The sequence below is a fragment of the Tetrao urogallus genome (genome assembly GCF_951394365.1).
Source record: "Tetrao urogallus genome assembly, chromosome: 4".
In the NCBI taxonomy this organism is placed as follows: domain Eukaryota; kingdom Metazoa; phylum Chordata; class Aves; order Galliformes; family Phasianidae; genus Tetrao; species Tetrao urogallus.
Window position 1 is genome coordinate 21,033,438 of NC_136817.1, and position 72,089 is coordinate 21,105,526.

Consider the following 72,089-nt stretch of genomic DNA (forward strand, 5'->3'; position numbering starts at 1 on the left):
GTCAGTACTAATTTAAGGTGAGAAGGAAGGTCACTTCCTCAAATAAAGGTTACACCACATGCTGCCCTTCACACCTTCTGTCCACCTAATTTGAGGTGATGTGCTGCCATCCTCCAGTCTGCTCCTCAGATCGGGATGACAACAGAGCTCAGATCAAAATAATACTGTCCTGTCACACTTAAAGTAAGCTCATGGAATTTGAATAGTGGACATCCTCTAAAAAACAAAACAAAACACAAAACAGCTTTCTCAGGTTGTCCAGTAACATGGAATAGGTTCATTCAATAATTTTTATATATATATATATATAAATTTATATATATATATATAATATATAAATTATATATATTATATATATATATATATTATATATAAATATATAATATATAATTAATATATATATTTTTAATCACAAGGGAAGAATATTTTCAGTCTTTTTTTCCCCCCAAGGTGTGATATCAACAATAAGACAGATAATAATCCAGAACTTTTAGCTTCACTTCATCTTTTTTAAATAACCCTGTGCAATATTCTAGGCAAGGATATTGATATGAATCTTTGGATATGAATCATAATAGCAGATTTTCACATCAGGTATTTGATTCCATCTCTGAACTCTGAAGCTTCTGCGGTGTGAGTGGCAGCAGGAAATGGCTTTCAAACTCTTCCTAACAGATGGAATAAAATCTGCCAGGTTATTAAATTACTACGCAACTATTTTTAGTTTCCATTTCTAAATCCTTTTTCTTCTTTTGTCATATAATATGTCATTGCTAATCAAATCTCAAAAGCACTTCTATTTTGAAAAACTGAGAAGCCTCAACTGGCAATTTATTATCCTTGGCCCTCAGTAGTTTTTGTCACTGCTTTTGTTTTTTGTTTGGTTTTCTTCAGACATTATGGAGTACTTCCACAAATTTGCTTATTACAAAAAACGGAACAAGTAACTAAAAGCATCAAACAGTTTGTTGGAGCTACAGGCATTATAATGTTTTAATGGTGAGTAATCTAGTGTGAACACCTATCCAGACTGCAGTTTCACATTAAAGACCAGTGTTTCCTGAAAGCCAACAAGTTGAAATGCCCTCCTAATCACTATGAAATCAAACGCAAATTCCTAAGCTGGCTGTGTCAAACTATAGCAGAAATGCAATTTATTTTAAATGAATTGTGCTTAGAATGAAGAGGAAGCTACTTAACTGTTACGGAAATAAAACCAATTGTTTCCCCCTGTGAACTCCATCACATGACAGACTTCTTAAGTTACAAAGAATCCTTTGAAGGAAAATTTGCTTCAAATGTTATGGAAAAAAGTCCCTTTGTTCATGTACTGACCTAAGCAGTAACTCTTTTCTTACATGAGATCTATTATTACTACTACTCCAGCTGCTATGCTATTGTACAGAAGAGATGATATAAGGAAGTATTAAACACTGTTTGTTAATATAACCACAGTCAATACTGATACACTGAAAGAAGTGTAATAACTGTAGTGTGATTAAGTGAACATAAAAATTATGGTTTTACTTGGGGAAAACAATCAACTAAGCAGAAAAAACAATATGCAAATTGTTTCCATACCTGATTTTCAGTAGTAAATTAGACAGACTTCTTCATATTGAACATGGAAATGAAAGACTGAAGAGTATAATTAGAAACAGTACTGTATACTGAAGACCTGTGGCTTCTAGAAGCCGCACTGGTTTACTTCACTACCACAAAAGCAATGGAAAATCATGAAAACTCCATGTTTTAATCTAGCCCTCTAGAACCTGATAACACAGAATACTTTTATTCAGAACACTTTGTCTCAGCTATAAAAAAAAAAAAGAATAAATATACCAATGGATGATGTTTCTAATTCCTATCAAAAGGGAAAATGTACACATCTCAGTTAAGTTAAGGTATGGAGTATGTTGAGCATTGTTCCAGACACGTAAATTGAGATAACTGTGCAAAGAGAACAATATTGCATGATTTCTTAGTAGAGATAAACATTATACTTTAAAAAAGTTAACTACATTGGTTTTGCTACCCTAATTTTTATTATATATAGCAACCTTTGTAATATAAACTGTATGTATATATAACATATGAATATATCTTATTAACAGAAATGTAGATTGCTCTGAAAGTAATGCCTCATTTATTTCCACTAGAAATAAAAACTAGAACAGACACAGAGCATAACAGCACTATTTGACAGAGCAAAATGTCAACTACAAAACAGTATTTTTCAGAGTCGCCATCATTAGCAGGGCATTTTCACCAGCAATGAATAAGAGCCTCCATGCCATGCTTGTACAAATCTACATCAGCGAAGGTGACCCACTATCATCACTGCTGAAAGCACTCGCTGTTCTCCCATCCACTGTTTGGTCTCCAGAAACATACACCAAGCCTCAGTCAGTGGGTGCCATTCCCCCCCCCGCCCTCCCACATAGAGAAATTCAGCAACACACCTTTCCTTCATCCACACTTCTATTTAAGACACCATTTTGTCAGACTGCCCCTCTGCTGCCATCTACCATGTGGCAATAAAATGTAATAAAATATTGGTGTGAACATTCAATCTTTACTGCAGTATCACCACCATCCACCTCTGACATTGTGTATACAAGTGCTGCTCTGATATTAATGCCTCTTATTTTACATTGGCCCACAGATAATACACACACATACATCAAGGAAACAATGAAAATGCAGGAAAAATATTAGAACTCATGACATACTGTTTTTAACATTTTCACTAGTTACAATATTTTCGATTTCATACTTTGTAGCAAAGAAATGTAACAGGAGCTCACACATTCTTGTGTTTTTGTCCTTCCCCCCCCCCCCCCCCCCCCATTGACTTCTCCTTCAATGTTTAAGGAAAAAAAATGATAGAAAATGCAATACATATTTTCAACAATTGGTCTAAGAGATGAATTTGAAGGGCTTTATAAATGAGGTATCTTCAGGAAAGGTGCCAATAAGGAAGAATGGAAAGAAAAATTATGCTTTCAAAATGTAAAGAGATAATAACAAAGCCTCCAGTAAATGCAAGGCTCCCAGGAATGAGGAGTTTCACAAAGCTTTGACTTTAATTACTGCACATTAATTCTGTCCAGTGAAAAGAAAGATTTTAGAGAAAATTTGTTCCAAATTCCTCAAGGCTGCATGTCTTCTGTTTATTTTAGAAAAGATAATAGCAAAATAGCATCCTTCAGATCTCCCCAAAACAATAATCTTTGTAATATGTCATCTAGGTATGATAATAAAAAAAAAAAAAAAAAAAATAAAATCATTCTTCTTAATAGCATCTGCAACAAAATATTTTAATATGGGAGTAGTTATGTCTAGAGAAATTATAATTTGTAACTTTTTATTATTTTAAAATGCAATGTTTTTACAGTTATTGTAATATGATATAGCATTGTTTAAATTACAGCTTAACAATTCATTCCTGCAGCATTCAGTGGCACTGGGCCTTTGGCCTCTTGCCTAACAATACACTAGACAAGAATTATTACATTGTAATTCACACCCTGTCATGCCTTATTGCTTAATTAAAGCACAACCCTTCATGACATGACAAGCAATTTGACTGTTACCATAATAGATTATTATCCCACCTAACATATTTTAGTGTTACTGTCTATTCTATTCTGTACATGCCCTGAAAATTATCAGAACAAATGCACACATAATTCTTCCTTTATCTGTAAAGTGTGAAGAATACGTATAGGACAAGTAGTTCAGAATTACAGTTGTATTTTTTGTTAGAGCTGTCCCTTTAACAAACTGCTGCTTTTGTTTTTTTTTTTTCTTTTGTGTGCCACTTTGCTTCACCAATTACTGCTTGCAAGAATACTAGGATTCAGACCTCTGATTAATTGGTTGCTTATGTATTTGTTATACTTCTTAGTTAAGATACTCTGCGCTCAACATTAACCAACTCACAAAACATATTTTTCAGAACTCATTTGTTTACTAGGATCTCTCACTCTGATGTTTCTCATGTTGAAACTCAATAATACAGAAAACCAAGTATTATTAAAACACATCAGATTACGAGGTGAAATTCCAGCCTAGTAATAGTTAATGTAAAAATTCACTAACTTACGTTAAGTGGAAGTCTACAAAGTGAAATAAAAACATGTTACCGGCTATAAAAACATGCTTTGACATTCCAGCTTACAATATAATTATTTTAATTATTATTCATTATTTTATTAATGCCTCCACACTGCCTGAGAGTGCGAGATATAACACAGCCATTTTGGCTATTAATAATCCTTTTCGCAAGTAGAGTTCAAAAATAAAATATGTAACCACAGAACTCCAAAACTGCATTAACAAAAACCTGGATTTATAGAGAAGAAAGAGGCAACACATTTTTAAAAGGATTAATGCAGAAATCATGTGCCTCATACCTGATAGATGTACTACAAGTTTCATATAACATCAAGGTACAATTTAATAAGGTTGCACGGAACTCTGTACATCTGCAAGGTGACTGGGCTGTCCCTGGAACTCTCTGCTCTGTCTATGAAATGACTGTGATATAACTGAAACAGCTGCAGTCTTTGATCATATGCTGGCAGCATATGTACAGATGCAGAATATATAGTAAAGGTGCACTTTATTAACTTGACTGATGTTCTGTTATTACACTGGTTCCAAAAGCCAAAGGAGAGCAGGCACTACCATGTAGTCTTGAGAATCATTTATTGTCGCAACATTTCAAAATGAAATATCTATCATCAGTGTCTAATTCATTCTCAAAAGCAAGAGGTATATATTGTTGTTCATCCCTGGAGGCATTGGATGGGACTTTGATAACCTGGTCTTGTGAGACAGGTCCTCGCCCACAGCAAAGGGGTCAGAACTGGATGGTCTCTAAGGTCCCTTCCCAACCAAATCACTCTATGACTGTGACTATAATTGTTCTCTGTTGATTTGACATTTGCTATGATCTTTAAAGCTGGTGCTATAGCTAGAAGTATTCTTTCTAATCACAATAAAATACATTTAACTACAGTTTAAAACAGTTGTCAATATTCTGAATGTATGGGTATATTTTCTGGTAATAAATACCTGGCAAAAACAGTTTAGTGAAACTTACAGCAAGCTAATGTATTTGGTAAGTATAAAACACACAAGTTCTGCAAACATGATAATAAAGTTAGATCCTGTCAAGTTAGTGGCTGTATGATGTTGCACAGAAGCACAAAGTAGTCCACCTCCAGTTTTGTGACTGCACCTACACATCAACTCTGCTCTCATTAAGAAGTCCCTACATTTCATGAAGTTATACATTTTTATTCTTATTGAACTCCTAGTGTTTTAAACAAATCAGCTTCCTCCAAATAGCAAATTAGAGTGCATATCCTTCCAAGAACTTTGTCCCAAAAACTGTCACAAAGGTGAATTTAGAGCAAACTTTATTTCCCAGAGGTGTTAGCCTAACCATGTTCTGTGGAGTAAAGATTACTCGTCAATTAGCGACACTGTTGGAATCCTCATAAAATATCTACTTTCTCCATACCTCTAACTCTGTATTTAAATATTGATTCCTTTTGAATTCATATTTTTATGTCTGGACTCTAAGACACTCTACTACCATATTTCCAGATTGTTTTCTTATGAAGACTTTCATAAGAAATAGACATGTTCACAACCCTGGAGAAAGAGAGGACATTGTGCTCCTCCATTAGAACCTCTTTCTGTCCAATACCTGCCCTTCCAAATTCTGGTTTTAGCTTTCCCTTCAATTCCTTTCTCTATAGCCTTTGTGCTGAAGGTGGGAAATAAATAGCTTTAACTGCAACAAAGGCAGCTGAAATCTTTAAGGGAGAAATAGCTGATACCTAACATAAAATGTCCTTTTGTTACTAAAGGCCAAACAGCCTTTCCTTCTTTGCTCAACTTCAACACATGCAGACTGGAGAATCCCAGCAACACCTGGTTTTCTCTCAAGTTCCCCTCTTGGAGATTGACCCAGAAGCAGAGACTCAAGAAACATCACTGGGTTCCAGAGTATCCTGATGTATTCTTTTTGGCTGACAGGTGGGTGTAAAAAGGTATTTCAGATTTGTTTGCAAAGTAGCGTATATTACTACAGATATCTTCATTTAAGAAGGACTAGAGAAATAAAAGTTTTATATGTTCTTTACCACTGCATTTTAAATCACATGGGATCCTCTAGAAGGTGAGCTCTTTCTCTCAGATCAATTATGTAGGCGCATGAGAAAAAACATCTGATTCTGAGAGAGTAAAACAGAAAATGGAAAGTAAAAACACAAAGAGAGCAGAAAGGTGCCATGAAATGGGTACTCTGAGAAAATGCTGGTAGCAAATAGAGCCATGCCTCTGAGAAACAGAATGGAATAAACTTTTCAGGAAGGGCTCAGAAGGGAGTGCATTGCTTGTCCTATTCTGAAAAAGCCAGGGAAGCAACTGGACAAGGAAGAGCAACAGACTTGTGAAGGCACATAGACTGATTCATAAACTCTCTCCATGTAGTCTTTTTCTGAATTTCCTCACTTAAAAATAATTCAATTTGTTCTCAGCAAAACATTTTAGCCTGGACAATTCAGGGTCTAATCAGCTCTTAACCAAGGGATGAAAAGATTCAAAGAAGAAACAAATCAGCCATGAGTTTCCACGAGGACTGAGCATGAAGTCACCAGCAGAGTTTTTGAACAAATACCAGCCTAGGAAATACATTATATCTCAAGCTTCTCTGGCACTCTTCTTCAGAAGCAGCAGTAGGTGACTGCACCTGGTTACCACTGCTGGTTTTTTGTTTTGTTTGTTTGTTTGTTAAATTCAATGTAGGTTCTTACTCTCCACATCAAAACTACCCAGATTCAAAGACTTTGAGAGTTTGGTAGGCAGGCATTGATATTTCTTCTTTGGTAAGCATAGATTTAAATTATCCCTCACAATGTTCTGAGCAGGCCAAGTTTCAAGCATAAGTTAAATAGTCTCTAAATAACATGTACATATCTGTTTACACTATTGTCCATCCCCATAAATCCATCTAGATGAAAACAGCTATATCTGTTTCCACTTCAGAGTTAAAGATATGTCAATAAGTATATGATCTTATCCAATACGGTTATTTGCCAAGGAAGCATAATTCCTCACACACCAACAAACAGTAGGCTTGTTGACAGAACCTTAAAATAATCTCTCTGAAATGTTTAAATGTTCTTACTCCCATTTAACACTTTCATTCATTTCTAGAAAACAGTATAGATACAAAGTAAATGTAAAATATAAATACTGAATCTGGACTTCAAAATCTGATGCCTGTTTCAAGAGCTCAGTTTTCACTATTTCTTGTAATCAGAAATGTGTATTATAAATAAGGAATAGTTTTATTTTAGATTGTTTGAAAGTTATCTAGACACTCAGACAACAAATCAGCCAAAAGCTGATTCCCAAGACAGAATAAATTGTCATTATGCCCTGGATTACTGTTTAAACCCTAGAGAAATCCTTCTACAGACATATGCTTAGCCTCATTTCCAGTTTTTTCCCCGTGACTGCTTCTAATACTTATATGTGACATTTGCAATTGAATTCCTCTGCCAAATATGCTCAGATATATTCTAGCACGTTTTCTTGGTTCCTCTCAATCCACTGTGTTCTTATCAGTATCTTCTGGTTTCAGTGGAGTTCAGCTCAGAAGTCAGTATTCAGTGACTTCATCTTAACTAATTCCATAATAATACGGTTAAAGGGAATTTCTATTAATAAAGTACTATATTGAAACCTAGGAAAAAATGATTGCTTAATACTATACAAACTGTGCTTCAAACTGCAGGCAAAAATCAAGAAAACATTTACGGATAAAATACTACTGAGAAACAGCTAAATATCTTCTTTTGATATCAAATTACTCTGATTTACAAAACATATGTTCCCATGCAACACCATTTGGGATCCCTAGTACTGCCCAATGATTTGAAATGCATACTTTCTTTTCAATAGTGCATACTATGTGATTATTCAGGTGTATGTAACCAAATTAAAAAAAAAAACAAAACAAAAAAAAAAAACAAAAAAAAAACACCACTAATTTTCATAGTAAAGGAAACCTAAATGCTGAAGAAAGGAGTTAACGTCCATGGTAATAAAATATACACTAGCACTGAAGATTTTCCCCCTCAGAAAAATATAGATGACAGCAAAATAACTTCTCTTATGCTGGTCTGTTCACCTACCTTTTCTGATGAGTTGGCTGCAGAAGTAGAAAGCTCAATTAGTGTAAATTATGTATCCTTGGATGTCAATCATTACTGGTGAGAGGTGGGACTTCCACGATCTCTGTGCATTAATTAAGAGCTCATCTCAGCTGAGTAGTCATTCCACCTAAGGACCAAAAATAAGTTTTAATTAGAGTCTAGAAGACAGTATGTCATACATATAAAACTAATTCTTTAGCAATAGAAGGATAGGCAAAAGCACATAAAGCAGCTTTAAACCAGTTTCAGATCACCCAAGAAAGACAGTAGTCACAGTCCAGTAATTAAGAAGGAATCAATTATCTCTATCCAAGAATGAGGGCTCACGCTACACTCCAAAGGAGGCAAACTCTAAAGTAGAGATCATTCCCCTGTGGCTGCCAGCCCTTAAATGAGGTTAGGGAGAGATGGAGCAAGGGTCCACCTCTTCCAGTCACACAGGTGAATTGCTTCCACCTGTGCTCCCAGAGCTGGCTACACCCCTTCACCAGCTGCACAGTCACTGGTTCAGGCCATGACCTAACATTTCCCATACACTCCACTTCTTCACAACATGAACCAATGACTGATCATGTCAGGGTCAAGCTATCCTTTACAGTCTCGTTATAATTACAGTTGTGATGGAGACACAATTTGTCACAACACTGGTATTATTCCATGTTGTGACATAAAGAGTCCACATTTTTTGTTTATATGTACTTCTGGCTTCTTTTGCACAAGATGTTCAAGAAGTCCATCATTACATGCCACTAAAGAACAAAATGATGTTCTAATTCATTGACACCAGAACCCCTGCTGCTTCTGCCTCTGTCAGTCAGGAGGGCTGCAGCCCTCAGGGGGAACAGAATAGATGTTTAATTGGTACTGAGAGAGGCAGATCTGCCCTCTATGGTTAAATACATGCCACATTCCTGTCCTGCATCAAAACTTCACTTGAACAGGGGTGCATACAGGCCTTTTATACCTCCCTTTGGCATGATATTGACAGTTGAATGATTTTATCAAGTACCGAAGGGGGAGGGGAGCTTCTGATCTGCCAGATAAATATAATTAATGGAGTATGTATTATAATTTCTGATGGGCACGTGCCAATTACTTATGGCACTACCATACTTCCTCCCTTCTAATATTCTCTCTCTTGATACAAGTAGTCTGCACCATCCTGGCCCTACTCACACTTCTCAAGGCCATCTTACCCTGTGGGTTCCAGATTCTAAGTTCTCAAGGGCAGGGAGCAGAAGATGATTTTTCATCCCAACTTTCAATCATATATCACTTCCCTTAATTTGGATCCTAAGGGGGGAGGCTCAAGCTGTTTGCAACACACATTGGGTCTGCCATCTCTGGGCCTCCCATTCAGCATTTTGTGTAGTCTCTTAGGTCCACCCCTGCAAGGTCTGGGAGTCCAGCTTCAGAACAGCCTTTAGAATGCCACCATACAACTCTATTAATCCCACTCCCATTGAATTAAAAAGCAGATGGAACTACCATTCAAAGTCAATTTCCTCAGTCCACTTTTGTACCATTCTTCCTGTGAAGTGCATATCCTGGTCACTTTCAATGACTTGAGGTGTCCCATATGCTGCCATTAATGTAGTTAACGCCTTGATGATATAGGTTTAATTAGTGTTTGGCTTACATTAATCGACTTGCTGTGTTGACACAGGTCAAGACATGCCCAGCCCCTTCAGATTCAGCAAGGGGACCTAAGTAGTCAAGCTGTCACCTCTGCAGAGGATGGCACCCTGTGGCAAGATGCCCTGTTGTTTCTGGCAAAAGTCTCAGTCCTGAAGCATGCTTCACATTCTCAGCATGCCTGGACTATATCTGTCATTTAAATGGGCAGTTCCCATGTTTTTACTGCTGCCCACAGTCTTCTGTCCAGCATATCACAACTTCTCATGTAGCCATGGGGTGCTGTTATCTGCTGGTGAATTTTCTAGCCGCCTTATGCAAGCTAGTGTGTTGGCTTCATCATTACTTGGTGATTGCATGAGCTAATATCTGGATACATGGTATGCGTATGCTGTTCTATACCTAAACATGTTCCAGGTAGCCAACCACATGTATCTATCCCAGATTGATTGGGCAAAAATAGTCCAATCCTGAGTCGATCACTGCATAATCCAAAGCATAAGCCCTCAGTAGACTACCAGCTATTCATGCAGAAGTATAATACACCATCACCTGGTTCCTGGGTTATAATCATCCACACTGCCCCTGGTTCAGTCCACTAGCTACCCTGTCCATCCCCACCTCTGAAACAGATGGTCTGAGTTGAGAGAGAGTATGCAATTGCTCACCCTTTATTAACTTTCCCTTTGCTGGACCTATCAGTGTACTTTCTGGGATAGGGTATTTTCCCTCTCATACAGGACTTCTCTCGGGTGGAGTGACAGAGGTCCCCTCTTTTAACAGCAAAGATACGTGACTCCACTGTTCCAGATGGGTGACCCAGCATGCCACTGCTTGGGCTTTGGCCAAACCTGTTTTAGGAATGTGTGATAGATTTTTCACCCACCCTTGAATAGGTATCATTCTTTTTCACTTCCATCTCCACTGTTTCTGTTGGATCTACTACCTACAAAGCAGAGTAGGTGGCCAATAACTGCTTCACAATCAAGCTATATGTTTCTTCTGCTCCATGCCAAACCTGACACCAGAACCCAGCTGGGGGTGTGGATGGAACCCAGACACTGCCACAAACCAAACCCAACCCTTCCCAGGTTACACACACATCTAATTTGGCAGGTAGGGTGGGATTCAATATATTGAGTGCCAGCTAATTTGGCATGCTGGAAAGTGTGTTGTTTCATCCATGACTGGCCCTTCTTAATTCATACAGAGATCTCAGGACATGTGCAAATTGGAGTATAAGGTCCTCCAGTATCCCAGGATGTTCAAAAATTCTTGTAGCCATTCTGCTGTAGTTGGTATTGGAAACACCTGAATTTTATCAATAATGGCACTAGATAAGACTTCAGTCATCTCTGATCAGATGACTCCCAAAAACCTCACTGACAATTGAAGTCCTTGAACCTTTTGCGAGTTGGGAGCTCACCCTTCTTCTAGTAGGTATTTTGACAGTGAACCTACTGTTTTTTCAACCATTTCCAAAGAGGCAGAAATCAGCATTAAGTCATCAATGATACAATTTGACGTTATCTGGCTTATCCCACTCCACCAAGTCACAGGCTACCAAATTACAACAGTAAACTGGTGAATGTACATACCATTGTTGTAAGACCTGAAAGGTCCACTGCCTATCTTCCCATGTGAATGCAGACAAATCTTGTGATACTTTAGCCATGGAAACATTGAAGAATACGTTAGCCAAGTCTAGGACACAATGTTAGGTTTCTAATTCCCTACTGAACATGACCAGGAGAATGGCGACACTGGGTACTGCCACGTGAATTTGTGGGTTGACCATGCTGAATTCTGTACAGTCAACTGTCATCTGCTAGGTTCCATCTGGTTTCCAGACCAGCCACATAGGAGAATTATAGGGGCTATATGCTGGTCTTCTGATTCCCACCTATTCCAATTCTTGTATTGATCAAGTGATTTTTTCCTGACCTCCTGGGAATCTACACTGTCTCATATTAATGATCTGGCATGCCAGTATATTATCAGCCACGAGTTGAAAAATCTTTTGTTCTTGTTCAGCCACCTGGCTGTGGCTGTGCAGGTACCCTACGGCAGCTGCCATTTCTTACATGGTATTAGACATCATCTAACCTCCATGCCTGTGGCAGAATCCTGTCCAAAGTCCTGATACCCTTCCCCCTAAAGAGGGAAGGTGGAAAGCATTGCTTTTCATTTCATTGCCTTCACATGTATAAGAGCACATGGTTGGGTTGTTTATTAATCTTATTGAATTACACCCCCACCTATACAAGGTCATTCTACATTTGCCTGTGAGAAACTCTAAGAGTCGCTGACTTTGGAATCCTCAGGGGAGGTCTTTGGGCTTGGAGTACTGACCTCAGGAATTCCCTTTTCTGTATTGCTCAAATATTACGCTTTGATCTAAGGCACTCTGTTTCTTCAAGGTTGGCCACTAATTGAGCAGACTGTTGAATTACTGCCTCATATTTAGCTCCTAGACATAATTCTGGTGTTCCTTCATAGAATTCCATAAATACTATGGATGGGTGCATCTATTTTATTAAGCCATGTCAGTCAACAGGGTGCCATAATCCACTGAATTAAGGAATGATTTTCCTCATTGTCTACAACAGTGGGGCAAAACCTTCGCCTCAGTGCTGGCTGTATTATGATGGAGGGCAGTTTGGAAATTTCTGGCCCATTTACCATGACACTCTCTGTTCCCATAGTCTCAACAACCAGGCCAGGATACATTCCCTCGGCCTTTGCCAGAGCTGAACTAACTCCGTCATTTCAGAGGCCTCCTATGCCCATGCAGTAACATGCATTGTACTTTGGACAGGAAGCCACTCTTAGGGTGGTACCCCCATAGGTCTTTTTTGGATTTAATTTTTTGAGAGACTAATCGCTGGATTTCTAAAGGATCTGGTTCCAGAGTCTCTAGTTCAGATTTTTTAGAATTCTCTCATCTGATAATATCATGGCCATAAGGGTCCTCTCCACATTCATGACAGACAAAGCTATGATTAGTTGTATTGCATTAGTTTGGGTAGGTTTACTCATCAATCCAGAAATCTTATTTTCCTAATTTGTTTAATTTGCATAATAGTTGATATTGATCCTCAAGATATTCCAAGATACTTACATGATTTAAGGCCATTAACAGAGGCCAGGCTATGGAGAATGCTGCACATAGCTTTTGTTCATCAAAATATCCCCCCCAGGCCCTCAAGATGTGCTATCATTTGAGTTGGGGAGCTGGTGATGCTCTCCACATGCCTTAACAGGTGCTATTTTTCTACTATAGAACCCAGCTTCTGCCATGGAGAGCCTAGGAGACCCAAGATGTGTCCAGGTAATTCCTTTTTCAGGGAAATGGATTTCCCCCATCCAAACCAACCTGCTAGACCCTTTAACAAAGTTATACCAGAATTTATATTGCCTTTGGTAGGTGCTCCTGCCTGGCTCACCAAACATAAGGATACACAATAACAGAAAGCACCTTTAAACCAGTTTTGGTTCACCAAAGAGGTCAGAATCCAGTAATTAAGAAGGAATCAATTATTCTTATTCAAGGATTGGAGCTTATTCAACACTCCAAAGAGGTGATCTCTGAGTAGAGAGATCCTTCCTTTGTGACTGCCAGCCCGTAAATGAGGTTAGGGAGAAATAGAGCCAGGGTCCACCCCTTCCAATCACACAAGTGAACTGCTTCCACCTGTGCTCCCAGGGCTGGCTACACCCCTTCACCAGCTGCACAGTCACTGGTTCAGGCCATGACTTAATAATTCTCATACAAACAAACAAACAAAAAAAAAAAAGTAATAGGACATTATTAATAACAATGAGAAGGGCACAGATTTCTGGCTTTCACTTAACTTTGCAATATGAAAGACTTTCAACAAGCCTGCCTGAAATACTGGGCAAATTCTGAAGTGCTACATGGACAGTACACAAATTTTAGCCAAGTTGAATGAATACCAACAATATTATTTGACTCCTGTCAAATTATTAATGCACTATCTGACTGCAGATGCAATAGGCAAAATAATGCCAAGTCAGCAAAAGGAGATGAATGGACTTGCACAATGCATCAGATTCATTCACCGAGTCATACAATACACAGGCAGTTGTTGGCTGGCCTCCGATGTGTCAAGGCTCAGGAGAGGTTAAAAACTAGCTGGGCTAACTAGTGTCAGCTTCCTAAGAGAGATTTGCCTGTGGAATGATTTAGCTGAGAACTATCAAATAGTCTGCTGAGGACTCTCTAGAGAAATAATGTATAAATAATTAATTACATACCATTTATAAATTAGAGGAAAGAAAACAAGTTCATGAAGCTGGTCTGAAAAATAACCATCAGCTAAAAATCTGGTATGAAAAGGGTAAAAGTTTACCAAATAAGTTTATATTCTAGAGAACAAGATGAACTTTTTTGTTAATGGCTGAAATAAGAAACACAAAAGACAAAACGTCAAAACAACAAACAGACTTTTCAGTAAAGGATTAGAGAGAAAAAAATAAAAGGCTTAATTCCCCTATGGAAATAGAAAAGACAAAATACAAAAATGCTGTTTCAGCACTGCAAATACAGTTACAAGAGGATGGAAGCTAACATAAACATTACATGATATAATTAATAATTGTAAAGAAGTCTACTGCAGAGAAAATAGAACAGAAAATGATGGCATGTCAAAAAGACAAAGATTTACTAAGCATTCCAGAACAATAGAACAAGTGTTAAGACCTTTTTCATTGCTACTATATTTCACGGTCTCTTATGGAGGTATTGGTAAATACCTTTAGGAAATGGATATTTTTCTCAAATACCTGTTTCAGAGGCATAAGTGATAAGTTCCCTTCCTAATCAATATACCTGACATGTAATAAAAAACAACAGCAAATACAGCAACAACACCCAAAAAAAAAAAACAAAAAAAAAAACAAAAACAACCCATAGCTGTGGCAGGTATATTGCTTAAGTTGTTATTTAGAAGAAAATGACATGTGATAAAGCAACGCATACGTGATGGAAATAACATAGAGAGGAAACAGCTGGTCTTCTAAAGACATTCAGCAAAATATGAACAATAATATATTATTGCCTTCAATAATATATGAATTTTAATGTAATTAATGTTTTTAATAGTTCTTCTTAATGCTTTCTTATGGATTTTTCCAGTCATTACCTGTTTTGCATACAGGTATTAAAGTGCTCACCACAGTTTTCCGAGTGGGAATATTACTATCTTCAGTAGATGATTTCAGCAAGCAGAAGGAATATAAGACAATTAAATATGATGGCAGGACACAGTAATACATCCTTTGAATGCTGCAACTGAAACCCATATTTCTAAAGTTCCGGTATTTATCTTGTGAATTGTTTCTGAGGTATTGCAGTACCACACAGAATATATCCTACTGCTACGGATATATGCATATTTTTAGATCTGATATATTCTTCACAGAAGTAGATAACTTGGGTCTATAAAACGACAGATTTCTAGAAGGCCATGTTTAATACAGGCTGATTGCATGGTAAATATTTCTAAATAGAAAGGAAAATGAATTTATCAGAGTTGGTCACTTGTATTCTCTCAGCTGAAGTAAAGCAGTAAGTCTTGTGACCTGCCATCACCTGCTATTCATGCTCAGCACATTTCTCATCAACCACTTCTCTTGAAGAAAACAGCAGAAATAACAGACACACTACATTCCAGAGCAGATAGAAAACCTTTGTTCCTCCAGACAATTACATGAGTTTTATAATGGTTTGTTTGCTGTTAGTCACAAGGGAAAATACCAAGAAGTGAGCCAGAGGACTGCCTGTCAGCACTTCTTAACCTCCCTGTTTCATAGCTGCTCTACTGCTCTTTCCAAACCTCACACTCCAGCCTAATGCTTTGGAAACCAGCCATAAAAAGGCTAACACAGACAACAAAAAGCTAGATGATCCACTGAACTGTGACTGAGATTTTGTGACCTGCCTGAAAGCAACCCAGATTCAGCAACAAGACTGCTAATAATCAGCTCTCACCAAGAGCCTGGCAGAATATCAACACACTTTTACCAAACCCTTGACACAAAACTTGCTGAAAGCCACAAGATACTATGTATTATCATTAATGTAACTTCTAAGGGTAGACCAATTCACAAAAAAAACTGAAGTCAGAAATAGCAATCCCAAAAATGTTTCCTCACAGGGAAGACTATAGCAATGAAATAACATTACACAGAAAATGAAAAAGAGGAGCAAGACACTCCTGGTGCTCTGCTTATGAAGAGATAAAATTACTTCTGACAAGTTCTCGACAATACCAGGTAAACCATTCACAAGCACACCAATAGTCATTTACAAAAAGAAAATTCCAACTCACCCAGCTGGTAAAGGAAGCCTCTGGCTCTACAGCACTTCTCAGAAAGCAAATCAAGTTCCAAAAATACTCTCCCTCCCGTGGCTGACCTTTATATAAGCCTGGGGGGCCTCCACTCTGGTTCCACCCCTTCTGGTCACCTGTGGAGCACAGGTGCAATCAATCTGCCTGTGCTCCCTGGGCCAGCCACAGCCCTTCACCAGGTGATCAATCAGCAGCTCGAGCCAGGATCCAACAGTTCCCCTACACCTGGTCATTTTTAAACTCTTTAACGAAGCCTGAAAGTTTAAAGTTTTGTCCAAGGTTTCCTCCGCGGTCAACAAAGAACAAAGTTTTCATCTTTCTGCTTAGAAAGGAATGTGGACCACCAAGGCTAATAGCTTGGACATATTGGCAAATGCTAAATTTCAATTTAATAGAATCATAGAATCGCTTGGGTTGGAAGGAACCTCAAAGATCATCAAGCTCCAACTCACCTACTGCGGGCAGGGCCACCAACCTTCACATCTAATACTAGACCACGATGCCCAGGGCCCCATCCAACCTAGGCTTGAACACCTTCAGGGATGGGAAATCCACAACCTCTCTAGGCAGCATTTCCCCACAATCTCTTGATAAAGAGCTTCTCCCTGATATCCAACATAAATCTTCCCTCCTACAACTTAAAACCATATCCCCTTGTTTTGCTGTTATCTACCCTTTCAAAGTGTTGGCTCTCTTCTTGTTTGTAGGCTTCCTTTAAGTACTGACAGGTTGCTGTGAGGCAACCCTGCAGCCTTCTTTTCTCCGGGCTGAACAAGCCCAGCTCCCTCAGCCTGTCTTCATAGGGGGGGTGCTCCAGTCCCTTGATCACCTTTGTGGCTCTCTGGACCCTCTCCAGAGCTCACTGTCTTTCTTGTATTCTTGCCCCAGGCCTGGATTGCCCCAGGACTCCAGATGGGGCCTCATAAGAGCTGAGTAGAGGGGAGCAATCACCTCCTTCTCCCTGAATAAACATTCATAATCTCCATCAGCTGCTTCTGAAATGGTAGTGATGTCATAAATATTTATGCAAAAAATAAATAAAAGTACACAAAGCACTGAAAAAAAAAAAACAAAAAACAAAAAACAAAAAACAAAAAAAACCCACCACAATATATTTTTACCAAATATAAAAGTACTATTAAAAAAAGAAAATTTAAAGGAAGTTTAGTAACAGCAAAAGAATTCACTCAACAATTTCTCCATGGGTACCATTAGATCAAAATCTCTTACTGAAATCCATCCATTTACCATACAACATTGGAGTCACTTTGAAAATGATTCCATTGTAGTCAGCAGCACCCAAGTTGAGGATGGAAGTTATTAATCAGACTGCCAGACCACACTGCTTTCTACTGTGAAGACAGCCACCACTGTTGACTAATGAGTAAGAGAAAAATGTCTTGAACTAGGGCACACCTGTATGTGATAACTGATTTCAGCATTTTGCTGCCTTGTTTTGCTAGCCAATGAGCCTTTCAAGTTGTCAAATTTCTTTCAACTTTTTAAAATCCCTATTTTTTAATTAGTTTATATGAACAAAAGAGACATATCATAAGCATAATGAGAAAATACAAATTTTAATACAGGACTAGGAAGTTCTAGTTGCTTTTTGATAACTTCCTCAATTCTTAACTACTTAATATTGTAAAGAATATTATGGCAAAATTCTTGTATTATCATATAATCAGTTATAAGTTGTGTGGATAAAGGAGATACCCTTTGTCCTTTATAGTTATTTTGTGTTCTATATGTATTCCATCTATAACATAAGAATACCAAGACTCATTAAGAGAGAATTAGGAGAACTAATAATTGAGAAATGTCTATCTGCCTGACTTCAGCTTGACTAAGAGGCTTGTTATTCTTTTTGAAATTTTAAGATCAAGAAGGCATAAACCTATCAATAAATATAACGTAGAAGGTAAGAGAGCAAGCAAGCACTGGAAAAGACAGTGTAGGAGAGAGACCAATAGGGCAACAGTGTTTAACAGAAAAGTCTTGAGATTATAGCTGAAGTAACTAGATTGCTTAAAAGTGAGCAAATAATGTTTTAGGCTTTCTTGTACACAGCTATGCCACTATGTTCCACTGAACTGGGAAGATAATCTATTATACTCTTCAAAATTTTCAACCTTTTCTATACTTGTAATGTGACAGGTAATAGATAAGACACTTCTTTATATGGAGAGGATCTTTGTAACTTTAGGCGACGTGTGTAGATTTAATCTTTCCTTTAATCTTCCCTTTTCCACAGAGCCTTAAAAATAATAAAAATAAGGTGTCATTGAGGCATCAACATTTAAAGTTGGGCCTTTAAACTAAGAGGTTCACCCTAACTAAAAAAACGGTGTAGTATCCTAGGATCAAGACTAAGACAGTAAATAAAATAGTCTGAAGCAACACTCATGGAGAATGCGTAAGAGATGCACAACTGACTGAAACTGGAACCAGAATATGAGCAGGGAGGTGATGTGATATACTGATGCAGTCTAAAGTTAGGTGAATGCCTGGATTCAATCCTGAAACAGCATTGGCAGGGTCTCTTGCTTGAAAGACAACCCTGCAAGACAGACTGGGGGAAGGATCACAGATGCAGTGTGCCCCTGTACTGTCACAACAATAAATAAGGTTATCTGTCATGATCAAACCATCTGGAGAAATACTGTCCTCGATAGCTGCTACACATTTATCTAAGGTTACAGAAAGTGCTTATATACCATTGACTTGGTAGGAAATAGTTTGTGTGCTATAATTAGAGGCAGTATCACAGTGAACATTCATGCAAAAAAATTGCTGGATTAATATTAAGGGTATTTTGGTACTATTGATTTATAAGTGATGATGCAGAACATTAAAAATAATAACAACTGGCAGTTAAAAGGTGATACATAGCAGTTGAGGCTGAGGTTTTCATTCTATCATTCAAATCAGCAGTCCAACCACCAATGTCTGGGTATCATTTAGTTCTTTTCAAAGAAATTATTTAAAGCAGAGACCATACCTGAGCAAGTCATACTGTAAGAAAATAACAATCTACTCTGCAAATGTTTAGTTCACAAAAAATTCTCCATTTGTCCTCTGCTTTTTCTTGCCAGCCAAGTATATACTCAAGTCTTGTGATTAAATGTGCTTATGTGGACTCAGGTAATCATGGAACATCTGTGGGAGAAAAACTGAGTTACAACTGAAAAGACTGAATACAGACTGAAACGTAGTCTTACCCTACTCAGCCTCTTCTGCTGTAGAGCACAAATGTACATTAAGGATGCTTTTTCTGAAATATAAATAATCATCAAATCCACTTTTCTACTGCTATGTCTTTGAGCTGTCTTTAATACAGTGCACCCTTGGCATGCATCCTAAAGACGTATTGGGAAAATAACCAACGTGTGTAATTACTTTTCTATAGATAGGCAGATATAGCAGATAGGTAGATGGAGATATTTTATATACTATACTGATAGTCTACAGTGTGGGCAAGTAAAATCTGTACTGGAATTAAATTCAGTTCCTTTGATTTTTCCTTATGACCTCTCTGCTGACATCCTTAAAATCCTTTTTTTTCAGATAGGATATCAATGAGCAGGTCATATTCGGGACTCTGAGAAAGATTTGCCTATTATCTGTTCTTCATACTAACTTCACTTCACTGCAAAAAGCTTCTGTGGCAGCAATTTTATCTACAATCATAAGATCACTGTGGACTCAACTATAAACTGAATAAAATGACCCTTTCTATGGGGTTGTTCATTCCTGATAACTTACTATATTGAGCACATTTGTCTGCAACACCATCTTTTTGTGGGCTGCCACATATAGTGCTAAATAATACGGCATCACAAATGGCAGCTCTTAGCCTGACCCTTCCTGTCCTGCCTTGTATAAGAGACTTTCTGCTGCTAACCTTCAGCATCTCCTCCCCACAGAGGAAAAGAGCACCTGGTCAGAGACCATGTTCTAAATAGCAGATTCCAGATGAGCTAACCTACAGTAAAACAGGATGTCTTCAAACCACAGCATATTCCCTTCATCAGCAATAATGAAACTCAAAACATTTGAGGAAAGTTGTTGCTACTTTCTGTTGGTCACACATATGAACACCACAAATGCTGGATACAGTATTTCACTGTCAGTGTTTTCTTAATTACTTCAACAACCAGATGTATGCTTTGCTTAGTTCCTATAATTTACAAACATGGTCATGGCCCAAAGCCAAACTGGACCCTATGTCCTTTAGCATCAGTGTTTAGTAGAAAAGATTTACCTAAAGGCTTGAAAAAGCAGTCAAAATTGTCATCAGTCAAACCTTACAGAAGTTTTCAGACCGAAAGCAGCAGTCATTTTTACAGTTCTATCTTGGCCTTTGTAAATCCATTACCATACTTCTGGTTCTGAGGCTACCTCAACTTCATAACTCATGATTAAGGATTACATCACTATCATCTCTGTTGCAAAGTATTCACATTGGTAGAAAAAAACGTAAGTTTTCTTTTCCACACACTGCTTTGGTCTATATATCTACACAGTGTAGTTAAAACACCTGGTTGAGATTAAGGAGTTTCAAAAAGTGAGCTGCATGATGATGGTAAAGCTGCACTTTTAGCCAAGGAATGATCTGCAAGAGTAGCTGTTCATACTGATCATTGGAATCAAATATCCTATGTCTCTTCTGAGAACACAAGTAAAAACAGCCTACTGGGTGCTTAGGGTGACAAAAACAAAGCAAGGCCAGCATCATGCTACATAGAAAGATTATAAAAACAAATAAACAAAAAACCTGAAAACATGAAATATGGAGCTTTCTATCTGCATTAGTAAAAAGTGTAAAACAATAATGAGATAAAGAATATTTACTTACATTGCCCTTACACTATGGCTCACAGCAACTGTGATAATGTCTTGCAGTGTGCATGACACTGCTTCTGCTCATTATACACAACTAATGAGATCACGCTAAACTTACTGTTGCTAATTCTAATAGCCTGGCTTGATCTGTAAGTACAAATATCTATGCACATATTTGTTACTACAGTTCCTCTCAGACAATCATGAAGTAAACAGAAATCTTCATCAAGACAGCTTGTATTTATCACACTTCTAATACTTAAATCATATGCCACCCAATTAGGTAAAGTCCAAGGAAATTCTTGATTGATTCTGAAGTTAACCATATGGTTAGTTAGCAAGTCAGCAGAAATTAAAATCATTACTAAATCCAAATTTATGTAATTACTATTAAATTCTATTGTTTTAATGTTTGTTTTTTGTTGTCTTCAGTTGGCTTAAAATGGCAAGGGTAATTTACCTATAGCTGTTTGCAATATATCAAAGCATAGCAACATGTTGACAAAGGGCACAAATCCCAAAATAGTTCACTGAGATTCTCTTTTGACAGCTGGGTTAAATAAAGCATGACTACAACACTATGTCATCCTACATCTTTCATTGCAAATCTAAGTGAAACCAAGCTGCTCCTTATTTTCTGCCTCTTTCTGTCAGAACAAGTACAAGCACAGGTAACAAAATAGAGCATACAACAACCTCTCTAGTCAACCTCCACTCACTTCCCTACCTCGTAAAAATAGGAAATGCTCACATTAAATTCAAACTATATTCAAGGAGTGTTGTTACAGTTGTAAAAGCAAACTCCCAGAAATAAAATCCTTTTGACAGTCTGCACTTCGATATATTCTGCGTTTGAATGATCATATACTAATTTTGCAGTTCTTTTTCCTGGCTAAGCAAGAAACGCTACGTGGGCACGAATGTGCATTATTCAGTGAAGGATGCTGCCACCTGTTATGACAATGTGCTAAGCAAAGTGGATGTTATCAGGAGAACTTCTTTGTAATTAATTAAACTGCATGCAGAAATGGATTCTAGATCCTATTATAGGATTTCTAGAGGTTATTGTACATTCCTTAAATCATATTTCTCACAGCTGGCTTAGTTTTGTAAAAATACGTCACACTGGATTTCTGACTCTTGCTCCATTTGACCTTTTTAAGGTGCTTAAAATTCTCTAATTAATATTTTTATCTGTGAGGTAGATAAAAGGGAAAATTGACCTCCCCATAAGATTGCATATGGATAGGCAGGTGCCGTTGATACTCAGAGAATAGAAGAAGGGAAGGTGGAATGAAACAGAGATAGTTCATGTTTTACTGCCAAGTCAACAAAATCAAAAAGATAGAATTCTGAAATAAGCAGTACATTGAAATGATCTTTTGGTATAAAAGCAATGGAATATAACAGGACAATTAAAAAAATACTCTAAAAATCATTTTATAACCACATAGATAGCTTCAGCAAAATAAGTAATTCTTACTACGTCTGTATTTCAGGGGCTGGATGTAAACACAAGTTCAAATACGAATAAAAAATTGCAAATAGTTTCTGCAATACAACTCACACAACAATACAGCAACTTCCAATTTCTTTTCTGGTTCAGAATTCCCTTAATTCTAGTGACTCCAAATTGGACAGGCACTCTTAATTACTATATAAAATGAGGCAATGCAAAAAAATGTTCTATTTCTGGTTGCTCCCTTTCTTAACAAAATAATGACTTCTATTATTTTCATTATAATGAAAAAGAGGGGAAGTACAAGTGACAGGGAAACTTCACAGTTGGGTAAAACCATAATGACATTCCTGTTTGCTCTGAATAACTTTGCTTTGAACTTTGTGCTTTTTTTTTTTTTTTTTTTTTTAATAATAATAATTACAGTAGAAGCAACAACAAGAGAAGCATAAGATGTTCTGAGAAAAAAATGTCTGTTGATTTCCCAGACATTTAAATGCTTTTCTTGTATCTGTTTGTACAAAACACAATTTCATGAAACCCTCTGCAATAACATCCAGGATCCTGATGACTACAAAAACAGCTAAAGGCTGCCTGGATATTGCAGAGCTTCCTTTGGAATTTGATCTATGAAATACAAAAACAAAGGATTTGTAGCTTTTAAAAATACAACATGCATTTGTGATCTTATATGTTAAACATTAACGGATCGATATTAATCACATCATTTGACAGAGAAGCAAAGGATGACATATTGGATGTGCATAAAACAAAATAAAATGTATTAAAGAAATCATAAGATAACATGCATAGAAGAGCAATGAATACAACAAAGAGCCAGTAATGTTACTTGGTCTCCGCTGTCCTAAGCAGGCTGTTCTTGCGCTTTCAGGATGTCACTCAGAATTAAACACAGGATATATACTGTTTCATATGCAACAGTGGACAGAGTTGAGGTGTATCTCACAAACATGGCAAACAGTAAGTTGAGTAACTGCTATTTACATTGCAAAGCATACTTCTGAACAGTCAGCTTGTGGAAGTCACAGGTGCAATCATAACTCATTTTTAGTTGTTTTCGTTCACTCTGAATAAAACTCTGTACATTTTCTGTAAGTTCTGACTCTCCAACTAAAGCTGCACAAGAAGAAAGAAAAATCCCTGGCCCTTACCAACTTCTATGAAGCTGCATAAGAGCAGATAATAATAATAAAAAAAGGATATTTTAAAATCACATCTACATTTGAGAACTGGTGCTAGTGTGATACCAGGCAAACACAAAGAGACTTTTACTTACTAGTCAGTGTAGCTCTAACATGTCAGATTCCATTTGGAGCAGAAACACACTGTGCTGTACAACATCTGTTTGGCATCACTGAAGTTAACAGGACTGTAATCACACTGATTTGAGAGTTATCTGATGGATAAAATTCTGATATCTTGTTTTTAAAAGCAGCATAATACTTAAGTACTATGAAACTAACCTGATAGCTACACATTCATGAACAAATCAAAATTCTGCCAGAGTTCTGTTCTTGCTGTGCATACCACCAGGATACTAGGGCCAAGATGAATGCATGTAATCTCACCCTTGCAAAGGAGAATAGTTCAAAGTGCATTGCACAGTGCAGTTAATATTCAAAACTTGCCCTGCAGACTAGTTTTTGTATTGGTTGATGAGATTAAATCAAGAGGCTACTTGCTGTAGGTTAGGTTTGGCTTTGATAATATATAATCTGTAAATGAAGCCGTCTATTTAATTTATCAAAGAGTAGATTTATATATCAAAACACCATTTTGGTAGCCATTAGAAATTTCATTCTTTAAGTATATTAAGTTAGTTTTGCAAAAGCAACTACTTTTTTATTGCCCACCTAATTCTTAAGCTTATTTTAACTGATATCCACAGTAATAGAATCTGTCCTACAATAGTAACTAAGGAGATACTATTCTTGTGTTTTTTTTTTTTTTGTTTTTTTTTTTTTTTAATTATTAGAGGTCTTTTAAGTTGTAGTGAGAAAGACTACAAGGATATTCTGTGCAGAGTGTTACAAGACGGAAAGGTACAGAATCAAAGTCTTGCCTACGGGCACCAAGGCCCCTTGTTACAGCAGTTCTTTTTACCTGCACAATTAGAATACTTGTTTGAGTCCGATAAGATTTCAGTGCATATGGCATTTATTTCTATTTTATATTTATATCCTCTGACAGCACTATTCATATGGAAAGTACAGGGCTAATTTACTCATGTTCTAATACGAATAAGTCGGTTGATGTCTCTTGTGATAAAATGTACATTAAATTTTTTTTCCCTTGTGTAAGGATATAATTATACCAGTGAGAGAGGATACTGCTAGGATCTTTAAAGATAAAATAAGATGCTTACTATGTCTAAGTGTGCTTTGAAAAAAAAATAATAATTTTAAACTGGAAAGAGATGAAGGACAAAGAAAATGTTGAACAGATGCACAACTGTGGCTCTTTTCATCTTCTACAAAGCACTGTATCTACACATAATAAAACTGGACTTTGTTCATCACAAAGTAGTTTTTGGTTACGTGAAAGTATATGTTCTGATAGCATGTTCATAAAAAAATGTAATAGATAGTAAGCCTCTTACGTTAAAAAATTCTACCACTGTAAAGAAGAAGGGAAACAAAATATTATGTTGACAGTATATTGTATCATTTGCTGTGGTAGGCCTTTAATTGTCATAGATGAGGTGACAGAAACTAGCAATTTTTTGGAATATATATACCAAAGCCATTAGGGATCTCGAACTTCATTAAAAAGAAAAATCTCATTAAGGGATTTCCAATTTTTAGGCAGAAAGCATATCCTAAAGCAATATTTTAAGTCTGTGATGCACAGGTGAATTAAAGGTACCTAGAAGAACGCCTGGGAAATCCCTTCAGGAGTGGAAACACCAAAGTAATATTTAACAAGCTGTGATAGCTCAGATATACAACAAGTATCTTTGTATTAAGAGATGGCCAGAATGCACAGAAGAGAATGGTATGAAAAAGGTGAGTGCTTTGATGCCTCAAAGATGGAGAAGCACAAAAAAAAAAAAAAAAAAAAAAAAAAAGTGAGAATGGCAGAATGATAGGCAGTGGAAAAAGGAGCATTCAAATTCTGCAGTTGTTACAAAATGCTTTACACAGTTTCAGGAGGAAACTCCTTAAAATGAGATGTTACTCTTGGAAGAAAGCAGAGATAACGAACAGGAGTGAATTGAAAAATGTGCGAAGATCAATAGAGGAACCACAAATTAAAGTCTTAATCCTTGCAGTTTTCAGAAATAGGATCTGCTGTCAGCATAATCTTCATTACTTAAATCTGAGAAACTGAAAGCAATGGAATAGGATGAATATTGCAGAGTCTCCCAAGTTATCTTTTGGATATTTTTCTAAGGAAGTCTTGCATAGGTGCTGGTGTCTTACCGAAGGCTGCTACCAACAGCTGCTACTGGAAGAATAAAACTCCTTTTCTAGTCTATAGTTTACCGAGCTAAAAAGTTTTCTACAGAAATATATTTGCATAAATGCTTACTTCTTAGATGATTTGCTGTGATCTAGCAAATTTTCAACAAAATAATTACAAGAATGCTGGTGCCTGCATATATTCCTATTTACTTAGAAGTCAGCAGGCAGCCTCCAGATTCAAATTCAGCACATCCCTGAACACATGATGTATGTTAAGGGATCAGAATCAAATCAAAGTTCTAAGTCGCAGTATCAGAAATGGCTAAACAAGCCATGTCTCTTTATCCTCAAGTTAGCAAGAATGTGTGTTAATAATCCAAGACTGAAAGCAACGTTATAGAAAACAGATTTCGTTTTGTGGGAAAAGAAAGTTTTACATACATTTATATTGTTTGCTGACAGAAAGCTACTTATGTACAGTTTTGATGTTTATAAGGTACAGCTTTAAACTTCTGCAGTTGTCTTTTTAATAAGCTTTAAATGAATAAAACACATTTTGCTACTACGGCAAAGTATAAGCTCCCTAAATCATTACAGCCCTTAGAGAAATCTGAAAGAAAAACTAGATCTGCAATTCTGTTTTATTTACAGTATAATTAAAGTAATTATAGTAGTTGGTAAAGCAGTATACCTTCTATAATTCTATAGCTGAAGTGAGATCTTGGATAAATAATAGCTGTTCATTTTCCTGACTGGATACATTATTTATTTCTACAAGCTATTGATAATCTCACAATTCACAAGAGAAACAAAACCACAAATGAGTTTGCAAAGGACGGCAATAAATAGTCTAAATAAATCATGTACCAGGTACAGGTTCAGTGGGTATTTCTTTTTTATAATAATGCTACTGCATGTTTCCAAGTGCATGTACAAATAATACTTATTTTTTTAAATATTATTCCTGTGCAAATCTGAATTGATTTTTATTTTTTTTAAAGTTTACTTAATAACTTCTTCCATGATGAAATTGTTTGTGGTTTTATCGCAAACAGTAATTTTGTACGCACTTGTGTCATATAAATAATTTTCACCTTCCATTTGCCTTTTCTAGAATGACTGAATCTCTGGAAATAACACAAAGCTGAATTTTTTTCCAGTAACTAAACATACTATTAGTATAAAACACACCCTTGTATGATGGAAGACTCATACGTTTGGAGATGAAACAAAGTATGAAGATTTTCAGTGTCTGGCAATAATTTACAGAGCACTTGACATTAAAAGTTCATGTACCTACTAGTTATCAAACTAGAATAAATGAAAAGTTGCAGTAATTCCCTAGCCCTGGGGAATAGTTGAAATAATACAGCTAAGGGTTGTCAATGTACGCAGCCTATTAATTGAGGGCAATTAGGCTCCGACAATCTTAAAATTCTACCCAACATATAAAAGTGCAGCCGTTTCACAGAGCAACTTGTATAATATTTGTCCAAATTTTCCTAAAAATGAACATGTTCGTTCTTTTCTGTAAAGCAGGCAAAAAAATATGGATCAAATAAATAAACAAACAAATAAGCCATCTTTTTTCACCACCCCTATTGAAATGCTATAGCCTCTTTAGTAGCTATTTTATCCTAATTCAGAAGCAAATCCGAATATTATTTAAAATTTCTGATAGCAGCATCTAGCGAGAATCAAAACAGAATATTTAACAAGGTTTCCACTCTAAAATAAATATGACTATAAAGATTTGACAGAAACATGTTTCCTAGAAAGTATTGTAGAAAGTCCTGAAGCTGACAATAAGTGTTCTCATTTTGATCAGCTACTACTTAAAAAAAAAACTTTTCTACCTTTGAATTGCTGAATCAAAAATACAAGCACTAATTAACTGTGAAATGCCATTTTTAACCCATTACTGTTATCACCAATGCAGTCAATGCATTGGAGGAAGGCAAACCTTAGTTCTATTCAAAATGTGCTCACAAACATAGGTCGTGAAGAAGCTGATGCAATTTTTATCAATTCCTTTTTTCAAACTTAACATACAAACAACACAGATTAAGGGTTGATTTTCCAAGCTTTTGAGAGTTCAGTGCAAATTTGCACTTTCTTAAAGGAATAGCAAGGAGCAATTCACACTTTAAAACAAGTTTGGAATTGATTCAGTATCTTAGAGATCTTAATTCAATTTAGTCTGTCCATGATTCTGCCAGCTGTCAGTATTAAGTACAACGACCAAAGTTGTATCAGTGCATCTGTAGCTCTTTAGGGCCACTGGCCCTAGACAGAGTTACTGCAGTAGAAATGCAATGAAGAAACCCGAAAAACAGAATTTAACAAATGGAGGAGCCAAGAAACATTTACTGTACAGTACCTAAGAACCCATTCTTAGTTTTTAGGAAGTGCCACCTTTTTTATTAAGTACTAGAAGAAATGTTGGCAGAGAATATTCTGCTAGCAGATGGCACTTAAGTTGGAATTAAATACAGCAACAATAACACATTTGGACACCATTCAAGAATGAATGCTACCGTACAGGAAATGACTAAGTAAGCCAGGATTTCTCAGGCTGGAAAAGAGACGAGTGAGGGGGAAAATATGATAGAAGCTCACATGCATGGATACGGATTAATTGTCCAACTTCTTTTCTGATAAAAACAACCCCAAGAACCAGAGGGCATAAACCAAAGCTAGCAGGCAACATGTTCAGCATTTAAAATAAGTGGTTAGGCAAAGTTTACTAGATACAGAACGGATACATCTGGCTTAGGAAGCCTGAAACAGCTTGCGTTTTGCCATAGCCCAGTGTTAGAAAAGTTTAAAGAATATAATGCACCTAGGGAATGCCAGCAAAATCACCTCAAGTGAAAATACTGTTATCACACTTAGGAATCTCATAATGAGTAAGCCACATTCCGCACAGTTCTAGAAGACTATTTTATGTCTGAATTATTAATGTCAGACTGTATTTTTGTGTTATAGCTCTATGACTTCAAACTTGTTTAATTCTACTGCTGATTCTACCTGCTCAGATTAAATCAGACTTAAGTCAAAAGTGGTATACACCAGCAGAGCGTACGATCTGGCACTGTTATTTGCCATTTGCAATGCAAATGATCACACTGTACATACTAACCCTATTTATCATTTAAATAAAGAATTTTCATAATCGTTTATCACATAAGCTCTTCTCAGACCTTAAGTAATTTTTGCCATTCCTTCATTACGTGTTCTTCAAATTTAGTTTACACATTTTTTTCATTGTTGCCACTTTTGCTTTATCTGAATCATGGCACACTATTACCTTTACAAATAAAAAATGACTGAACATTACTGAACATTTACATTTAAACGCAAGAATCTGAAGGACGGTGATGCTTTTCTATCACATTTTAAAAGAAATGTAGACATCCTCAATTATCTTTGAAAACTGTTGTATTTATATATTTTTTTAACTGTACTGCTGTAAATTCTTATGTATTGAACACTGGCTATCAGAAGGGGTTGGGTCTTAGATTCTGCTCGAAAACTCCATGAATAACTACCAGTCGTTCTGCAATTAAGGCAATGGAACTCAAACTCTCACATTAAAACCAAGTTCCTTTTGCTGTTGTATTAACTTCTCTGTACGGACAGATCATTAAGATGAAGATTTTGCAGAAAAACAAAACAAAACAAAACAATTCCATTTCATTACTAGCAGTCAAATCCTGCCTTTTGCTAAGGAACACCAGAGCAGGCTGTAAATATTCTAGCAGATGCCTTTGTGTGGAAGAACAGAATTTAGCTGGTTGGTGATCAACAGTACATCTTTGGACATAGAGACAAAGTTGTAAACATCCATTTCCATGGAATTACACTCATATGCTTCTAAAACCGTTCATGTTTCACTGAAGTTTACGAGGTGTAGATGGAACTCAAAATAAATTCATTTTGAAAACGTCATAGCATAGAGGAGATGCACTTGAGGAAGTTCTTAGATAAAGGAAAACCAGTAAATTCCTTGTGAACTATACTCTCAATGAAATATTTATTCAATATAATCATAGATGAACTTACATGGGAACACAATTCCTACCATACGTGTGTGCAATTCATTTTGTGTACTTTGTTGTGACCTGTGGCAATGTTGAAGCAGCTTAACATTATGAAAACTGATTTATTTCAGGATCAGACAATTTATATAGAATCTAACCTTGCTACGCAGGTAAAAGTACTTGCCCTTGGCTATTACTTAGCCTGACCACAGGGCTTTCTTGAAACAGCAAATGCTTTATAAGTGTCAGCTCATGGCTAAATCAATGTTTATGCATGATGTACCTTTGAATAGCAAACACTTGCTGCCTGCAAGCTAAACAATGTTTTTATCTGTTTGCCTATTTCTGGTCCTTCAACCACAGCACAGGGTGTTGCAAATCGCATTTAGTAACAATTATCTGCTGGAATTTCACGAGGAGGAAAGTAGCATGATTAATGAAAAGTGACACACAGAGATTACTTTGCTAGGCTAGTCTCCTTGGTGAGAGGGTAACTCTGTTGAACTGAAGCCTGACCTTTGCTACTTTTAATGAGGTCAACGTGAATGCTAAAAGCTTGAAAGATTAGCTACTACAGATGTTCCAGTATTACTTAATGATACTGCCACTAACAAGCCGCAGGTAGCCAATTAAATATAACGATACAGTTTTCACCTTTGAAATAAAGGCTGAGCAAAAAACCAAAAGATGCCATTGTTTGCTGTCAAGGTTTTTAAAATACAACCCCAGAAACTTTACTAGAGCACGTTTTCCTCCCACATATATAAATAAGAGCCTATATTTGGGTAAACCAAATTGTCAAGCTTTTAAGGGACAAATCTTGTGTAAAAAATGTTGTACTAAGGGAATGGCCTAGTGGGGAATATGGTAATAGGGGAAGGTTGGACCAGATGATCTTAGAGGTCTCTTCCAACTGTGGTGATTCTATGATTCTATAACTGTGTACCCAACTCAACCCTGAATTGTTGCTCAGAAGCTGTAATAACTGCCTCTCATTTACACCCCAGACAACTGAGTGGCTCAAAAGTCTCTAATTTGCTGGAAAAGTGAGGTTGTTATGAGCCCTTAAATTTTTAAAGTTCTGTTGCCACAGAACTAGCATCATAGCAAAGCAGTGCAAACATGTGGGAAACCTCAAGGTAAATCACTGCAAAATAAACCACTAACCTAACCAGTAGTAAACTTCAACATATTCTGTGTTACAGCTTTAGCAATCATTAACCACCAGAGGTAAATGGGACCCAATGAAACTGAGACTGCAAATCTGAAATCTTACCTTGAAGTTGCAGATGACTGGAAAAAAAATAATGAAAAAAGCCACACAGAGAAGAGGGGGAAAAAACACCACACACAGCAAGAAGAAAACAGGTTTCAAGATTATTCACAACTGTTTTCACACCTGTAAATAAAGTTTTGTTCCCTGGGGAACTATCTTTGATCAGGGAGAGATTTCTGTGCTTTCACTTAGATTCACCTTTCTGACAAAACTATCTATCTTGCCACAATTTTTCAGAAATCTAAACATTTATGAAGATGTAACACCAGGCCAAGTACATGAACAGCCATTTTCAACAGAACGCTGTTGGCTGTATTAATGCATGCATACTTGCAGGTTTCTTCTACCAGCACATGTATATATTTATGTTCTATACTTCAATTTCAGAGGACTTCATTACATCCTATGAAAAAATGAGGACAAAACCAGGAAAAAAAGTCCAATAAAATTTCTCAAACTATAGAGAATGACACATCTTATTTGTACTATACCCTCAAGATTCTTCTCTCATTGGCAAAGAGGAATAACCATGCCATTGTCTGTGATGTCTCCACAAATAGCCAGTATGGGAATGGGAACAGAACAGATTCCTAGCCAATAATATTTAAAGCAACATTAATTAAGCAGAGTATGTGAAAGGCCCAGATCTGAGGCTACAGCACTGAAAGCACTTTCCCTCCCAGAAAGATTGGAAGAATTTATTTCCATTAATCTCAAGGATAAGAGAAGTAGTCATTGTGTAGAACAAATGTGGTACTTGTATTACAGCTCTGTTAAGAACCTGTTCCAGTCTGATTTCAGTAACAAAGAACTATAAGTACCTATCATACAGTTTATTGGTAGAAAGACCACTCTGTAATTATTCTTCATACCAGAAAACAATGAATGTAAGACCTTGAACGTGCTAGTTCCAGCGTTTGCTATGTATCCATTCAGTATTACCTTTGCCAGTATTACCTTTTTCGGAAGATATATCAAGACAGTATTATAATACAGTACTAAACAAAGAAAGAAATAAAATTTAGTTAGAAATATTACCTATAGAGAGGGTGCAAAATTAATCTTCATTCAACAAAACCAAATGGTTCAACAAAAAACTTTAGTATGAAAGCTCTCATAATTTTTATAAGCACTATACTTCCTATAAACTAGAACAAATCTTTTCCATTAGCCTGTGAAAAGTCAAATGGAATTACTACCCAACAAAAAACATTAAAAAAAAAATAAATAGAATACTTCCTATAAATGCTTATAAAATATTTGGAGAAATTCATTAGCAAATGTTGCACACTAAGATTCTAATGTTTGTACTGTTTAATGAGGCTAAGAGTAGATTTACTATAAAAAATGTATCTAGAGCTGGTTTGGTTGTAGGGAAAAAAGAGAGGCTGAGCGTTTTGAATGATTTACCCACACTTTGTCATCGGCCCATGGTTCAGAGCAAGAAAGCATGCAACTCTTGCATTTCCCAACACAGAGCAGATAGGAACCCAGGCAATCAAAAGAACTGGCAGAACCCAGATTTATGTTTCACTGCCCCGGCTCCAGTTTCCAGCACAGAAGAACTGCTACACAAGATTCTCACAATTTGCCTGTCGAAAGGTCTCAGCAAATTGTTTGAGTTTCAGAGGAAGTTCTGGCCTCTGAATTGTAATTCAAATGGTGAGAAACAGCTATTGGGCCTCTTCTCTCTGGAAGCCCTTTAGGTTCACGCTCCGCCTAAAATTAAAAGTAAGCATCTAGAAAATTGCAAAGGAGTTCAGATATCCATGCAACTTTCAAACTTGGATTTCTGAATATACACCTAGTTTCTGTGTCTTTTCAAATAATTCAACTGAAGTTTTTATTTGGAAATAGAAGCAAAACACATCTATGTTCTAGCTCATACTTGCACTTATATTAACATTTACTACTACACAGTAATATTTTTCAAATCCCTTTTCCATTGAAACCTAGTAACTAAAAATACCAAACCACTTGAAATACCAATCACCAGAAATCAAGGCATACATCATAACATTTTGTTGCTACCTTAACTAATAACCATGATAAAATTTAAGTAAAAACTTAAAATGGACCATTTATTCCTAAATATGCTTCTTTTGAAGTATAGAAATAACTGAAAGCAAATTATAATGGGAACAGTTTTAGAATTTTAACATTAATGCCTGCTCCTGAAAGTCTATTAAGGTACTATTTATTTATTTATTTTTGTATACTGAAATGCTGGAGTGGAAAATCTTGATCTATAATAAAAACTAACTGTGTATAATAAACACTTACTCAACAGTTACTCTTTCTGGAGGACTGCTTGAATACTTTTATTTGAGAAAATTCTACATTGTTGATTATAACTGTGATAACTTACCTCTTAATACATTTTACAATTTGCACATAATGGTTCCAATGGAACCTGTAAATGACAGTAAATCATAAAATTCATTTTGCCGTGCATCAGTTCATTCATCCATGCTTCAACTAATCACCTCATTTCAAAATTCAATAAGCCTAAATACCTGGATTTATGATGCTTTGTCAAAATTAACAGGGGAATATCAACAATGTAGAATTAGAAGTCTATTGCAACTTAAAGACAAGCACCTAGTTGAAAACAATTAAAAAGACTCTGCAGCAATAATTATATCCACAGTGCTAGCAAATAAAATAAATTAAATCTGATTTTATTTCTGCTTTGGGAGATTGCAGGAAATACTAAAAAGCTTCAATTTAGTCACTTAAAACAATGAAGTTGTTTTGAAGTAAAACTTTAAAGAGAATGAATTGAGCTTGGAGTACTAAGTATAGTTACTTGTACATAAAATGTGTGTGTTAGATGTATTTTTAAAAGTACACTATTTCTGTTTGGTGTTCCATAGTTACAGTGGATTCAAAGGCTTTTCTTCCGAGAGACAACTTTTTTGTTATAAATAATCCCCAGGAACATTGTATGTAAGAGGATGCAGTCATCCTATCAAATCAACAAGTAAAAATAAAAGTGCAAATAATATTTCAAAAAGATAGTCATGTTTATGAAACACATACTCCTTAAGAGGACTCAATACAAGTATACAATCCACTGTTTACAAACTAACCACTGCATAACTGCTTATATATTCTAAGACACCACTGTATGCAAACTATAGCTTAGTTACAATTTTCTGCAGACTTGTATTTCTGTTCAATATTTGCCAGACGCTTGAAACTTATTTATAGACAAAATCTGTGACAAATACAAGTATTTTCTTGTAGAATTTAGCATCTGTTTTTTCAGATTCCATATTTCAGTGAACACGTTTAGGATGCACCTACTCTATAGGCAAAACTATGAGCAAAAGAAAATTTGCAGTGAGTAGCATATAATTTTTATGCTATTAACACAGTGAGCAGAAGATATAAGTTCTTTTAAAGAACTTTTAAAGTAAGAATTTTTAAAGTAAAGAATTGTTACAATTAATGGAAGTGCCTCCAGCCCTCTGCTGTCACTTTAATTAAGTTCTTTGAAGTAATCAGGTGCAAACTAATTGTAAAAATACAAGACCGAGCCATGGCTAAATAATTTTATAATTCATTCCTGTAACAGCCAATCCACAAAAGGCTGTTTTTTATACAGCATATAAATCTAAAGATCTTGCCTTTTTTCATGATTTATTCTACTTCTGTTCTGCAGTTTAGTGGTAAATTGTTTCCTTTCTCTTTCAGAGACATTTTGACTTCCTTTTCCTGATTAATTCCCGTGAATTTAAATGAGTAATATTCTTTAAATGAGTATCTGAATTTCCTTGAACGCACACATATATTGACAAATATTCTCAGACATATTTATCTAAATATCCTTTGAAACAGTCATTAAAAGTTTTGCATCCAATTTAACTACATCTTTTTGCTTCCCCTGTTGAGCATGTGATCTTTTTTCTAACTAGCCATAACCAGTAGTACCACTGTTTCCCTGATATCCCATTCTGTTTGTACTGAACTATTTCGTAACCTTCTGAATAGAAAGAATGGATACATCAAAGTGCTTTAATGAGATCTATCAAACACTTCAATAACACTTTTGAGAATAACTATCTGTAGAAATGTCTCTATGCTAGGGATAGTTTTCAAATTTCCAATTATGACAAGAGATGACATTTAAATCAGGGCTTCTATTGGGCTCTTGTACTTTACACCAAGACTCAGATACTGTTGTCTCATTACACACATTTGAGAAAATATCAAAACTTGTAGTAATGATTCATTTTTCAGTTTCGGTTTTCTCTGTGTTGCATTAGCATTTATATTGATCATTGCAGAAAGATCCCTCTTGAAATCATTTAATATAACTTTTTAGTACAAGAAAATATATTCAGGTTGGTATTTATACATTTACAGACATATGCAAAAAACAGGAATGCCCTTATGGTATTTTAAAATCTACTCCTTCTGTCCTCTGTTTGAAAACAAACATTCTGAGCTTCCTGATTGCTCTTCATGATAAAGAGTATCATCTACATTCCTTTGCTGAAGTGGGGTAAAAACTGGTATTTGAGCTGTGATGACCATCAAATAATGGTAAATCATCTTGAAGTGACAACAATCTTTTTTTGCATAATTTAACCTTAAAATTCAAGTCATAGCCAACTGCTGGTACTTAAAGTACACTTATGGACATTTAAATCAGTAGTGTTCTCTGCCCATAACTTCAGGAACACGTACAAACAGCGTTATAGGCATCTACTGTCTTAAAATTCTGAGTCCTAAATTCTATGTAGGTACGCATGAAGTTCTGCCTCCTACATGAATAGAATTGTGCACTTTGGCTTGAACCTGAAGGACTGAGGATGGCAACCTGATTAATATGTGCTTTATTTCTGCTGACAATGAAATGCCCTAGAGAACATAACTTGTCTTGAAAATGTCCTGTGGGATAGAAAACACAAGGAATTAAAAGTTTTCCCTTAAAGAAAATGAAGTCATCAAGAAGTGGTAAATCTGAACTTTTCAGGGCATTTCTTAGAAAGAAAAAAAAAAAAAAAAAAAAAGAAAGAAAAAAAAAAAAAAGGAAAGAAAAAAAAAGAAACCACCAGCTGGGAAAAGCACAGCAAAGCCACCTACTACACATGATTTTTTTTTTTAAACTCTGATTCAGTGGAACACCAGATGCAAAATCTTGCTTGTACACACATATAGGATGCTACCAATTTTAGGTTAAAGAATTGGCTCTGAATTCAATCACAACCTTTCTGCTTCATGTAATTTTGTTTTTCACCTCATGCAGTTTCAAATTCTGTGCATAATGTTAAGATGCTTTATACTAGAAAATGCTTGCAATTAAAAAATGGCTAGCAACATAAACAACATTTACACAGGAATGGGAATAGTCTTATTTCATTGTTCAAAGTCAGCTTCACCTACTATGCAGCTGAATCCAATCTACTCGGGGCACATCATTGAGCCATTGATGGAGGGAGGCCAAGATGGATTCAGTGCTATGAAAAGGTGAAGTGGCTTGGAAACAAAAATGATAATCCTTGTGTTTTTCAAAAACTGTCCAGCAACTTCGTTCTCCTGTGATCTCCCGCTCAGTGGCTGATGACATGCTTTCAAATCCCAAGTGCTGCAGTTTCTCCTGACTGCACACATGCACACATTGTCACAGGTCCTCCTTCAGAAAAAGAAGTGTTATCCCATTGTCCATTTTACAACAGGAAATGTTGAAGTCAAGATGCTCAGTGGACCAGGGTGACATTTATGGGTCAAGATGCACATTCAAATGCATGCTGATTTTCACAGCAGGGATGTGAGACACAATGACACCTATAAGCAAACCCCTAAGCACTGGTTCTGAACAAGCCCCTTTTTTTTTTTTTTTTTTTTTTTTTTTTTTTTTGATACAGAATAACAGTTGGTTCATTTACGGAGGAAATAATTTCATCTGGGGGGACTTCAGTAACATGAAAAGGAAAAAGATTTTGTACTTCTAATCCATTCGAGAAAAAAAAAAAAAAAAAAAAAAAAATCCTGAAATTCTACTTGTATTGATTGGACTGTTAAAATAAGCTCCACAGTAGAGTCAGGCACTTATTGACCTAGCTTCTAAGATCTCTGCCATTTGATTGTTAAATCTGTGTCTTGCTGCTTGGTCCTTCCCACAAGATGAATTTATCTGATCACTTCATGCTTGTGTAACAGACAGACAACTGGTGACATGCAGTGAAAGTCTCATTTTTTTTTTTCCTTACTTAGCACTGTTCTGTGAAACAAGGGGATCAGAAAATAGGGAAAAATTGTTGTCCTGAAAAATATAAGTATATAAAATTCAAAAGAATTCCAAGAGAATGCTAGGACAAGAAAATAAGGGCCAAAAGATAAAAATCTTTGTGGCAAGGAAGACAAAGGTCACTATCTTCACTTTCTGATAATTTGCTTGACTGGGTATTTCCTTAATACAAATAAGTAAATAGTGTAAATGTTCAAGTAACACTGATTTGTTACCATATAAAAGGAATGTGAGTTCTTAGTATATTCTTAGTATATGTAACTGTTCAACTCTATTGCAGAGAAAAGTGATTAAGGAAAGACTTAACTCTTGACACCTAATCTTAAGCAGAAAAGCCAAAGTAGAAAATGACAAAATGGCAAACCTAATTGAATTTAAAAACTCAAAACTCACAACAAATACCATTTATATCTTTGTTGCAAGGGTGTTACTCAATAACAGTTCCTCTTGGATGAGCAGAAAGCTCTAACGGTGCATTTTTCTCTCAACATAAAGACATTAGATAACAAGAAATTCAAATAAGGATCTTATTGTAGGTGGGTGATATTATTTTCACAACAGAAAACTTACAGAATGTCACCTCTCTTTTAAAAATCATTTCATCAGGAAATAAAGGATAATTATGTTGGCAGCATGCTTTTTATCAGGTCCAGCAAGATATTACAGGAGAACTATTGCCAAACAAGTTCTATTATGAATTAGATGATTTCATATGTATGAACTGTGCAGAATTTTTACATTATAAGAACAAACATGTCTGATTGAATTATATGTAAACTAGAAATAGGGGGAAAAGCTAGCTCTTAGCATAATTTAATTGCAGTAAAAACAAATCCAGCGTGGCAAACATGTTTAGCAGAACAATGATGGACATTAGGAGTTGTGCTGCTAATATTTCTGCATAGTGCTTCTAGATATTTAAAACATTTCACCACTTGGCATCAATGAAGTTCAAAAGCCTAAGTTCTAACAGTAGTCTTTATTGTACCATGGCTGCAAAGAGCAGTAAAACTAGTTTTCCCTCACACAGCAAAAGACACAGTGACACAGAAAAATATGCAAAGTGATTCTACTTTGTTGATTTTTGTTTGTCTCCAAAACAAAAACTCTAAATCACTAAAATGTCATGTCAAGTCCGACAAATGTCAATAATTCCCTTGAAACTCTTTTTTTTTTTTTTTTTTTTTTTAAAAAAAAAAAAGTTAAACATCATCTGAAAAACACCCATCAACAGACGGGGAAATGCTTATAGGATTATGGTTGTGCTTTGTATTATATTTCCACCTCTTAAAAAAAAAAAAAAGAGAAAATAAGATGTTCTGTAAAATACAAGTGAATGTCTAAAAATTCAGTGGTTTTGTCTTTTTTTCCCACCCTAACATAATACAGATGGTGATCACAAAATGCAGACAGCTGCATTTTCAGAGATACGTTTCACCTTGCTCCTCAGTTCACTGATAATGGATGGGTCAACTTCCATACTTTTCATGAGCACTTCCAAAATTAGTTTCATTGATATATTTTTTAAATAGTGGTTACATTTTATTGATACAGCATTATGCTGCAGCATAATGAAAATATAATGGTTTCCAGTAAAACCTATGAATATTCCCTCAAATACAAGAGCTACCCCTAGACTGTGGATGTGATAGACTCATGGACCATCTCTGGTTCATTCCATTAGAAATGAGTCAATTTCGTAGTTTAAAAGAAAAGATAACAGGAAGTTTAGTGAACCTTTCTGACAAAGAACACGATCTTCCAAGGCTGTTGTTAGAGAACGTTAAGACATAAAACGTTCAGAATTGTTCCATGAGCTCTTTTTACATAATATCAGCATATTGCTAGTATCTGGTCTGGTGTGAGACTCTATAATTGGCTCCATGTCCAACAACAGAGATCGTTTGTTTGTTTTTAAATAAGGACTCTTAAATGATAGGTAATTCAGCTGTTTGAAGGAAGCAAAGAACAGCTCTTACTAAAGTCTTGTAAAGAATATCAGACTGATAATTAGTACAGTATGCAGGGTTACAGAGTTCAAAAATTGAACACATCTCATGAGTTTGTCTACCAGTTTTTGATTTCTTCAGAACCGTTTTCTTTAGCTAGAATATGCAGATACTTGGCTTACATTGCCTGTCTCCCAAGACAGATTCAAAAAGCTCAGCAGTAGGGAGTACCAGAATCAGCACAGCTGGTCTGTCACCTCACCACGGCTGGAGGCAGGCAGGATACTGAGATGGCTGCAGCAAGGCCAGCAAGCATTGGCCAGGAGAAGGAAATAAGACATGTCTGACATCAATGCAAGAAATATGAGAGTCTGAGGACATGACCAGGGCAGGCAGACCTGTGGCATCATTGGAGAAGTGGTCAAGGGCTACATCTGGGCTGAAACGCCCTAAGTGTATGGGAATGGAGATGAGAAGCTTTGCAGGGAGAATGAGGCCAGTTGCTACCCACTGGGCACTGTCAGCAAATTGGTTTTAGAAATATGAAAAAAAAGAGTTTAGGGAGCCATTTGATACAATGTACTCTTCACAGCACTATTTCAGGAGACAGTGGGTCTTCATTCAACACTCTTTCATCCTAAGATTATGATAAGAGTACTTGCAACACTTCTTTCTTGCTTCTTATTCTTCCTGGAAAAATAACAGAAGGAAGTGTACTTCTGAGGCACTAGTAAGAATCAACAGTTTTCTGGTCCTATCTTTTCCCCAAAGTTGCCTCCCCCTCTCCCTCCCCTTTTACACTCAAGATAGTTTTAAGAACAAACAGAGGAGCCAAACAAGTTCTGGCATCCCCAGCTGCAGGCAGTAGATGAGGGAAGGAATCAGATGTTAAACTTTGGGTCAGCAGTTATCTGGCCTTTGTTTAGACTGAGACAAAAACAAACACTGAATCAAACCCAAATCTACAAGACAAGGAATAAGGTTAAGTGAAAATAACACTATCACTAGCGTAAGAAGAATTTCCAAAGAAAGACCTGAACAGCAGGTCTGCTTTCCCCACCTTTCCCAGCAGCTCTCTCTCCCTCAAGAGCCCACAGAATAGTAAGAAAGTGGGCGTGCAGACATTACATGCTTTAGTGTCACACTGATCACCTCTTGTGGGCACTGCTAACAACCAGGGTGGTACGTGACACAAGCTTGCAACCAATGCTTTTCAGATGACCGTTATCTGCTGTTAGCAGCAGAGGAAGTCGTGCAAATGTACAGATTTACATCAAATTATGATGTAAGTGACATGTCACAGAACATCCCCATTAGTGCAACAAAATACTTTTTTTTCTAGGAACAGCATCTGGGTTACATTTAGAGAAAGACAAGCTCTGTATTGCTGTTATTAGACTTAATGATTTGGAAACCATAAACTACAGAACTAATGAGAGAAATGGGTATGTGTGAGTGCAAGTACGCTTACCGTGTAAATGTTTTTTGAGACGGGTAGGAAGATGAGTTTGATTTGTGGACTTATGAGTACTCACCAGGGTGTCAAGTTAGTTTCCATCTAACTTGCATATTGCCAGTATTGTCTTGTACAGCACCTTTCTGGCAGTAATATGAATTCAGGAGCAGATGCTAATCACATTTCTATTCATAACAAAAATTACTCAACAAAATGAATGTATTTATCTAATATACACAAGTTCCACAAATACATCAGGAACATTTTAAAGGTGGTTATTTTATTTTACACCTCACCATGTACATTTGGTTTAGCCTGCACGCTCCTAAATGCAATACCTTGCTCCCTTGCTCACCTTTCTCTTCCCTTCAAATCTCCACCTATTTCTGCTTTGAACAGCAGTGTATGAAACAAAAAAGCTTGGAAATATAAAAACAAAATACTATTCTGATATGGGTAGCAAGCACAGTAGTTGGGGAATTAAACGGCTGGTGTAACATTAAGCTATGCCAGTGTATTACTTCCAAGGTGAATTTCCTCAGTAATTTCAGTGGAATAACACGGAATAATGGAATCATAGAATGGCTTAAGTTGGAAGGGACCTTAAAGATGATCTAGTTCCAATCCCCCTGCCACGGTTGCCTACTAAACCAGGTTGCCCAAGGCCCCATCCAACCTGGCCTTTAATGACTCCAGGGATGGGGCACCACAGCTCTCTGGACAGCCAGTGCCAGAGCTTCACCACCTCCCAAGTACAGTTTCTTCCTAACATCTCACTTTTTTTTTTTTTGTTTTGTTTTGTTTGTTTGTTTTGTTTTTAAGTTTGAAGCCATTCTCCCTTGTCCTATCAGTATCAGACCACACAGGAAGTCAGTCTCTCAGTCTCTCTTTCTCCAGCTCCCTCAACCTTTCCTCACAGGAGCGGTGCTTCAGCAGTCTGATAACCTTATTTGCCCTTCTCTGGACCCACTTCAACAGCTCCAGAGGCTTTATAGAAGATCCTACGCTATTATTTAAAACCCATTCTGACTATACCTTTCATCTCTAATCTATACGGCACTAGTACATAGAAAAATAATCTGATCCAATTACACTTACATGTTTTCTTTCCCTATCACAACTCTTTCCTTGTTACAACACTGGCAATTCCTACTGCCACTCAGGGCTCTATCTGCACTGTATTAGTTTTTCTGGCTGTACACTTCTGGTGGAAATATGCTGATCTCCTGGCACAACTCCTGGCAGGATCTCTTTGTCAGATGAGAAAATGCAAGACAACAACTTTGAGGTACATTCCCTTCTGAAAGGTCTACTTTCCAAGATCTGCCGTGGACACAGGCTCCAGCAAAATTTTCCCCTGCACACAAGAAGCGTTTGAATTGTCACAGGACTGTGTCTCCTTCATTTACAGCTTAGATGGAACTTGCAAAGGGCACATTCTCTTCTGGACATGCCTGTAATTCCCATTATCATCAATGGGGTTTATAAGCAAGTTAGAACAAAGAATAAACCCTGGTGTATTAGCGCTGCCCCTGTTTAACAGTGTCTAAATCAATACCAATGATTTGACAGTTTTACTTTCAATATATTCTGACTCATTTGAAATTCAGTTTGCACTTAACTAATGAAAGAGTACATTTTAATCCTCCTAACGAAAGGATATAAAACAGCCATTGGAGCCTGAGCCAAAACTGACAGTCAGTGGGAAACTTTAACTCGACTTCAGAGAACTTTGGAACAGTCCCTTAATGAATAACACGCAGTTCAGTCCCACTGCAGAGAAAAAGACTGCACCCAGAACTTCATGCTATTCCGACACCGAACCTGGCAAAACACAGATGCTAATTTAAAGGGAAGTTTTCAATATACTCTATTGCAGACTTCAGAAAACTAACGCAGCTAACAATATGCATCACACTTGAGTTAAAAAAAGACAAAGAACAAACAACAACATGCCTCTGAGTAAGGGAAAAATATACTGAGGGAACTCAAATTCCACTGTTACCTTCTGATGTCTTGTGCCCAAGACAATTACTATTACATTGTTAAAAATACAGTAAGCATCAGGATGGAATGGAAAAAGAAAGAATGGGGAGCAGACAGTTACGTGTTAAGACATTTGTATATGGAATGTTGGATTTTATTCCTGATATAAATTGTTTTCCAAATTGCTCCAGAAAAAAAAAAAAAATTACATGAGTGAGATTAGAATGCTAGAACAGGTTTACAGCCCAAAGTCTCTTCCATTGTCTCAAGAGGAACTCTGTCTTTCTGGATGCCAACAGATTCAGCTCTTACAGGTAGCACAGTGGCTAAAATATTCTGCAAATTGTGTACAGACTTATTTCTAAGTAGACACCCAGACATCTTTCAGAACACAAATAGTACTTCTGAAATTGCAGTGGTAATTATATTATTAAGCAGTAGTATCTTCATTATTTGATACTTCACACTAATTTTTTTTCAATAAAAGTATCGTACCGATGAAGCTGACTGTCTGCAAAGGAAAAGTTAATACTCTTCTTTAAAAAAGCAGTTACCAATTTAAGCCTCCAAAATGCAGCTCAGTATAATCCAGTTTAAATAACTGCTTCATTCCTTGAGAATTATTTTATTCTGAACATTCATTTTCATAGAGAACATTGTCTACACGTTAGGAGATCACTGCCTATAAATTATGTACAACAGAAATAGTGGTGTATAATAGCTCTACTTAAATAAATATGTATTATTTATAGTGTCACAGGTGAAGTACTAAAAGAAATTATATAGTCTGCCAAGAATCTTATTGTAAAAATAACTTCTCCAAAATGCTGAACACATGTAGTATTGGTGTTTTTTCCCCTGCTATTTTAATATTTTTAGTAAAATTGTAATAAAATATTTCAAAATAAACACTGCATTATTAATGCACTACTTACTCGCCCTAGGGCAGCTCTGGCATAAATCCATCATTTAAATTCCGTGCTCTTCTTACATTGCATACAGTAGAGGTAGACCTTATCTCATTTATATTACCTTTTTACTTGCTGGAACTTCACAGACATTACAGAAACTACTTCTGATGCGTACCAGGTGACACAACTGACAAATGAGGCTTTGCTTTTCCTCAATCGAGCTCTCTGTTGTGTTTTTATTTCCAAATCAGTGCTGAGAGCTGAAGTACTACACACAGCATATAACGTTCCAAAATGAACTCCAATCAATACCTTTGCCATACATTTCTGCTGAAAACTGTAACAACGCCATAACAAAGCAAGGCACTTTCTCTAGCACTGCTGGTATTTCACAGAAAGAAAATGTATCCTGATTAATTTATCTCTAATTACACAAATTCTTAATACTTTCAACACTTGTCATTGTTCGTGATAAGAACAACGTGATCAATCAATTGAAAATGGAACTAAAGTACGGCTTTAAAATTACATTATAAACCTCCTTCCTGGTCAGAGGGGATTAATGTATCACTATCACTTTGTAGTTTGGGGCACTAATAATCTTGAGCCATCGGGAAAGAAAACATGGCAACAAATTGGTTGCTTTCTTCAGTTGCTGCCATAATGCTGAAATTAAAAGAAAAAACTTAGCAACTACTCCCACCCCCACCCTTCATATATGTATTTGCCTACTGTATAATCAGTGAAAATAAAGATGTTATAATTATGAAATAAACAAAAGAGTTAGAGCAGATTATAATAACAAAAAGAGAATAGATAGAAAGCTCACCCGTGACCTGGGTTCACTACAAAACTCCAGCAGAACAGATCTCCAGAAGAAATCCTTCCCCCCTGGTAGCCAGCTCTTAAGTGGATCTAGGAGCGGTGCAGCCAGGCTCCACCCCTTCCTGCAGCACAGGTGAATTGCCTTCAGCTGTGCTCCTGGACTGACTCATTGCTTGCCTCAGGTGATCCATCAGAGGTTCAGGCCATGACCCAGCAGTTCCCATACATCTATACTTGTTAAAAATACTTGCTTGGTAATTGAAAGTGCACAATACTTCTTCATTCAAACAGTATAAATCTACACATTCAGACAATTTTACTTGGAAAATTAGAACGCTCGCATATCAGTTCAGAGAGAGCTTTTAGCTTTCTGCAAATTTTATATGTTAAAAAAATGCAATGTTCTGTTTTAGTTAATAAGCTACAGACGTAGAAGCACCAAAGCTGTACAGAAATGCAGAATCTAAAGAGTAGAGTGAGGTTTATTTAAAAATGTTGCCCATTAATTTCTTTCTTGTTGCTATTGCCCTTAAAAACTTAAGGGCTGAAGGATTAATCTGCAGGTACCTCCCCAGATTTTTGGCACTTCTCTTGGCAATTGAGCAAAGCGATGGAAATCAATCCATGCGGAATTGGAGCTGTGCATTTGGAGGTTTCCAGATCTGCCATCTTCAGTGTTCAGCCAATCACTTACTCAGTATCTAAATTTAAAAACAGGCTATTGGTTCAAGGTGCCTTATTCTGGTTGCCAAATGCACAGCAAGCCATTTGGTAGTTTTCCATCTTGATTTTCAAAGTCTGGACTCAATAACCAAGAACAGCATTTTCTGAAGCACATTTGTAATTATACTGTTAGAAGACATCCTAACAAATAAGCTCAGACTATCTATAATGCATTAAACAATTCTTCAAAGTTGGTTGCACAGGTAACATGAGTCCTTTGCAGTGCCCTCTAGCAAGTCCAGGCAAGACAACATTTTGTTGTGCTCTCACCAGCAAATGTCATGCATTTGTCTTTTGACTACTGCATCCAACTCAGCATTTTTGTATCACTCCAACTAAACTATGTTATTCACAATGTAAAAAGCCAATGAATGCAAAATACCTGTATAACACCTACTCTTATAACAGTTCCAACATTACTGGAAAGTAACGAAAATTGGGTTTCTTTGTTCTGGAATGGTCTGCATTTCTATAATAAATAAATAAAGTGTAAAATGATTACGTCTGTAACACTGACCTTATTGTTGCTGAAAAGTGCTGCCTCTCTTCTGAAATTTCATCTAGTTATGAAAAAAATGGCACATTTTAACCTCTAGACAGCATGAAAACTAGAAGAACTTCATTTGCACTCAGGTTGGTCTAGATCCAGATTTTATACCCCTGAATAATACTAGCCCTGAATTTTTTATAATGGGAGAACACAGATTCAAAATTCCCATTGGAAGAAAAATAATAATAATCTAATCCATCTATCTTGGGGTACAGTGCTTACACTTTAGAGTTTTTCTGTTTCTAGTACAAATTTCATGTAAGTTAGTGACAATACAGGACCAAACTACATTACAAATTATAGGGTAAAAAAATTACACTCTCTTTTGAGGGCTTATTTTTCTAACCTAAAACCTTGTGCGCGAGTATGAGCACACAGTTTAAACAAGGCAGCAGAGTGTGCTCTGCAGATGGGAAGATCTTTACTTGGATCTGTCTACCTGGTTGCCTGTATGCCCTGTCTTTACCCAACTCAGCTAGAGACATTAGCCTACATTACTTGAGGGACTCTATGTGATCCACCTCCTAATGAGGTCCATGTTTCTGTCTCACCCCATGACAGACACTACACAGTCCACTGTCTGACACCTGTGTACACTGCAGTTATCCCTCTGTAATGCCAAGAGATCTGTCTGCCCCTCACTCCCTATCTTTACTTCCACTCCTCCTTTCCCCCAGTTGCTAGCTCTTTCACACAGCCAGGAAGCAGAAAGCTCTATTATCTTCTATTGTACATTCCACTGCACTCCCATCCTCGTCCTGCTTTCGATTATGCTATATATAGAGTTGGCGTTCCACTACTGACACTTCTTTTCCTTCAGCATGACAAAAATCTAATCAGAAGATGGGGAAAAGTGATTGCTGCTCTGTTGAGAAGCCATGAAAGAGTGCTACTGAGTGCTCTGAAGCACTCACAGCACCAGAACTACTTAAGGATATGGCTCTGCTATGCTAGAGGCAAAGACTCACGTCTGTGACCTCTTTTCCTTCTTTTTCTTGTTTTCCTCATTTATTAAACTAGGAGGTTCCACTTACTGACACCTAGAACATTTCCTGAAATGCAGAGAAGATCAGATTCAGAAATCACCTTCTAAAATATACAAAGAGGTATGCAGTTTACTTGAATACAAATTCATCCAAATAATCAAACTGGAAAGGCATACTGAAGAACGATGATACTGCCAGCCTCACAATAAAATGAAGGCTGAATAAATAAATGAATGCCTTTCTTTCTTTTTTTTTTTCTTTTTTTTTTTTTTTTTACTTCCTACAGTTGTAAATGCAGCTTAGGTAAGATATTTATCTACATTCACAGGGGATTTCCAAGCTTTTAAGGATGTTAGCAAATCATTTTATTAAACCTTATGTGTATAATAAAAAATGATATTTGGAAATTTGCAACACCTGTTACAAGGAAGGACTGAGTACAATTTAGAAACGTTAAGCAGTGTTAGCTACAGCATGTCCTGCTTTCATTCCCTTTGGAGGGGAATCTGATTTCCCTGTCTTCATGATTCTCTCCTACTGTCTTCCAAACAATCATTTTTAAAAGCAGCAGGATCCCTGTTAACACAGTAGTGTTAATGTGTTTCAACAGACTGTTCTTCAAGACTGAGAAATTACCTCTTCTCTTTATTTGCCGTTCTAATATTGTAGCAACTTCTCAGATGGTACAAAATCTCCCCCAAAGCATATTAAATAAATACAAATTGCCAAGACAGTGTTATGAACAATCTAAGAACTTTTTTTCTTTTTTTTTTTTTTTTTTTTTTTTCCTTTCTTTTCGGCATAGGTACAGTGTTTCAATAGAATTTAGGTCCTTGGCTATTTCTGATGTTGAGGATTATTGCAACTGTATAATCTGACTGGTGAATGTTGCTGACCTCCTTAAATCCCTAAAATTTTGAATTCCTGTGTCAGTTTGAATTTTTACAGTCCTTTCCTCCTGTTTCTCTTCTTCCCAGAAAAATCTAAACTAAAAATCCCAACAGGATTTTTGTCACTCCTCCACAATAAGAAGTAGAAAATGTAAGAATAAAGACTCCAAAGCTGAATGACTCCACAGACCTATATGCACCTTGCTGTACAGAAATCTCAGGATGTTAATAGGAGATCTTGTTTCTTCTCTCAACTGATGAAGCCTAGCAAGAGTAATTAATCTCTCCTTTATGGTCCTCTCTGCTGAAAACAGAGACTGTCAGGCAACAACAGGACATTGCAAGCTGTAGTTGTTTTCCCTTTGCCCTGTCTGAAGAATACATGCCAAATACTGTACGGTGTTTGGTAGAAAGAAGAAGAGGGAGAAGAGTTTTATTAAAAATTTGAAGAAACAAATTCATGTATACAGACCTCTCTGCTGAAATAAAGTTGCTAATTGTTTGCTGTTCTATAGAGTACGAGGTCTTTCAGTAAGCAGCAAAATGTGGCCTTTATGGAAGATCATCTGAATTAATGAAAATGCACTTTGGAAATCATGACACAATCAGCTACCACTATACAAGACACGCACTAGAATTGTGAATCGGTGTTTGTTGAGCTAAAAAGATGCTTGATCTATAAAATAACAAAAAGCAAAAGCACACAACAGGGCTTTGAGTCGGTGAGGCCACGGTTATAAAGAAAAAGAAATGCTTAATGAATTATGCATATAAAACAAATGGGAAAGGACACAAAGTAGGCAGGAATCAAAACACTGGAAACATATATGCAAGAATCAACCAAACAAAAGGTTTTACCTCGTGGAAAAGCTTTGCAGTGCTTAAATTCTGGTGCATAGAGAGGCAAATATCCCAATAAAACAAGAGAAACATTTATAAAGTTCCTTAACATTAGAAAGATGAAAAGTTAATAACATAATTAATTTATTACGTTAACAATAACTCTATGTTTCAGAACGTTCCAAACAAAGTATTATTAAAAGTTTTCTTAGCTATGACTAGAAATCACAGCAGCAAGAGGAGGAAGAGAAACCCAGACGAGTGCAATCTGCCTAGCAGCTTTTGGAAATTGATGAGACAATTGGTGGTGCTTTACTCTCCCTGTAAAATCTCCTCTATAACTAATCAGAAATGATGATGTGAACTGAAAAGTTTGAGAATTAAGCTATTAAATGCCCTCTGAACAATGCTTTATCAGTTTGATAGACACAAAGCAGTTAATGGGAAGTTGAGAAAGCTTTATAAAAAAAGGGATTTATCTGCCTGATAAAGCACTGCTGCAGAAGTCCTTATTTCTGTGCTGAATGTGGATCAGCATGAAAAGAGAAGATTTCCTCCCCTGGTTTTAATATTTTATTAATTAAAAAAAAAAAAAAATCTTTCTTTGCTTTCATTAAGTATGGAAAGCCTTCATTAATACAGAAACGGCTGCAAGATTCTGGCCCTTATAACACTTCTCCCATGACAGCAATAGTGACATATCAACAATCAGGATTCTGCATCCTAATGGTGGTTTTCAAGCAAGCCTCATAGTTCAGATGGGGGCAGTAAAAGCTTATGCTATCCCTTTAAGGCTTTCTTGATGTCTTCTGGCATTCTTTTATAATTACAGCTTTTACTGTAAGCACTGTACTGCAGGCATTGTGCTGCAACTGGGGCCTGCAGAACGATTTGAGAGCAGTGTAAATGCCACTTTTTAAACAACTAAACTGCAGAATGTTTAGCTTTTCGTGTAGAATACAAACTAGGGCAGCTAGAGCAAATATGCAATTAACTATCAAAATAAAACGTTGGTCTGGGAAATTTGGACAATTTCCACACGGCTACATAGCAATAACTCTGTCCCTCTCCATTTCCAAATTCCCTCTGGAGGCTCCAAGTAAACATCAGATTACACTCACACATTTTTTACAGTTGTCAGAGGTATGTGCAAAGGCGGAAAAACATTAAGGAGGAATTTCAAAGACTCTGAAGACTTTTCAAGGTTCGGAAGGGAAGAATAGCCAAAACATTAGTGCTCCATGCATGAATGCAACGCCCCAACAGGTATGAAGCACAGCGAATGAGGATTTACCAGTAACATAGAAAGGACTGAGCAGATGTGCTTTGTACCAAATGATTTTCATATTTCACTGTGACAAAATAGATGAGCCACATAAAGCTTAATTTCAGTCGCAAATTGCAAGCTGGAACAACTTCCAGAATAGTAAACAATTAGCTGCTTTATTTTCTTTTTAATAAGACTAAATTACCAGATAATATCTACTGGCATCAACTTGGCTAATAAAAATCTGTTTAATAGGATTTGCCATTTTTCCAGTTGCTATCATGATCAGCTTTGCATTTTGATTATCTTTAAACTTTGCCTCAATTTTCTCATAGAAAAGCTCTCAGTAGTAATTGCTTTAACATTTATTCCAGGTCAAGTGGTTAAGTATGAATAATGATGTGTCAAAAATGTACAGTAGTGCTGTCAATAGAGCAATTACCATTTAGCTAGAGATTATTATGGCACAAGAGCACATTAACTGGGCACAGTAAACAGAACAACAAAGAAAGAAGGGGCAAAGGGACCAAACTGTTTTCAGAACCTGCCAGAGCTTTGCAGTGTGTGTTACTGACAGATATTAGTCGTTACATAAGAGCAATTAACTCCGCAACGAGCTTTGCTCTTCAGCCTTGGATTAGAACGTTTCCAGTTGAAACAAGAAGTTGAAAGCAAATTTCTATAACGTTGGCTTCTTTTGTAAAAACAGTCACACAATGGCTTTGCTTTGCCTTGTGCGATTTGCCTGTAGCTCTTTGGAACGCGTTCACCAACTGGCACCCACAGCTCTGGGAAGCACACGCATAAAATACAGCATGCGTCTGTCTCTGGCCACTGGTGTTGCTGTAAAAACTAAGCTTTGTTTTTTTTATCAGAGTGATTTTTATAGGAGGAATGTTCTGATTTCATGTCAACTTGCAATTTAATGCATTACTGACTAACCTGAAAAAAGTTTAACAGCGAGTCAAAGACAGACGCTTTTTTCTGCAGCCTCTCACAGCTAGCAATCATTCCTGTATTATTCCTTTAATTACAGCAGCATAAAAATTATACAATGCTGTCTACAAAAGCTATTTGTTCAGGTATATCTTTAAGCAGACGTCCAAGCCTATTCAACACAGGAAAATTACAGTATGGCAGCAGTCAGAAGTGCAACCTTTCAAGAGCTGTCTTCTCCAAAAGCAAAAGCCATCTGCCCTTCTTGGTCTGCTCATGCTGGCTCAAGAACTGACTGATCTCTAGATAAACTCCCAGTTAAAAATACAAGTGCCACACAATCTCCAACTCTAGAATTAAAATATTCAGAATGAATACTGTAAATACTTATATATATATATACATATAAAGTCTTGCTTGCTGCATGTCTTATTATGCCACCTCCTCCTATGCTTGTCCTGGGACAATTACAAGATGATGCCAATTAGTGAGCACTGCTTCATTTGCCTCTGACTGGTAGGTGGAACGCTTCAGAAAGCTCCACTACCATGGAGTTCTGTTAGAGGTATGAAGGCACTCCTTCCACTGGCATATTCAAAGCACATCTCACAATTAGACAGGGATGCATTTCAACATGTCAAGGCATCTGCAATCCCACTAGCTCACCTCTTTACATCCACTATTTCCATACCTCAGCAGAAACAGGGCTAGAGTGATGTTCGGTGACTGTAGAACAGCGAGTCCGTGTGGATATCATTTCCATCTGCAGGCTTCACTGAATATGCAATGCGTGGGAAACATGCTGCAGCTTTGAGACCCATGCTGTGGAAGTTTGAATATTCTCCCTATATTCAATTAAAAATTACTTTAGCTGGCCTTTGTTATAAACAAATAAATTGGAAAAAAATATATGCAATCTTGCAAAGAGGAAGCATTCCATAGGATCCTTTTTGACAGGTAGGGGAGAGATGAAATCTTTATTTCCATCTATGCCAGTATAAAATGTTTATAAATGAGATGGTTCTGTACTACCAAAAGAAAGTAATTTATATACTTGATTTATAATTATTGATATTTTTTTCTTTAGGTTAATTTTATCATTTCAAGCCATGTAGGTACCATTCACACACTTCCTCAAGGAAAATGCAGATGAATTGAAAGCAAGCTCTTCACGGAAAATGCACTCAACAGTTGATGTTTCCCTGCTCCCAAGGCTGCTACGGAATTCAGTGATACATTTTTATATGTGTCTCTCCTAGTCTGAAACTTCTCTCTAGCCTTCATGAATTGCCCATGCAATTACCATGATCTTCTTCACACCATGCCAGTAATAAGCACTATGACCTCATGAGGAGCATGTCCAGAAATGAAGCAACCACTGCAATTTATTTCCTTCTATAGCTAAAAAATACTGTTTTTACTACTGATTTACTACAATGAGAATTGAGAAGATCAGATGTAATGTGTATGAAAAAGTAAAATTATTTTTTATGTCTATACACTGTAAATCGAACAATGTGAACAAGCAGCAATTTGTATTAGATTATTTTGAAGAATGCACTCCATTCTTCTTTGATTACAAATTTTCCTCTCTTCTACAAAGAAAGACAGTCAAGCTGCCTGTTTTAACCTTCAAGATTTTAAAAGGATTGAGTACATTTGTCTGCAGCCTCTATGAATAGTTAGAAAGACCAGGCAGCTTCTAATAGTCACAAAACCAGAGAATAAGATCACTAATTCAGATTCAGGATGACCACGATAACATCAGGAGGCACAAGCTGTCATTTAAGGAATAGCTGAAAAAAGAGTAAGTCTATCCCATATACACTGTTCCTTACTGCAGTCCATGCGTATAGATTACATGAATGATGACAGAAATGGACTTTGAAGCTCCCTGGAATTTACTTTGGAATTTGTGGTGCCTTGCCTCACTAAAGAAAGGAAGATAAATTCTGCTCTATCGATTGAAAATCAATTCAAATGATTTTTTACTGAGTTTAACTATTGTTCTGAGCAATATGATTTAAAAAAAAAACAAAACAAAAAAACTGCAAACCTTCTCCATGCCTTCTCAGCTCTACCACAAAGAAATAGGGCAGCTTAAGGAGACTCAGGTCTGAAACTCTATGGAGACTGGTCAAGGTAATGACTAGATGAAGAAAACAATTCTTTAAAAACAGAAAAATAGACACAAAATACAAGTTTTAAGCTATAATAACAATATGAAATAATCAGGCAATAGGAGAAAACACAACTGTAGAAATACACTTCCATACTAATAGTCCCATGTAAGTCAATGGGAAAATTGAGGACATTCTAGAAGTGCTCCTCTGCTTGCTCAGGCCTTACATCCACTTCTCTCTTTATTGCTGCTATCTGATGTCTTCTACTAACAATGATCTCTTATGAGTCAAGATACAAAACAATCTCAAAGGATTAACTTACTGTTAACTTACCAATACACTGTCCCACTTCAACAGAAATACCAATCGTATTAAAAAAGCAAAAAGGTATATGGTAGTTCACGGTTACTAAACAAGTTCATGGTTAAACAGAGCAAAAAGGGAAGTTATTATGGTATATGGTGTAGTTGCACACCCTGCCTTGTGGTTCAGAACAAATACATTCTGTCTTTGTGGAGACAAATCCAAACTGTCAAACTGATAACAGGCTTCCATCCAGAACATACTTGAAATGCTTCAAGTAATCAAAGTTCTGTATGTTTACCGCAAGACTGTTTAATATCTGAATGCTGGAAAAAAATAAAAATTGGAAGAAAGAAGAGACAAGAAGATAAAATAATAGATGAGAAAATCATTATGTGGAAGATACCTTAAGTTTGTGTAATATTAAAAAGCAAAGAACACTTGTAAAATAATGATTTTGCTTAGCTGTAATTCATTCATTTTTAGGTGCTAACTCAAAGCATGGCATGGACGGATATCACTTAAAAAAAAAAAAAAAAACTTGCTAAAAACTTACTCTAACTAAAAGTGTTTTTGAAAACAATGGATATATTTATTGATTGTTTTTATTTTCAAAAAACTCATCTTTTTCTTGTCTGGAACACCACATTTATTTGCATAAAGTGCTTGCAAAGATTTTTTCTTTTAGGAATTTCTTTTGCATTCTTGTGAAACGGATTTCACTCGGAAGCAGAGAATAATCAGGATGTCAGGAAATTCCCATTATTTGCATTACACTGAAACACTGATAGTTATTTCAAACTTAACATGTACCATTCCCCCTCCCTGTCACAGAATCTAATACACTAAGAGACTGTGCTGACCCTACTCAGAGTGAGTCAGGAATAAATCTAAATGACAATTATAACTATATAAATGTACTGCACTATATATAAACAAAATCTGCTGAACTATTTTAATCACAAATAATTTGTTAGATTCTAAAATATTTTTTGTATTTTTTTTTTAATGGCCAATGTTATAGAGAAAGACCCGTGGTCATATTTTAATTTCATATTGCTCAGGAATATCAAGTCTGAAGTTAATTTTTTATCCTTAACAAAAACCCTTACTACTCTCTCCCCATTTTACTCTGAAATACATCAATAAAATGACATATTTTATTAAACAAAGTAATTTTAAAAAACTATGTTGCACTGAAAATATTCTAGATAGGAAGAAATACATTTCCAGCTGTTCTCCTACATTGCCTGCCTGTATTTCACTGTTTGCTAGGTACTTTGCAAATGTCAAAGGAAAAGCAAGCCTGATACCATTAGAAACCACAATGAATACTGCAGCTAACATGTGGGGATGGAGGCAGAAAGGACACTGCAAAGAATCTGGGGGTGTTCACAGTGATATAGAGGTTAGGGAAAGGGCTACTGATGCTCCACACAGCCTTCCCTTTTCCCTTCTCCCTTTGACAGAAAGTAGGTATACACAGTGAGTACAGTGCAACCTGAAGTAGAAAAAGTTCTTGAAAGTACCCAGAGACCATGAGAATGAAGGATGAGAAAGTCTTAATGGCAATAATAATGTAGACAGCTAAAGATCTTTAATTCCTGTTACCATCTATGACAGCTAGTTACAGAGCTAGGAAAATGAGGTAATTTCAAATGTTCTTACGGCACAGAAAAAAATGCTGACTTTGAGATATCTTATACCAGATTTCTCTCCATTATTTATTAAAAACATCCACCAAAAGATAATAACTTTAAATAGCTATAAATAGAACACTTTTTACATTTCAATTTAAGTCACTTTCAAAATTTTTAACATTCACTTTGATTGTTGAGCTGCCCATAAATAAAAAATTTATCTTCGTTTCTTAATACAGTGAATCATCACACATGAAGGAAACGAGGAACATGAATGCACAGTAAAATCCTCCACATTTAAGTAAATGTGCTATATCATGCACAGCAGAATAGGAAAATGTTATTCTCGAATCTGCAAACATCAAAAAATCAGTATGAAGACAGTTTCTCATCACTTATAGATTCCTTTGTATACAAAACAATAATGTCTATCGATAGAATGATGAACCAAATCTCTGAAGACCTGGACTGTTACATTTCTGCTTGCCATTATTATGCCCCCACACTTTCAAGCAGCACGGGACTACAACATCATTTAAGTGGGAAAGGAGCTCAGGAGGTCCTCATTCCAGCCTTCTGCTGGAAGTAGGGCCAGCCCAGGTACGACACAGGATTGTTCAGGATTTTGCCTTGAAAATCACCTAGGACAGAGCTCCCATGGCCTCCTTCAGATGCAAAACCTAATTATTGCAGAAAAAAAAACTAGCTTTTAACTGGTCAGAATCTATCCTGCTTCACTTTGTGATCTGTCTTCTGTGAAGAGACTGGTTCTGCCTTCCCACATATTAACCATCCCATAGATACCAACAGGTGGCTATATTCCCTCAAAGCCATCTCTCTTTCAGCCTCCACAAACCCACTTTTCCTCAGCCTGTCCTCACAGCAGCTTTAAAAGTAAATCTTTCTTGTCTTTAAATTTGGTATCGTTGGGACTTTGTACACAGTCTGCTCCTTCCGTTCACATCCACTGAATTACTGTCAACAGCACAAAACTATATTAAAAAAAAGTACTCAAAACAATTTCTTTAAGATTTCTGAAGAACCTCAACAATATCAAATTAAAGTACATATAGGGTGAACATGAGTTATGCTACTTAGTCCTACTTCAAAATCCTGTTTGTAAGATCATATCTAGATCATGACTGCATCTTAAATTCTTCATTTCAGTTACTGAATCACTGATAAAATAATTTCTATTAGTCATCCAGACCTGGATGCCTTTGAAACTCCTTTCCTTTTGAAGAACAGTGGAAGAATAACTTCAGGTCATTCACATGATTGGAAATATTTCCTTTCTCAACTTATTTTCCAACAGCTATTAAGATGCTAGAAGACAGAGAGCACTAAGTTCTGGCAACATATTCAGAATTCGAGATGATCTTGTAATCACCCATAAGCCTACTCAACAGCAGTGCTGTTTAATAGAAAATGTGCAGGCTTAAACTTACATAAACTCCTATGACTCACAAATTCTAAATATGTTACTTCTGTAAAAATAAATAAAGAAATAAAGAAAGAAAACCCCTCATTAGATCAGGAACTAAATGAATGAGAAGTAGGCCAAGCTGCATGCAATCATGCATGGACTCAGAATACATGTTCAACACTGGTGCATTTTTATGACAGGCTAACAAGATCCCACAATGCATACATCAAATGTATTCAGTGTTAAGTACCTTGAATCTGGAAAACTTCCCAGATAATGCATCTGCCCTTTTAGCTTGAGCTACACAGAATGAATCTGTAAAGAAGGCAATATAAGGATGAAGCTAGAGGTCCAGGTCCATGCTATCTTATGACTAACAATTTCAAGTATAAAAGCACACTAGCTTGCAGCTTGTAATAAAACAAAAACAGAGAATAGCTCTTAACATAATAATAAAATGCTATTAAAATTCAATGCATCCAACCTTGGCAGGTGAAGATTCAACTCACTTCACCTTGTATTTTTGACAGGTTTTTTTCACATTTCACTTTTAACCATCAATTTATAAATTGCTTGACCCTTATCAGTCAGGCACATCATTCATAATAAAAACTGGCATGCACATTCTGATGGGAAGAGTTTTTTGTTCTGGTAAAAGCTAAATAAAATAAGCGATTAAATATTTTAGTTCTTACTAAATGATAGTGGCAGAAGATCAGCAAGCATTCCTCAAGTCTTTCTGAAATGTAGCCCATTTTTTGTAGTCCAATGATCATTTCTGAGATTATTAAATTCTGCACTAGTTTCAGAGTATCACGGAAATACCAAAATGTGCAAGAGAAACCTGTTTGCGTTCCTTACCTTGCTAGCAGATTACTTTGAAAATTAAACTTTTTCACTTTTCCTGAATAAAATGATTTATCTTTTAAAATTAGACTACCAAGAATGGAAATTTCCTAGGAAAATAAAACTAATTTTGTTATCGTGAAAAATCGGCTCATTTGCTATTTTTTCTTCAGATTCAAGCACCTGTCCTACTACATCAGGCCTAGATGGCTGTAGCACAGTTTGAGGCTTAGAAAAGTCAATACACAAATGTTTCAAACGTTTCTTTAGAGAATGGAGAACTGCTTATTTGTTCAGCTTCGTAGATAGGGAATAGTATTGTCTCTGGCTGCTTGTGTATTTGTTAAACAATCTCTGTTAGAATTATGAGAATGAGACTTGGAAACTGCATGTAAATAAAATCTTTTCTACATGCTTGTTATTCTGCCCACCATACTGGGACATGGCAGCTCCAGATAAGACGAGTATCTAGATGCTATGAGGATAGAAGGTACGTGAATATAAACACAATTCCAGCTGAAGGGCAACCTCAGGACAGAGAACATGCTTTTGTGTGAGTTCTGCAAGGTGTTCAAAAGACGGTATTTATGACAAATGCAACAGCTACTAATGTTTCTTAAGTCATGATTCAACAGTTTTGGATCTGATCCTGGAAATGACTCTGTGAAAACAGATGCCTGAATTCATATAGAGTTACATGCAGTACTGGGACACTGCACCTAAATAGATGATTGCAATTCAACAGATTTAAACAAAGGCATTAGCACATTATTCTTGAGATATAACAGCATGGTCAGAACTTATCCTATAAATTACTGACTGTCCTCTACTGTCAGAACAGATAATAGTAATAGATGGAACTTTACAGCCCAATGGTCTGGACTCCTAGAAACCAAAGAGCATAAAGTGTATGCTTTGCTAAAAAAAAAAAGAAACCAACAAGAAAGGAGGAAAAGAAAAAGAAAGAGAAAGAGAAAGAGAAAAAAAGGAAATATATTGCAGAAATGAAGAAGTAGGTGGAAATGCAGATGATAAACAGCATTACTTCCATAATGTTACCTCTCAGATTAGGATTTACTGTTTCAAGGTCACAGTAAAAACCTTTGATTCCTGTGAGTTTCTGCTGTGAAACAAAACAAAACAAAACAAAAATTTTGCATTCCAGTTCAGCTCATTAAACCCCATTATTTTCAGTTTGCATTAACATGAGATGGCATTACAATTTCTGCATCCATTTGTCCCTCACTAGTAGAGAACATCATAGGGAATTCTATTTTCCATTGTTTTTAACCCCAAACCTCCCACTCCAGCTGCTTTCCTTCCAGGTAGCTCCAGCCTAGACTAGAAATCCTTTGTTCTGACCCAAAACTGCATGAGACTCTGCCATGAGAGGCAGAACATTCTTCTACATTTCTCCCAGATCCTTTGGGGATATTGGCAGTAAGGGAGGGAAGACAGAAAGAAGTATCTCTCCATACCTGGTATGCTATTCAACACAGGTGAGCTAAATCAAAACATTTAAAAACAAATGCTAGAGCGGCAGAATAGAACCACAAAGCACCATTTCATAATTGGACTTAAGCACTGCATTTCCATGAGAAAAACCCTGTATAAATCAAGATTAATAAAGCTAATTGCTTGTATATAAATAATTTTACACTTGGCAATACGATAGTAAATGTCTCTGTTTCCTTAAAACTATATTAGCTCTTACCCAGAATAAGCTCTTAAGACACTGATTAGAAATTGCAACCTTGTACATTTTATGAAACATGAATTATGTCCCTGTTGTGTTTCTAAAGAATGAAGAGGCTATACAATAAATCTAAACCACTGAATAAGAATTTAAGGGGAAAGAAATGTTACAGCATCTACTTAAAAGGCTGCATGTTCATGCCAATTATACTAAAGCAGAGTTAATTTTGGAAATTGATTTCACTATATTTTTCTGAGAATTTGTACTAGATTCAGAAACTGTAAAGTATCACAATATTAATCACAAGAGTGCAGATCTTTTATCAGCACCTATCTAGCTTGTTAGTTACCATCTCTCCATTGTAAGTACAAAGCAGCAGATAGATGTGAGCCATTTTCTGTAGCTATATTGCTCCTTCTAATGTATGATGTAAATGATTTAACAATTACTATGAACACTAGAGCCTTGGGGAGCGGTTGTCTAACGTGTTTCCCTCCAACAACAGGCATCCATCTTCCACTTGATGTGTAGGAAGCTTTAAGCAGATGCATCATGACCCAACACTGATCATGTGACTTACCTGTGGAAAACCCCAGGTGTATCAACAGGAAAATAAACCCCTTAAATTACAGAGATAGCTCTTATGGAGTTACAGAGTCTCAATTTAAGAGCATGAGTCTGTGAGGGGAAAAATTAGCTTCCTGCATCTGTGCATCTCTGTCTATTCCTCTGCTCTTAAGTGTATTTAACTCCTTCCAGTGTTTTGAGATACCACTGAAGTAGAAGATGAGATACAAGACACTGCCTCTTTGTATATCTTTAATGTAGCAGGTATTTCTCTGATGCTTTGAAAAATAACATTATCCTGTTTTCATCTTACAAACTGTTTTGCTCATAAAATTCTAGATTTCCTTCTACAGAGATAAGGCTAAGTGAAGTTAATATTTAATAATAAATGTTTGCCCTTAAATGGCTTAGTCAGATAAGGAAAATTATATATATCAAAAATCCAAAATAATTATAGCAAGCAAAAGACTAGAACAACTATAATGACACTGTTCTGTGAGAATTAAATGATACTATATTAATAAAATTTATTAGGAGAGTATCCAAATTAAGAAATGACTATAATTTTAATGGAAGTTACATGTCATTTACTACAGATGAATAGCTTCTCTGCACATTAACCTAAGATTGAAAGAATATTTCATGGTTTCCTATGAAAGAAAATTAAAATCTGTATTTCTTCAGATGTTAGACAACAGCAAGTTTAATACAACACACCGAAGAAAACTGATGACATGATTTGTTTCTATGGGTCATGTATTCTCAAAAGTGATTTCTCTCCCAGGTACTGCATTTTAAAGTTAACAAAGGAAACCTCTTGAAAAACAAAATCCTGATGTCAAGAAAGGAGGAAAGAAAGAAGGGAAGGGAAGGGAAGGGAAGGGAAGGGAAGGGAAGGGAAGGGAAGGGAAGGGAAGGGAAGGCAGAAAGATGATCTGCTCCTCCCAGGAAGAATTATCCGAACTTGAAGACACAGAAGTTCTGGAGGTCATATTAAACACTGGTTTTCACGAAGAATGTAGCCAATTGCCAATAGTTTGCTGAACTTTAAACTGGATCTGGACATTTAGAGGACAAGGAAATTATAAGACAGACAAAATTTTAGATTTTCTAAAAAGTTAATTTCTATGTTGGAAATAAGCATAGATGTTATGTTAGACAGTCTGCAAATCTTCTGAAGTATAGGAACTTTAGTTCCAACTGTAATGTGTGGTAGTAGCAGAGTGCCAATAAAAAAAATCTCAAGTCAATAAGTCTGGTTTTCGAAGTTGCAATCCACATAATTTTTTATACGTGTTTCCACAGTCTACTGATCTTTCACAATCTGAAGGAAACACAAGATCAAGTTTAGGAAAGATCAAAAACCAAACACGGTCTATGACACAGTTTGCAGGAGGGGTTCAGGAGAATATTGGAGTCGGAAGTTTTCAGAATAGTTAAAAAATGTGTGAAATAAAAATCCTAGATGATGATACCTAATGTTATGTACTGTGCATTTTAGATAAGATAGGGAATGTAAAACAAAGGTTCTGGAAAATAAAATTAAAAAAATCTTAAATGTCAAATCCAGAAATGGCTTTAAACCTGAATAGAGCACATCAGCCCAGGCATTCCTACAATTTAGGATTTGGTAGGAGCGACAGGACAGACTATAATTTTTTTTGGCTGTGGATTATTCCACTCTTCAGTGGCAAGAAACACAAGAAACCCTGATTCTTTTCTGATACCAAAAAAAAAGTGCATGAGATAAAAGAATCCTCTTTGCCCATCTCATATGAAAACAATACAAACAAGTAACAGTGCAGACTCTTCTTATCCCCCTTTGGGTACACCAGTACCTTGGAAATACGATAACTTATAGCACAAGAATAGTTTTGTCTTAATGCAATCATGAAAACAGTGCTATTGGCTTGTTTGGAAATTCCTAAAACTGGTGAACATCAAACTAGAATGCCAAAAGGACAGCAGTTCCCAAAGGAGGAAGAGGAAAAAAGGTGCAATCTCCATTAAGTCAGTTTGAAAAGGGCAGGGAAAAATATTGGATGACACTGAGTTCAGAAGTTTGAAATAAGAATAAATCCAAGCAGGTTCATCCTCTGTGTACTTAGATTAGGAAAGTCAAATCTGAAAAAAGTGTGAGAGAGGAAACTGGAGAAATCCTCTGGAAGCCAGCTGATTAACTCTTTGTATTGTTTCCTTGTGGTTTATGATTTGACTACGGTGTCCAGGCCTCCTGGAACATCTTTTAACACAGCGTAGTTGCTGTGCCACAGGCAGTCATCCAGACCTCAACACAATGGCTACTGCATTTGCTGTGCCTGTAAGTTGTAATTATGTTCTTCTATTCTGTGACCTTTTCCAATGAGCAGCCAAAAATCATCCCTGCTGTAAGAAGAAACCTAGCCGAGAAATAAAAGAACTTCAGTCTAACTAAATTATCATGACAAGGAAGGAAATTTTCAGGGATGCTTACCTATAGCTATATATGTATACAGATATAGCTATCTTTCTTTGCACTAATAAAGTTACCAAATCCCTGATATTACACTAAAAATGACAATATAGCTTTTTCTTTAATTCAACAAACAAAATACCAGAGACAGAAACACAGACCTATTTGAAATCTTGTCAACAGCACTGAAGCAGGTATCAAAAGCAGGAAAAAATACCAACAAGTACTCAAGGAATAAATATGGTAAGACAAAACTAGAATACACCACTCTCCTTAGATATGCAAAAATGATATCTTAACAAACACCATGAACTAGTTGCTCGGTAATGGAAATCCACACTTTCTAAGGTAAGAGCTAATCTTAACATAAATTTTTACATGAAATATATGAAAGAAAATTCAGAATGGAGTCAGAAGTAATGACCTGCTTTGACAGATTTGTAGATAAACAGAACTGTTCCTACAGCTCTTCTATATCTACAATCTAATCCATCGATCTTACCTTTTAAAAATATTAGTTTTTCAGCAAATCTAATTGCCAAGTCATTGTGATGTGACAGCATTTTATTAGCATAGAGATTAACCTAATCTTCATTTCACTTGCCAATGGATATTTTCTGTTTACACTGTCTAATTTTCCCTGTTATAATGTCTTTGGACAGTATTATAGCATAGTTTGACCCCAAAGGTATTTAGTAAAAGTCTAGTTTTTGTAATTCTCCAGGCAAAAAGTTCATTTGCATCCAAGCCAAAACCCCCACATCTTAAAACCTCAGATCACAACACTTATGGGCCATGATGTATGACAGAGAGCAGCTGATTGTAGGAAAGGTAGGTCCCTACAAGGTGCATTTTTTGAAACTAAGTATGAGTGACATCAGGGAAAAAAAAAAAAAAAAAAAAAAAAAAAAAAAAGGAAGGTAACTCAATAAATTTCATATCTGTCATGAAGACCAACTGGCAATTTTAGGAAGCTATTTATAGGCACTAGAAAAAAAGCTTGAAAAAATCAGCATAAACATAACATAAAAAACTTCTAAGTGACAAAAGGGCCCTGAGATACAGTTCCTGTGTGACACTGTTAGGCTTTTAGTAGAAGGCCTGTAAAATTTGTGTCTAAGTTATATTTGTAAAGTCTCTTGATGCACTTTAAGAGTAATACAACAGGAAGGCAACAGCCACACACCTCTAAAATCTTGGTGGCAGCTTTAGCTGTATGCACATTCAGCAGAAAATGTCTGCAGTTCAGAATCCTCTCCTCAAATTAGAGGCATGAATTACTTCTCTCAAGAACAGGATATTTATCACATCTTTCACTCAAAATACTCCCAGTTTATGTTATTTTATAGGCAACCTTAAGATAATAGGGTTTGACCTACCAGATCTTCTATACATTTCCATAGGTTACACCCTTATAAGGGTGTATGAGAAAATCCCTCAAAATACATTAACAAAAAAAAAAAAAAAAAAAAAAAAAAAAAAAAAAAAAAAAAAAATTGAAAATAACCTCTAAGAATTGAAAAACTTTTTGTGTGTTATGCAAACAAAGTAACGTACCTTTCTCTAAGACCTCTAAATTGCTTTACTGTTGGAACAGAATACTAGATGACATGCACCTCAATTTGAGAATCCATTAATTCTTAACAACAAATGCATTAAAAAAAAACTTAGGATGATTTAGGGAATTGGTCTGCATGCAGACCATGAAAGCTTGTTAGTTTGAAGCTCTCTCTTGGTGTGGATCAACTGCTGCAAGAATATGTTGCAACATGTATTCTTCAGCCTAAATATACAAGGGAATAGTTAAGATTTGCAACTGTTCTCTAACAATGAAACAATAAGCCTGCTAAAAAAGCATCTTAGGAAGGAGACCGGCTGTTTCATAATTGTGCAGAAAGGAAAGAATTTCTGGAGATTTGTAGTAAGAGAAATGATGATGTATGAAGTCAAATACCACTTATGGTGAAGGGTAAGTGAAAAATCTTATGATTTTTATCCCAGCACTATCAACAGTCCTCATACAAAAGAGTTCCAAATCTACTGACAGAACAAACCTGGAACATGAACTACTCTGTGGTTCCCTTGCATGCTGGCACTGGGTAGCTGGAACACCAGTCAGTGCCTCACTACAGAGGACTAATTCTATTTCACAGGTACATAAATGAAGTAGAACTAAGTGAACACATTTATGACTGAAAGCAATGCTGCTCTAAAAAAGGATAACTTTATCCAAAATAGAAGTGTATTGCTAGTTGTACTGTCAGGTGCTTTTTTTCAGGATAGATCAATCTATCAGGTTTGCACCTTCTGCCATCGATCACCATTTGGAGTCAGTAATTTTCCTCATAGTAATCCTAAACTGTGTGGTTTGGGGAGTACAAGCAAGCAAGCACCTCTTGCTTCCCACAGCCTTTCAATGGTAGACAGCTTATGTGACAGTATAACACAGTCCCTCTAATTATACTGGACATATAACATGTTAGCAGAGCTTCAGATGAGCATGGAGAAATCTAAAACCCTGGCACATTGGGAGGCAAAACACGTACACTGTAGATCTGCACTAGCTCTACCACCACAAAGCCATCCATCCTTCAGGAAAAGAAACGTATTTCACATTGCAACCTTTAGCTGTAACAGCTGAGATTATCCTAAGATTTACAAACATTATAGAATTCACTACTGGCTTTCCTTTTCACATATGTAAAAATGCAAGATGAGGTAGTACTGTAGGTAATTGTATAAATGTACTCAGTAAATCTTCAAATTTAAATAACATTAAACCAAATCATACTGGAAAGACCTCAATCTAATCTGAAGTTTTTATTCCCTTTACCATCTCAGTATGTTCTGGCACTTCACCTATTCTGCTGCCTCAAAATATATCTTCATTTTGGAAAAACAAAACAAAACAAAACAAAAACAGAAAAAGAAGAGAACATAAGTCAAAACTGTCATATGCTTGGCCACCCTCTGGAAAAAATGCAGGGAAGTGAAGATGTTAAATGCTCTCTGATCCCCCTCTCACATCTTACCTAAAGGATGATTGAGATCTCTAAGCTGTTTCTAATTAGTTGTTAATGACCTGAGAGTTGTGTGAGTTAGCATCTTCTATATCTCATTTGATTTCCCCTTTGGGCTGAAACAATATCAAGAGGGCTGAAATGAAGATAAAATGCACCTCAATGATCCCTGTGGTTATTGGACGAGAGACATAACTACAGGAAAGTCTAAAGGGAGAGATCATCATCATCAGTACTTCTACAACCTGTATTAACAAAACATACAGAAGTGATTTGACTACAGAGGAGCCTGTTCCTTTACTCTTTACAAAACTCAGTCAGGCCCAGTGATGGGAAGGATTCTGCATCTACTTCCACGAGCTTAGAAGAAGGTTCTTAAAACTCTTGAAAATTTGGGAAAAAAGCAGCAGATTCCCTGTACATTACTCAGTTACACTGGTAGAAATAAAAATACCACCAGACATGTCTCAGGAGTGCTGAGGAAAAAAAAAACCTGACAGGGAACAGAATGGTAGTTTCTCTTCGTTCATTATTATTTGGTATCCTGAAGAACTTAGCTTTTAGGAAGTGATCTGAGTATATAGGAAATTGACACTGACTTTAGAGAATGCATAAAACCCTCCAAGGTTTCAGAGTTAATTAGCTAAAGTATTAAAGTAATCAAATTGCTGAATTTTTTAACTTAATGACAGTAATATCTGTGCAGACTACTGTTCCATACCTGTTTCCTATTTGCAAATAAGTGAAGAGAGAGTAATGCTAGTCTTTAGTAATCCTTAGTGCAACATTTCTTATTTGGTTTTTAAAATTTGAACTCGTTATAGCTGCATAATTGGTTATATATCATACTAAGAACTCATTCAGATGTAAAGCATCTCCACGTATCTTAACTAAGAACTGCCTCAAGGTGATGAAATAACAGCAATACAAAATGTCAGTGTTGCAAAGCAAGACAGAAAGTCCCTTTGAAGAGCTGTTGAATCTACAAATCTCTTATACACTCTAAAATATACCTTAAAATAAAGTGACCAAACTTGTCATTTAAAAATTAAAAAAAAAACACACTGACAATATGCCATTATGGCATATTGACTGCGAGGCTAAAGTCACTGTGATTAAAATGGAGCAATTCACTTTGAACTAACTCTAGTTGACTCCTCTAATGTGCCTGAGGATTGTCTGTGGCAAGCCCAGAGGAAATCTTTTGCGCTTCAGTTAGCAATAAGGCTTGCAAATCATTATTCTTTGAAAGACTTACTCAGATAACTGAGGACACCAGTAATATTTGGGCTTTTGCTTGTACTTGAGCCCCTAGGAGTCCAATATGCTAGTTAAATATATGAGCTTTTACAGTTAGATTTCTACTGTATGAATTTACAGTATTTGCCCTTCTCACAACATCACTAGGACTGTCTCAGCTGAAAAGCAGAAGGGCACTGTTCAATAACTCCCAAATAGAAGAAACACTCAAATTCACACAACCTGCAATCCATTAAAACAGAATTATCAACGAAATCTCATCCTAGAGTGTTCTTTCTGCTGTTTCAAAGGGATTGGACATACATTATTACATACTTTATTTTGTTTTCTGAAAATACCAAGCAATCTGTTGCAACCAGCTGTTTAGTAATCCTTCAGTAGCAGAACAGTGGTGGGATTAAGAAGCCCTTGTGATTCTTGCACTTCTTGCTCTGCACTGATAAACATGTAACTTCCTTCATAAGCATATAGCTTGATGCCTGAGTGTCTGGCTACACACACTGTAAGAAGCAACTGGAGAGTCTACTGCTCCTTCTAGAGAAATAAGTACTTTACTTATGAAGTAATCATATATCATATTTTTACAGGTTAGTTACTTTCTCGTCTTTCATTTCTACACTTTCGAAATTGATAACTGTATTTTTGCCATTTCCTTTGTGGGATGAATTCCCAACGTTTAAGTTTAAAACGTTAAAACAGGTAAAAGTTACTTTGAAAACTTAGTATAGTTTAGCCTTTTTCTAAACCGGACTGAATTAAATTTGGTCATACAGTAGACCTATAATATATAAACAAAAATTCACATTATGGATCAATGCATCTGCAATGTTCTGTGAAATCCAAACAGAAACAACAACTTATGTACATGTCATGGATGAAATGATATGAGATTTTCAGGAGCTTATCTACAGGCAACAAGCACCAAATGAGCCCTATACTTCTAGATTTATCCCATTCAAACATACTGGGCTTGTGGAGACAACTTAGTAGTCACAGATAGTACTCCATTTACAGCTGCTGCAACATTAATGTTGCAGCTTGTCTCCATTTTTCAGCTAAACAGAGGTTTTCTTTTTCACATCACATAAAGTCTTCAACCAGCAAAGGCTTCTAATAAATTGCAAACTCTCTTACAGTATATCTTCTATTATTCTGCTTGTTACTTTAGTAAGACAGGAAATTAAAGCAATAAAACACTTTCAAAATGATGGGGCACACTCAAGCAGTCATTTTTCTTATGTTCCAGTATTATTCTTCAAAAGACCTTTTATGATACTAATATTAAATTCTTTGAAGTCTGAAGAATCTGTTGAAAGTGTTGAATTTCTAAGATATAATGCTCAAATATTGCATCTACTCATGCATTTATTAAAACTGGATACGTGGGACGGAATTAAAAAAAGCACAAAATGCAATGCAGCTAAATAATATATGACCTGATACATTTGAGATCCACATTAGAGAGTACATTGTGTGGAAATTTGATTTAATGCTAAGGAAAATCTATTTTGCTTTTGTCTCACCTTACGTGGCCAAATGCACACCAGATGTGGTCATTCATATAAAAGGTTGGTAACTGCACACTGCAGCATGGAAAACCAGACAAATAGTATAATGGTCACTTATTCAGCATGCTCACACAAAGGAAATTGAATCAAGCTTATGAAACTGCATTCTTTATTAACCCCAAAGAAAAAGGTCACATAGACTGCTCTTTTAATGGTATGTACAGTAAAAGATTGAAGGAGATCGTGTGAAATAAAAGCATGGAAAATGGTAAGTCTGCTAGCTGAAACAGTTCCAAAATAAAATCAATAGAATTTTTGAAAGATTCATCTCATTAAGAAGTAGATAAATATAATTAAGTATAGTATAACCTGGAGGAGGAAAAAAAAAAAGGGGGTGGGGGGGAAGGGGAAGCATGAAAATGAAAGAAGAACAGGAAAAAAAAAAATGAAAGAGAAACAGAGTAACAAGAAAGTGAGAGAGAAAAAGAAAGCAAGAGAGGGAGAGGAATAGGGAGAGCCCTGGGAAAAGAAAATAAAAGGAGAAAATGAAAATGGAGGAAGAAAGAAAAAGGGCAACGAGAATGAAAGAGGGAACAAGAAAGGGTGAGGCAAAGAAAATGAAAGATAGGGAAAAAAAAATAAGGAAAAAGGCAAAGGAACAAAGGAACAGAGGAAAAGTAAAAACAAAACTAAGGTAGGTCACCAAAGATGCTCGGTGCCTATTAAGGATTCATTGTGATGTCAGATACATGGCTGAAGTGGATTCCTTGCTCATCAAGTGCGCTGACTGAAGGCACTCAATTAGAAGGCCTCGGAGAGGAGTGAATGTTCATCATGTAAGCCTTGATTCACTGCCATTTTACGTTTTATATTCACTTTCAGTTTTGCTGTAGTTATCAATTACTTTTCCAGTTTCATTTGATCTATTTTATACAGATTTTAAACAACCTCCTGTGAGAGTTCCAATTTAGTTCATGGACACTCTCATTTAGCAGAATGTAACAATGTATGGTTAGCAGCTACACCACTGCCATTTTGATGAAAATTCACAGGTTCAAGTTAAAAAGGAATATTCTACTTCTTCCATGCACTAACATACCACAGATACAGAGTGTAACTGCGTGACATACAGAATGTAAATAAGCTAGTTCCTCAATTCATTTCTAACACAATCACTTGTTCCTTCTTAAGCAAAATTATTCAATTTTTTTTTCATGCATGTTTGCCTAGAAATTAACTGGGCCAAGTCTTAGATATAACCGCTCCATAACTTATGTTTCCCTTCTCATTTTTGACACATTTCTTCTCTGTTGGAATTCCAAAGCAATCAACTACCTGGGGATATATACTTCTCCAGAGATCTCCCCTCCACTATATCAATTAACTCAAAAGCAATTTTGGATAACTTCCAATTCACTACCCACCATCTGGTCTCCCTTAAGCCTCACAAGCTGGAGTAGACTTGAATTGGTCAGAATGATGCTAATTTACTAAATTATTTACCAATTAGACATGTTCCTACACTGTTTCCTTTCTTCACTTAAGAAATTTCCTATTGACCTAGAAAATCACTGGGAATATTTCTTTATATCTCAAACAAGTCTCAGAAACTGCATGAGGGACTGCCTGACTCACTGCAGTGTGAGTGATACGCTTCTAGAGTCTACAATCCTTACAATTCAAATAAAAGAAACTTTGAAAGGGTGCTTCAGTTTCCACCGAGCCCATGCACTTGGCTTTCATTTTCATGTAAAACATCTCCCAGGGCAAAAGGTTTGCCTGTTGGTCTGTCATATGGGAACAAGATATATCCAGGCAACTTTTCAGGCCCAACAAGCTGGAAGGCACTTCTACATTTTGCAATGTGATGGCACACAGGAATAGGCACTGTTCAGGGTTGCTGAGAGGTCCACTTCCAAAATTAATACAAATACAGCTTAGTTCTCATTTTGCTATCAGGAGAACACAAATCTCCCCTTCTTTTTAGGCTACATAGCCCACATACAGATTGATACATAAAAAAGTATGACTAATATGCAATATGATGCACACTTTTCATCATCTGCCCAGGAGAAGTCTTCTCAACGGAGAAGCTCTTCTAGGTTTACGGCAAAAAAAGGAAAGAAGAAAAGTAGAAAATGCCTTATTTTATTCCATATGCCACTAATGTATTTTTGTTTGAGATGGCAAGGAATGCTTGCACTGCACAGTCTGACCTTGTGCACTTCCCTGTTCCCCTTTGACTTTAGGTTGATGTCATTCAACTTTCACTCCTCATTTTCACCTCTTCCTACTATCATATATAATAGATTAGGAATCTCTTCGTAATTACTAATCCCTAAGGCCAGTGTGTCTTCCACCACCAGATCTGAAAACTGCACTTTAATTATGCATTCAGAATCAGAAAAACAACTGTGACTATAACATCACTGGAAAAAATATGGCTTGAAAGATCTGTGAAAAATTCTCTCTACCACAGCTTTGGCTCTAGATTCTAATATAGCATGAGCAAATCACAAATTTTTATAAGTACACTACCAGCACTGGGGATTTTCTTAGCAGTGGAGAAGACTCTGCTATAGGGAACTGCTGAAAATCCTGTAACTCCTGGAATGACCACAAGCAAACCTTGAAGTTCTAGGGACCGTTCCATTGGCCATAAGCCATGTATCTTGGGATTGGGGAAACAAGTTTTATATCGGAGTCTTTTAAGATTCAGCACAGTAATTGCCTAATCCCCAAAACTGAGTTTCAAGAAGCAATATGCTGTAGGAGTGCAGGTGTGCAAACGCATATGCTTACATAAATGTATGAATTTTGATGTATTCACATGTGCATGTACATGCACATGGTCATATTTACCATAAAGTGTCATTTACGTTACAGAAAATCGTATTTCTTGCGTGTTCTCTTTTTTCCAGGCATCTATTTGGACACACCTTGTAAGATTTGAGCACTGACAAAACCATTCATAACTATATATGAAGTTATAATAAAAGAAAACAATTTGTTAATGTCATGATGTATCACATTCCTTGAAGAGATAAACAGCTGAAATAAGAACCCTATAAGAGGATTTATGTTCTATCTCCAAAAGAGGTAAGAGGTTATGCTAGGGAAAATTGCCTCAGAAAATCCAAACAAAAAAAAAAACAGGAAAAAAAATAAAATAATCAAAACTATTAGAAAAAGTCATAAAATAAACTAAATATGAGCTATGCCCCTTTGGTTTGCTGAGGTAATGTGAAAGCAGGAAGGTTTACTGTTCAGAGCAAACAGCTGTGGGCAAGAGGATTCTTGGTTCTAATCCCCACTGAGCCAACCTCAGGCAAGTCATTCAGCTTCCCTTTGCTTCAGTCAATCCAGCTTAAAAAAGCAAAAACCAGGACCTCAGAGAAGCCAGATGTTGCATCTATGCCAGCCTATCTCTTGGGTAAACAAAGAGAGGAAAAGTAATGTAAGAAGGAGACCATATAAAGGAGGGGGGAAAAACGGGTTCTTAATGGTTTGCAAGAGGTTGAACGGAGGCCAAATATTCCACCATGCTAACAAGGAATGCTTCCTAACGCAATTTGAAACATTACACTGAAGTAGATTCAGTTGTTACTGAGATTTCTCAGTTTAATGGTATTTTGCCACACATAAAATATTTACTGTATTTAATAATAATCTACTAATTGGCGGTCAGGAACAAGAACCTTCCCAGAGTGAAAAATGGTCTAAAAATATATTAGTAACCTAAGACATTCTCATTTTAAAATTATAGGGATTTCTTCGCACATAAAATGAAGTAACAACTGAGTTGTTCTGTGAATTCCCCTCTGTTTCCAAACATTCTGCTGAAAAGATGAATATGAGAATACAATCGACAGCTTTAGGGTGTGATACACAAATAAAAGATAATGAAAACTAGAATTAAATTCATGGGCTGCATTTGTTTTCTCTGCATGTTTAATAGAGTCTCCCATTGTTAAGGACTCTGTAAGTAATCATAGATTTCTTATTTAGTCTATTGGAAGAAAAAGTGAGCTGCTCTGAGGATTAAAACGCTGCAAATTAAAATATACATGTATGGGCTACTCAGTTGGTATTTTCTCTGCCAGCATGTAAAAAAAATTATAGATGCAGTAAATATTTCAGAAATCATTCCCTTTACAGCATTATGCACGGAGTTGTCAGCTTTTGCCACTGAGTTTTGTTGATTTATATCAAATAACTAATTTAAATTTAAAAGGAATGGTTACATTTATTGCACACTTGAGCATTTAGGAATAACTACTGATATTGCAGCACTATTTATTTTTTATTCATATAAAAATAATCCATACAAATAAATGGGAACAGTGCTGACCAACAAAAGAAACAACAGACAT